The 72089-nt window shown below is 35.8% G+C and overlaps 3 protein-coding genes across 3 annotated transcripts; 2 read left to right on the top strand and 1 right to left on the bottom strand.

Annotated features, from left to right (window-relative positions):
• The first annotated feature begins 8211 nt into the window (after window positions 1-8211).
• Window positions 8212-20686, top strand: LOC110691820 (transcriptional regulator STERILE APETALA-like). The gene is made up of 2 exons (XM_021868775.1): window positions 8212-9142; window positions 19400-20686. The coding sequence occupies exons 1-2, from the start codon at window positions 8807-8809 to the stop codon at window positions 20582-20584; spliced, it is 1521 nt and encodes a 506-aa protein (XP_021724467.1). The 5' UTR covers window positions 8212-8806; the 3' UTR covers window positions 20585-20686.
• A 25545-nt stretch (window positions 20687-46231) lies between these two features.
• LOC110691707 lies at window positions 46232-46762 on the bottom strand. Its single transcript, XM_021868642.1, has one exon. It carries the CDS (start codon window positions 46760-46762, stop codon window positions 46232-46234), a length of 531 nt encoding a protein of 176 aa, XP_021724334.1.
• Window positions 46763-48292: 1530 nt separating this feature from the next.
• Window positions 48293-71098, top strand: LOC110691819 (DNA-directed RNA polymerase I subunit 2-like). The gene is made up of 28 exons (XM_021868774.1): window positions 48293-48795; window positions 49049-49273; window positions 49372-49448; window positions 49549-49668; window positions 51659-51735; window positions 52539-52602; window positions 52928-52998; window positions 54558-54635; window positions 54727-54772; window positions 56547-56727; window positions 56928-56980; window positions 57080-57156; window positions 57249-57366; window positions 58984-59071; window positions 61376-61491; window positions 62817-62944; window positions 63026-63105; window positions 63217-63458; window positions 63532-63696; window positions 64225-64389; window positions 64483-64557; window positions 65674-65777; window positions 65859-65934; window positions 66750-66878; window positions 66974-67114; window positions 68040-68252; window positions 68743-68997; window positions 70333-71098. Exons 2-28 carry the CDS (start codon window positions 49072-49074, stop codon window positions 70744-70746), a joined length of 3555 nt encoding a protein of 1184 aa, XP_021724466.1. The 5' UTR covers window positions 48293-48795; window positions 49049-49071; the 3' UTR covers window positions 70747-71098.
• Window positions 71099-72089: the final 991 nt, after the last annotated feature.

The raw sequence follows: 72089 nt of genomic DNA, 5'->3' as shown, positions 1-72089 counted from the left end.
ATTCATAAAAAATTAATTAAATTGAGTTAAATTCAAAAGAAAATTGTGAATAAAAATTTATGAAGAAGCAAATAATAGTAACTTACAGAATCCCAAGATGAAATGAGATGATTGTTGGATTCTGGAGCAAATCGTACACGAGTAATCAACAAATCGTGCACAGCATAACTATCAACAAAGTTGAAAGAGATAATAACTCGAGCATAACTCAATGCACAACAAGTAACACAAACCGGAAAGGCAAGCTCACCAGACACCAGGTTCACTGTTCGAGGTCGTGCCGCTGTGACAAGGAGGCCGTTGTGGTGGAGGTGTAGCCGTGCGCGCTTCAATGACAAACCCTATATTACCACAACCCTAAATTACTAAATTAAAAATAAAATCAACGACAAACCCTAGATTGCGAATGAATTCGAGGGATTAAGTAGACCACAAGAAAAATCTTACCTCGAAGCTGCTTCAATAGAGGTGAGAAAGCTCAGAATCGACTTCAATGGAGAATATAGAGCACGCGTGAGTTCAATGGAGGCCAGAGATATGGAGAGAGAAGGAGGTGTTGCTTCAGTGAAGTGAGAAAGCTCGTAAACCACTTCAATGGAGAGAGAGCGAGCTGCTTCAATGGAGTGGAGTTCGGGAAGAGAAGGAGATGCGAAAACGAGAGAGAAAGAGAAGAGCAGAACGAAGAGGGAAAGCAGGGGGTAAAAAAGAAAGAAGAAGAAAGAAAGCCATAAACCGTTTTTTTTTTTAACATTTCGCACCGGTTTGGTTAGAACCGGTGCGAAAAAGAAGATTTCCCACCGGTTTAATATTAAACCGATGGGAAAAGTCATCTCCCCAATCCCACCCATTTCTTTTGCCACCGGTTTTCAAGAACCGGTGCGAAATGTGCGGTGCCTAATTCATTTTTTCTACTAGTGAACCTGCAATTACAGTTGTTATGTAACTGTATGAACAAGTGATTAGGATGTAAAACAAAGGATGTGAAATAAGGATATTTGATTTACCTTTCAAAGGGATACATTCATCTGTATTGTACAGGACAACATAACTTCCCCTTGTACGGTAAATGTATAGGCAAATGCTCCATGGAGTTGAAGAATGCAGGAGGGAAGATCTTCTCAAGCTTGCAGAGGATCTCAGGTATGTTTTTCTCCAATCGCTCCATGTCACTAACTGATGTTGTATAGCAACACAAGTCGCGGAAGAATTGGCTGATCTCTGTAATTGCATTCCAAATATGGCCAGGGAGCAATTCCCTCAAAGCTGTGGGCAACATCCTCTCCATGAACACGTGACAGTCATGGATTTTCATTCCATGGAGCTTACACGCTTGCAAATCTACGCATCTGCTCAAATTGGAGGCGTAACCATCAGGGAACCGCAGCTGCTTAACCCACTCACACAAAACTTTTCTCTGAGCCTTGTCAAGAGCAAATGGAGCCTTTGGCATGACCTCTTTTCCTCTATCATCCTCTTGAAGATGAAGCTAGGGACGTTTACAATATCTGGCAATGTCATTCCGAGCAGATGGCGTGTCACACGTATGCTTTTTCACATCCATTACAATGTGAATTAACTAATCAAAGAAGTTCTTCTCAATGTGCATGACATCTAAGTTGTGACGAATGAGGAGACGCTTCCAATATGGGAGCTCCCACAAGGTGCTTTGCTTGAACCACCCCTTCTTTTCATTTTTCAGCCTTTTAATTGAATCGGGTCCATCTGTAGCCTTCGGGAGGTCCTTCACACATTCCTACAGCTCCTTTCCTGACATGATGTGTGGAGGAGCACCTTTCTCTACTTTGTTTTTACAGAATGCAGTTTTACTTTTTCGAAAAGGGTGATCTGTCGGAAGGAATTGCCGGTGGCAATCAAACCAAGTAACTTTACCACCATGTTCGAGCCAAAATGCTTTGCTCTTCTCCATGCAATGTGGACAAGCTTTCTTACCAGCTGTGGCCCAACCAGACAACATGCCATAAGCCGAGAAGTCACTAACGGTCCATAGGATGGCTGCTCGAAGATTGAAATTCTGTTTCTTCGAAATATCATAAGTTGTCTCGCCAACTTCCCACAACAATTTCAACTCCTCTATCAACGGTTGCATGTAAACATCCAAGTTGCCCTTAGGGTTTTTAGGACCGGGAACGAGTAACGAAAGGAACATAAATTGTCTTTTCATGCACATTGAGGGAGACAAGTTATAAGAGGTCAAAATGACAGGCCAACAAGAATATTGTCCCCCAAACTTACCATGAGAAGAAAAACCATCTGTACACAAGCCAAGTCTCACATTACGAGGCTCCAAAGCAAACTCTGGAAACCGACAATCGAGGTGTTTCCAAGCTGCACTGTCACTAGGGTATGCCATTATGCCTTGAAGTCGGGGATTTTTCGAATGCCATGTCATTTCCTCCGAAATATTCTTCGTTGCAAACAGTCTTTGCAACCTGGGTGTGATCAGGAAATAAAAAAGAACATTCAAAGGCACTAGGCTACGTTTGGAAATCTGCTTGTATCGGTCGCTACCACACACCCTGCATGCAGACAACTGAGCATCATCCTTCAAAAACAACATACACCCTTTCGGGCATGCATGAATCTTTTGATGGGACAGTTTCAACCCCTTCACAATCTTCTTCACCTCGTAGAAAGTGTCGGCCATATGGCTGTTGTTCGGAATCGCCTCACTTAGCAAAGAAGCAAACCCATCGACACATCTGTGAGGCAAATTATACTCACATTTTAGACTAGTGATTCTTGCGGCCATCTCTAACATAGACAAAGAATTCCCTTCGTATAATGGCCTTTCAGAAGCCTTCAACAAATCCAGAAAATGCTTAGCCGTTGCATTAGGCTCCTCCTCTGATGAAACACTAGCCTCCTCGGAGTGCCCCTGATCTTGACTATGACCAAAAGCATCCAAAACCATGTCACGATATTCATTGGACCGTCGTTCGGGAACTCCCGGATACCCTTCCCCGTGACACTTCCACTCATAGTAGTTAGGTGTGAAACCCTTGCGATACAGATGAATTTTAACCATATCCGCATCCCAAAGGCGTTTGTTTTTACATTTAACACATGGACACCTAACTTCATTCGGGTTACTACTCTCGGGATGATCTGTGACGTACTGAATGAATTCATCTACCCCTTTCACGAACTTAGGATTAATACTTTGCCCAAACATCCTTTCATACATCCACCTACGTTCTCTTCGTTTCATGATTACAGCTTCTACACAGCTTATACATATGTACAATCACATTAGTCATAAACCGTATTTCGCAGTCATTATCCACCAAAGAGTTATGGAAATGCAAATGAGATTTGAAATGCTTATCACTCCAACCTAACCCATCCTTGTACGTTTATTGTCACTAGCGAATGTAACCCAGGTTTTCAATTCTATGGAAAATCCGCCAGCATTTCCCTACATTTCTCCAAGTACACGATGTAGGCGATTAAACACACCTACATAGTTACCCAGAGAACACAGTAGAGAAATGCATGAAAAGGCAGGATTTTCCCTAGAATCAAAAATAAGGCTTACATTCACCACCTAAGTGAGAATAAGCGTACAAGGACAGTCCCAACCAGGGACTATTTAAGACATACTCCTAATGTGTATGCCTTGAACGGGTATGTAGGCATATGATTATGCAAATGATCTGATTCATTTATTATATATATATATATATATAAAGTGAAGGACACATGCATTTTACTAAACAGAGATATATCATAATTAAACTAAACTAAGCAAATAAATAAGAACGTTATTAAATATTATATTAAACATTAATTATATCAAACAAAAATATTAAACTAAATACACTAGCATACACTTTATTAAACAAAACTAAACCAAGTTTAACTAAACTAAACTAAACTAAATTAAAATAAACTAAACTAAGCTAAACTAAAATAGACTAAATTAACATATTAAATTACCCTAAACTAAACCAAACTAAACTAACATGTTATAATTACAATAATTAAAAACTAAACTTAAATAAACTAAACTAATCTAACATATCATAACACAAACAAATCCATTTCAAATATTTCAACAAATTAAAATATAAATACAATAAATTGTAAATACAATAACTAAAAACAATAATAAACTAACATATATCTACACAACATTAGGATCTAATATGCCAAGTATAAACTAAATTTATAAATTTAGCTTTAAAATACTCTCTAACCTGTAGATCTGAAGATGTTATTGCCAAAGAACCAATTCAATCTACAAATCCTACAAATATTCAAATTACAAACAAAAAATAAACAAAAAATAAAAGTATAAACTATATTTATAATTTTAGCTTTTAAATTTATGCTTGCATTTTGTATAAAAAAAAATGAATGATGATAAATGTGAAATTTTATTAAAAAATAAACAAAAAAACAAAAACAAAAAAAATAAATAAAAAGAAAACCAGACACTACCTGCTGGCGGCGGCGGCTGGTGGGCGTTGTGGTTGAAGACCGGCCAGTGAGTGAGGCTTTGGGGTTGGTGGTTGTTAGTAACAACTCCGGTAAGCCCTAGGTGACATGGTGGTGGTTAGGGTTTTCCGGAAAACAAAATAAAAAAAAAAATTGAACCAGGAAAGGTCTCTTACCGGCGGCGGTGCAGCAGCGGAGGGGCGGTCCGGCGGCGGTCTGCGTGGCCCTATCTCTCTTCCTATTTCTCCTTCTCCCTTTCTCTCTCTTCCTCTTCCTCTTCCTCTGTCTCGCTCTCCCTTTCTCTCTCTGCGTTTTTTGGTTTCTGGTTGTGTCGGAACCTGAATATTCCGAGGGAATAATTTCCGTCGAAAACGTTTCTGAGGGAATGTTCCGTCGGAACCAGAATATTCCGAGGGAAATACAATTCGTCGGAACATTATCGAGGGACTATTCCGTCGGTAGGGAACTTTTCCGACGGATTTTTACTACAACTACAATTTCCGCCGGAATTTTTGAATTTTCCGAGGGAATTATTTTCCGTCGGAACAATTCTCTCGGAAAATAGCCTATTTCTAGTAGTGTAAAAGAATGATTCTACTTACTTATAACCCAGTTAGAGGTGATCATTGGGCGGGCCGGGCCGGAGCTAAAAAATTATGCCCATTTTTCGGGCGGGGCCGATTTTTTGTGCCCAAACCCGCCCAAAATGGTCGGGTCGGGCCTAAAAAATCAACTAAATATGCATAAAAACGCATTTCCAAACCCGTTCAAAAAAAATAAATTCGGGCCGGGCCGAGCCCAACCCGATTTCGGGCCGAAAAATTCTGCGCAAAATCGGGCAGGGCCATACTTGATCAGCTCTAAACCCAGTACTATTCCTTTTGGAGTAATTAACCGACCCTGGGTGAGTACATTTGATTATCACCATAACCCCATTACTCAATTAATTGTAGTATACGTAAAGTGGTTACACCATCAACTAATGGTGTGGCTAACCACATATAAAAATTTGGGTATTTTTTTTTAATAGTTTCCAATGTGATATTATAATTAGGGATGAAAGTTCGGTTTGCGATTTGGATTATAGCCAAACTGAATCTAATCCGAATTAGTTCGGTTTTGGATTTCTAAAACCGAATTCAATCCAAATTAATTCGGTTTTGGATTTCTCAAACCGAATCCAAATTGAATTAAGATTCTGTCAAATCCAAACCAAATCGAATTAATTTGGTTTGTCTAATTAGAATCCGATCCAAACCAAAATTCGTTCCCTTCTTTTGTAACATTCAAACCCGAAACCCAAACTTCACCCAGAAAATTCCTATAATCATTCAACCTTTTCTTGTTAAATAATACATTCACTTCTAGTATCCACTAACAACGTCGAAGAAATTGAGAGAGGAGAGGGAACTGGAGAAGATGTGACCGATGAGGGTGGCCGGTAACTAGATCGAAGTGTGAAATGAGGGAGAAAGTGAGAAGATGTGGCGTGAGTTGTGAGATGTAACTTTGTGAATGAGTGAGGTATATATATATATATATGAAAGGGGAAAAGAGGTTAGAATACTTTGTAAAAGAAAATGGGCTTAATGTAATGGGTGAAATTTCAGTTTGTAATTCGTTTTTTTTAAACCCCAAATCAAATCCAAACCATAATCCATATTTTTTTATTTTTCCAAACCGATCCAATCCGAATTAAAAAAATCCAAACCGAACTACTAATTCGCTTTGGTTTTCGGTTCAGTTTTTATCAGACTTATTTTCACCCCTAATTGTAATTAAAGTGTCTCAAGTTATGCATTGCCTAAAAAAATATGTATAAAATCACGTACATAGAAACTAAAAATCAAGATGAATCTAACAAGATCACGACTATGTTTGTTGTAAATAATTCAATGCTAAGTTTTATGCCCAAATTATAAGTTGCTAATAAAAATCCAAATTCAATTCACTTGTAAAGGTGACAAATTGGGTGGGAGAATGGGTGTGATTTTCTAGAGGTAGAAGCGGTGTGATGGTTGCGCGGTGGTTGTGGTTGAGGGGTGCCGTGGTCTTGCTTGTTGCAGTGCTGTCAAGGTTGGGCTTTGATTATTTGTGATCTTTTTCATGCTTCATTGTTCATGGTTTATTGTAATTTTTGCCCTAACGATTATTTTGCTTTGAGATGGAAGAGTGATACTCTCTCCGTTTCAAATTAATAGTTTCATTTTGACTTAATACGGTTTTAAGATGCACCTTTGACTATCAATATTTTTAATTATACAATAATAAATATTATAAAAATTTAATATGATAAAACTCCACTTCGAGAGAAATCTAACAATATCTGTAGAAATTTGCACTAATGCGGCTTGCCTTTCATTCCTTGCTCAATCAAATATATAGGTTACAAGATTCACTAAAACCTAGAATAAAAGTTGATCTAGAATTTTAGGAAACTAACTAATTTACAAGATATTCACCGTACATAAATCTCCTAACAATATCCCACAAAAATATTCTGTAAATATATCACAACATATCCTCAATACCCCCCCTCAAGTTGGAGCATCGGGTTTGAGAATGCCCAATTTGGAGAGAAGAAAATCAAACTGAGACTTTCTGAGTGCCTTTGTAAATATATCTGCCAATTGCGTTGATGTTGGAACATACGACGGATCAATCAAACCTTAAGTTATCATTAAAAAATTTCCCGCGAAAAAACAATATATGATGCAGCTTTATGGTTTTTAAATTATATTTTTAATTATTTTACTTAACTTATTATTTAGAAGTACGCTGTACAATTTTATTCGGAAAACATGCGTCATTAGATTTAATATAATGTATTCACTTTTAGACATTTTCAACACAATTAATCAACTACTCCGTATTTTTTTTTCTCACAATATTATTTTTGATAATTTTTCTTATATTAGCTTATTTCTCTTATACACATTGCAATTGTTTATTCTACTTACATGAGTTCATTGTCTCATTTTTATTTTATAACACAAATTAATCACGGGAAATAAAAATTGTGACTTCCGTGCATCGCACGAGCCCTAATCTAGTGAAAATTAGAAACAAAACATCTCGGCTATTGGATCTAAGTACAAAATGAACAAAATCTTGCTAATTTCATAATTCCAACTTCCACTTAAAAACTACTCCCTCCGTCCCTAAATATAGTTCCCATTGACTTATTTGGGTCAAATTTTAAAATTTTGACCATAAATTTCCGTTAATTTATAAGAAATTGTATATTCATGAAGGATCTTGTTGAATTCGTCACATTTTATATTTTATTAATATCAAGTTTTTATAATTTTTACGTATATGAAAATAGAGATATAGATGTTTTAAAGCACGTCTTGGAAACCATGAAAAGACAATAAAAAGTCGAATGAGAACTTTATTTAGGGACGAATGAAGTAATTAATAACGCACTTTACTAAGAATGTCACTACTAACAATTGATGATGGCATTGGAGAGTAAAATGGCTTCAACCATTGCATGCACCAGCAATGAAGTGATAAATTTTCGAAGAAATTTAACAATTACCATTTCTAATCTCCAATAAAAACTTTTTTTCAATCCCATTTTACTCTCTATTTCTACTCCACTAATTTTGAATAGAAACCAAAAGATGTAGTGTACACAGCTCTCAGTTGTCAAATTAAAATCTTAATTTAATTACAAATTGGTTGGAATTTTAAGCTGAAAAGAAATCGCAATAAACAAGAAACTTTTTAAAAATATTACGAGTTGTTTTTGTTTTTTAGGAAATACATTGGAGTAGCTCAAATTCATGCAATTATGAATCTCTATAACTTTAATTTGTATGTTCGCAATTTTCTTTCATTTCTGTAGTTCTCTAAACTTGGAGTATATGATATCACAGTTGTAAAAAAAAACACACAAACGTGGCAAGTAACACGTGACAACATTGGTAAATTCACAAGGTTTCTCACCACACCACCACCACAACATCCCCTTCTCCCCCCAGTCATCTCTCTGAACAACAAAAGCAAAAAAGAACCTTTTTACATGCTCTTCTTTCTTCCCTCTTTTCACACCACCCTTTTTTCTTCTTCAGAATCAAAATAAAATATAAAACAAATAACAGTAACACCCTGTCCTTTTTATGTACCAGAATTACAAATCCATATTATATCATAAATTAAAAATATAAAGTACATTCTACCATTACTACTCCTACTATATATACCCATCTCTCTCCCCCATTTTTTGGGCCCCTTTTCATACAACACTCTTCTCATTCTTCTTGCTCTCTCTTCTTCTCTAAAGAAAAAAAAAAAACTCAATTTTTATTTTTTATTTTTATTTGATCATTTATTTACAAAAATGTCTTCTCCACCACCTCCATCTCATGTAGGAGAGTCATCATCATCAAGGCAAAGAGCGAGAAATGGAAATAATGGAGATGGTAATGGGAATGAGAGCGGAACTAGCCGAAGCCGACGACGAAGGCGAAGGAGACCGCCAACAACTTCACCACCGCCAGAGTCAGTGGTGCCAGCGGAGGAAGCATCAACTTCGACTCGTGGCTATAATATTAATAATAATGGCGGTGTTTGGCCTGAACCTTTTCTTGAATCACTTGCTATTCAACTTGCTCTTGATATTACTTCTTCTCATGGTCGCCTTGCTGTTGCTCCTTCTCTTGCTATCCTTTTCCAGGTTAGTTCTTTTTTCCCTTTTAACATTTTTTTTTTCTTCACATATTTAGGTTATTATTATTATTAGTATTTTCTATTACATACATTCATATGTTTCATACGTTACTATTTTTATGTCACACTACCCTCATTATTTTAAGATTTATAACTAAATATTAATTAAACGGACAAATTTATCAAAATAATTTTAAAACTCGAAACAGGATTATGAGTTTTTATGTGCATAGAGTAAATGTTAAAGAACTTTCGGAGATGGAAGTATGAATTAAAAAAATAATATAGGGAAAGGGTCAAGTCAAAGGGAAACGTCCAAAGGAGGTAGAAAATCGAGAAAATAAAAAGTGAACCTCTTGTCGTAGTTATTCATGTCAAGTGTGATTAGACAGTTTAGGAGCAGAACTAATATATTATGGAAGAATGTGTCACACAACATAACATAACTCTTATTAAAATCTTATTTATAGCTTACAGCTACCTATAGCCTAAACTTGAAGATAACTCTACTACTTACATTATATTTTTTATTCCTATAAACAAATCCAAAATCTTTATATGAGACCTTATTATGGAGTTTTAGATCTTAATTACACTCTTTAATGATTGATTTCTAGAGCAAAATTTGTTTTAAGTAGATGGATGAAAAAAGTCATTAGTCGATCAGGTTCAATTGGGTCATTTATCTTACATACGTACGTGCGTGTCGAAAAAAGAAATTAGTTAAGGTGCGTGTAAATAGTTGGGAGGGAGGAAGAGTACAAGAACATCCTGTATAATTGGATCCTGTATAAGCTGTTGTTGGATCTGGTGGTATGTAATCGAGGATATCAGTGTGGTTATTTTCATCCTTTTGGAAATTTCTATTTTTGGTGTTGAAAAAAGGCAGAGGATATAATTGTAACCCTGATCACAGAAAATGGAAGCATTCTTTTTCTGGATTTCTTTTTATTATTTTTCTTAGAAATAAATAATAAATTTTCCTTTTCTTTGCATCGATTTCTTCTAGAAAATACCCCTGTCCATTTTTATTTTCTATTTTCAAATGTTTTTTAATTTAATAAAATAGTTATTGACTTTTGAATATTCCAAAATAAAACAGCTAGTCAGAGTGGTTGGGTCTGACCTTAGGTTCTTTTTCTTCATATAAATATATGTACTCAGATTGCTATTTTTATATACTGAACTTTATACTTAAAACTAAAACCTTATTTCTTCATATAAATATATGTACTACTCTACCACTCCTGAGATTGCTATTTATATGTACTGAACTTTATACTTAAAAACTACGGAGTAAAAGCTAACCTTATTTGGTTAATTATATTATGGTATAGATTACTAATCGTACTAGTATTACATGTACTTTTAAATTTGTACATAGTAAAGTTATAACATAAAAATTTGCGATAATTAAAAGGCGTAATAGTTTTTTTTGTAGTGTTCTTTTGGATTAAATTACTATGGAATTCATATCATTCCGATAATTGCATGGGATGAAAAACTAGTTACATAAACTACTTGCAATTCCAATAATTCCGAGGATTTGAAAAACTTGTTGCGTAGGCCGAATTTGAGGAAGGTGTGGGACACTGCATGTAACGAACCATCAGTTATAACTCAGCATGTAGGGAGTATTTGGTAAGCAGCTAGCTAGCTTCTCGTAGGTTTTCCTTGTCTGTATTTGTTTATGTAATAAAAAGGGACTATGAGTACTTTATTAAGAACTCCAATATTAAAGACGAAGTTCTAGCTGAACATCATAAACCTATAACTCTACAACTACAAAGCTACAATATATGCAACTACGTTGTTGAATTCCATAAACTTTCACCCATTTAATTTACTACTTTAGCGACATAAAGTGTGAGTAGAACATGTCTAATCATTGTCAATAATATAAAAACGGATGTGATATTAATAGTCTGTTACGCCTAAAACACGAAAATCTTTAAATTAGGACACTCACGTTGTATCTTAAATTAGGGCACAAATATTTTTACCTTAATACAAATAAAATTAATAATTAGGCAAGCTGATTTAAACGATACATAAAGTTCAATTTTCAATGAAATAAGTTTAGATAAGTACTTCGTATTAGTAAGTTCAGTTAAGTAAAACAATTATATACCCTCACGTTACAAAGAGTAAAACTGTTAAATCCATGAGCAAACCCACATTTAAGTGAAAGCGTTGTCCGGTCCCACATTGAAAGAGTATAAAGGAGAAGATAAATACTGAGATGTGTATCCCACATTGAAGAAAAGAGAAAGTTGTGTCTACTTTATAAGACTAAGAAGCTACTCCCTTCATATGATTTTGGTTGTATAAAGTGGACACTCATGGTGGGTGCGGCCCAGACCTGTTTATCAAAAACTAATAAGACTAATAGGTTTAATTAATTAACCGGCTTTATTCTCTTCTTACGTAGTACAAGTAATTTTTTTAATCAAAAATTACGGTGTATTATTATTGTTCACTTATTTTTTTCTTTAAACACTTTTAAATAAATTAATTTCTAATATGGAGTTTAAAATATGGAGTATTTTTTTCCAATAATCATATTTTCGAGTGTAGACAAGTTGCATGAGAGAGGTAAAAGATACCGGATAAATAATCTCCAATAATTCTCCATCCTCCTTTATCATTCCTCTCACATGTACTCGTTTTTAATAAAACGAACTTACTACAGTATTAATTGATTTAACCCTTGTTGAATATTCTTCTTGGATGATACAACCAAAGTTCAAAGGGAATACAAAAGGTTTAAAGCTGATAACATCTTCTGTAAACAAGAAGAATATCCAAGCACTAGGCACGCGTAAAACTTGTATTTTAACCAAAATTAATTAAATAAATAAACATGAAATCAAAAAACAAGAATTTGTCGGATACCAAAAGGGATGGGGAGTTGGGGACAGTCAAAGGGCACAGTGGATAAGGCGGTAAGGTCTTCGAGTAGGGTAATTTTAGGTATTATAAAAATAATATTCTGTACGTATACCAATGAAATAATTTAACTGATAATATTTTTAATAATCAATAAATAATAAGTATACCAATTGAATATTAATAAACTATTTATCAGGACGATTTCAACAAATACTCATAAGACTATATTTATTTATTGTTATTATTATTATTATATATAAAATCACAATCATTATTAGTGTCAACAAGATGCATAGATCATAAGTTCAAATCTCATATACCCTCTAGACTTCGACCAATCATCATATATTTATGTCAAATAATTATTCAATGAAGTACTTCCTCTGTTCTATTAATATTGCAACAAGTAAGAAATTACGCATTCCAAAGCACATCTTATATGCTAGATATCTATAATTGTGTAAGAGTAAAAATTATAAAAAGTTGATAAAGTAAAAGTATTTTATGAGACGAATCCTACACGATCCCACGTGACTATATTTTACTCAACGTATAAATCACATTATATAGTCAAACAAGAGTGATGAATAGTGTAAAAAGTCTATTATTACAATATTAATAAAATGAAAAAAGTATATATATACTTTCGTAGCATCAATATATATTTTTTTTTTCCTCTTAAAAATATGGAGTAATATATGCAAATCTATATAATGACAGAGCTTACATATTAGGAGGATTTTGATGTTTGATAGGTACTCCATAGTAGATTCGTTGGTTAACGAGACATGGCTTAGGCCATCCTTTCTTGGAAATGAAAGAGAAATTTTAAAAATAAAATAAAAATAAAAAGCTAGTACTAGCATGTTAATATGTTATTATTGTATCAAGTCCTATGTTTGTGTGAACTTTTTTTCCCCACACTTGATTCGTCGCAATATTTGTTTGCTCTTCTACTACTCCTTTGGAAAGACCACAGTCTCCAAACATGTGTCTTGTCGTTTCTCTATATGTTCCAACACGGAACATTTGACAATTAGGCGAGCTTCGGCTAGATCAGACGCGAAAAATTTAGACTTGATTAGTATTTCTTATGTTCGTCCAAATTAGAAAGATTCATATCATGTCAAAAAATATGTTAATATAATTGGAGCGCAAATTACTTGCTCCGTATTTAATTCTTCTAGGTCATGAGAACGATCCTTGTCAATATGGAGTGCCTAAATTAATTACATTCCCTAAATTGTTAAGTGGTAAAATTAATGATTCTAATTAATTAAATATAGATTGATTTAATTTGAGTCTTAAGTATTGTGTGGCAAGTTAAGCTTCACAAGAACGGGTACTGACACGAATACGGTTACGAAACGAATACGGGAAAACGTCTATCTCAAAATAAAGGATACGGACGGGTACGGGATTTTAAAATTCATACTCCCTGTGTCCCATAATACTTGAAATGTTAGGGTGGACACTTAGTTTGATAAAACTACAAGTGAATTCAATTAAAACATTTGTTTCTTGTATAAAAAGATTCTCTTTTGTATTTTGATATTGCAAGAAAACAAGTGGGTGAGAATGGGGTAAGTGAGGAGAAATAAAATATTGGAAAATATATTTTTATTAGTGGTCCTATTTCATATTTAGTAACGTGTCTAGTATTTTGGGACGGATGAAAAATGAAACCGTGTCAAGTATTATGGGACGGATTGTGTAATATATTTTAAAAAAAAAATAAAAAAAATTTGACCATATATTTGTCATTCCGTTCTTTCATTAGATCATATTATATCATATTAACGATGAGTTATATATAGGCATCCATATTATTTGATAATTACATTATTTATCTTATTTTACTTAAATTTTCTCATTAAAAAAAGTTAAACAGTTCATATCATAGTAGAATACGGTCCAAAATATATCGTCGTGTGTCTCACGAGTGTCAGGGTATCCACGGTAGTTGGATGAAGTGTCCATGTATCCTAGCAAGCCTTCTGGTTTTTCATTGACTAAGGTTATAATATGTTGAAATACAGAGTAATATTTGAAAATCAACAATTCATCTCATAAAAATGTTAATAAAATTTTGAGTATGGCTAAATAGTTGTCTGTCTAGTTGGATCATTTAATTTAAATGTGTTTGCATTGGGGCTAAATGATGGTTACGTATTAGTTTTGCTACATTTTTCTTGTCGCGATTATAAATTTAAGCCTTATTTATTGGTAAACTGCAGTTTCATTTGTTGATATTTTTGTTTTTGTTTATTTATTTATTTAGCGCATTTAGTTATCGTTATTACGGATTGTTTTACGCGTGTCTATTAAAATTAATTTCTGTTCAGTTTAGTAAATATAATTTTAGTTTTGAAAAATAAGGTGAAGTGAACCGGACTTAAATTAAATTGGAAGGAATAGTAAACCCTAACAAAAAATTTGTTAAATTTATTACCTTACATACCCATTTAATGTAATCTAGTAAATTCTGAAAAGATTCTAATTATATTTGTTAGAATAATTTTATACTAGTTGATAATGAATACATTAGAAAATTCCTTTTTGATAAATTACATGAATTTTTTATTTTTATTTTTTTAGAAAGAATTGATAAATTACATGATCGTAGAACAAAGATCTTTTTTCATCCAAAAAATAAGAAAAAAAAATTTCTCCGTAAAAGAACGTTGAACAAAGATCTTTTTTCCTAAAAAAAAAAAAAAGTCAAAAACCGTTAGGAGCATGAAACTAATCATCAGTTGTAAATTTTAATGTGCAATGAGTGATGTTCATATCAAGTACAGCCGTTGAAGCTAAAGAGCTTTTCTAAAAATGAAAATAAAAATTCATCCATAACTGGAAGTCTGACTTTCAAAACCCAAAACAGTAATACTTTTGGACAGCGAAATATATTTCCTATCTAGAATTAGGTTGTGTTTAGTCAGGCTGATGGAGATATAATTTCTGTTATTTAAATACAAAATTAAAATATAATGGTTTTTCTGTTCACTTTATTTTAACTTATTTCAGAGATAATAAATTTAGATAAGTTAAAGAAAAAAAAACATAATTATGATAAGCTAATAATTTTCTAAAAAAACAGTTTAAATTACAATTAAAATAAGTTTAATAAGTTTATATATGTGAAAATCAGCTGAATCAATATAGCTTTGTTTATGACAGTCTTAGTTAAAAATTTGTAATCAATGTGTAGCATAAATTATAGAATTATCGGCAAATACTCTAATCGATTAATCATCTAAATGATTTCAATAAATTTGTCACATAATCTTGTCTAAATCTTCTCTTCATTCTCCTAAGCAAGTAAGCAATGCTTTAGAAGTACTCCTGACACACATTATCACTTTAAACACTAATTAGAGCGCTACAATTATTAGTAAGATACTTTTGACTAAGACAAATTACGATTTTTATAAAAAGTGTTTTCCTTTTGTAAGAAAATAATACCAATGGGGGTAAAAAAAAAAATGTTCTTCGTATCTTAGATCAAGAAAACAATTGTTTTGATCAAAAAATATTTACACCTTTAAGTGCATGCTTTTTTTTTAATATATAATTCCATAATTTTGTTATAAGTTAAATTATAAATAATTTATTCTTTGAACATAAATACTCCCTTTGTTCCCATTTACTTGCTCTATTAGGACTAATATAGTAATAGAGGGAGTACATCTTAAAGTTACCCTTAGATTAACTGTCTTATAATAAAATTAACATAAACATGTCTTATATAAGACTTAATTTGTAAAGAGCTTTTTGATAAGCTTTTAGGTTATTGAACACTATTAGAAATTTGACCATTTTAAAAAACTAATTTTTGGTGTTTGGTAAATAGTTTATTAAAAGAGTTTTTTGGAGTCAAAAAGCTCTTTATAAAAGTCTTTTAAAATTAGCTTATTGAACAATTAGCTTTTTTAGTATTAAATACACTGAAACAGGTAATAATAAACAGTTGTTTATCAAACACTTTTAACTAGCTAAGTCAAATCATCTAATATAATTAGCTAGTCAAACTATTTAATATAATAGGGTATATCAACCAGTTAACAGCTAATTACCAAATAGGGCTAAAGTCAACATGAATATTCCGTATGTTTAAAGTATTCAATTAGAGAAGAAAAAAAAACAATCAAAATTACATGAAGTAAATGTAATACTGTACTTATTTAGTTATTGAAATCAGCTTTAATTAACACTACGAGTACAGTACTACACCAGATCATCATTTTAGAAAATCTATAGAAGATGAGTGTGAACCGACAAATCCATTCTTTAGTTTCAAGATTGTCAACTTGTCAGTCATCAGTAATTACGGATTTACGGAGTACTCTACTTATTTACTTAGCGTATTTATATCCCAAAATAGTTCGTATCATTTTTGTTCAATTTATTTATTTATTTTATTTACGAAAAATTGGACATTAGAATATCAATTGATGGTTATCCAAGTTTAATTTATAACTAAAATTATAAAATGTAAAAAAAGTTGATAAATTGGGTGGGTTCTATTATCTGATTTTCACTTATCTGAACCTATCTAAATTAATTTGAATTTATTAGAACTTATCAAAACTTATTTTAGTTGTAATTAAACTTGGATAACACTAATCAAAATTTTATTTTTCTGAATTGAACTTACCTAAATTTATTAAATCTGAAATAAGTGAAAATAAGGTGAACACGTAGTAATATAAACAAGTGAAAATTGAGTGAATATGTAAATATTATGAAGTACGCCAGAGTATCAAACTGAACAAAATTATTTATCGTCCAAGTAGTTTCCTTACTATTGAGACGATTATAATATATAAATATGATTATACTTAATTCCACATATAAAACATCAAGGTTAAAGCAATATACTCAGTATGTAAATAGTGCAAAGGTTAAACTCTAGCCAAAGTATTCATTCCAAATAACCATTCAGTCATTCACCACTTCAACTTTAGAAAAGGAAGAAGAAGGTGATTGAATGGGTGCCAAGTTACAATCTTTCTCTGGTAACAAGCAAAGGAAGAAGAAGAAGGTGATTGAAAGTTGGAGTGAAAAAACAAAAAAGGTCTGATAGTTGTGTTAGCAGTAGATGACAAGTCAGTCTTACAAATGAATACAGTAAGGCTCAAAATATACCTCACATTCTTCCACATTGAGCTGTGAATGTGACATGTAAATAAATATTTTCTCCTGAGGAAAATTACTGTAAATAAATAAACCTAGTTGAATAGGGTTCTGAAGAGCCTATGATTCCTAGACTCTCTGAAAATGTAGGGTACTTTATCAATGTATCCTTTGTATTTTCTCTTTCTTTTCATAATATTATATGACCCTGATGTTTAAAGTCTCTGCCTCAGGCTTACCCTGACCCCTGACCCTCTTCTGCCACCCTTACTTGGTTAGGTTTTGTCTCTCTAGGTCCTGACTACTCTTTTTAATTAATTAATGCTTTTATTTTTTTTCCATTAGAAAAAAGATAATTCATCTTTCCCTATCTTTGACTCTGATCCTTTTGCTCTTGTTAAAATAGACCGGCAGGGTTTCCCAAGCCCAAATGCCCCGTTCAAACTCATAAACTATACCCGAACTTAGATAATCTAATAGTGCGTCTGGTTCATAATAGATGTAATGTTTTGACATTTTTACTTTTTAATTTAATTTAATACACTAATTTGACTACTTTCTCCGAATTTAAATATTTAACACATTTGGTACCTATACGTTTTCAATACAATATTGTAATCTAATTATCTCTAGATATGTATTTCAAAATAAATTTAATAATTACATGTTTGGTGATTAAAATTCCAAATGAATCTAACTAGTTCCTACATAATTATGTTTTGATGTATAGAAAACAGTTAAAATATTATATTTTATTTTCATTAGAATCTCTTAAGATTCTAAAGAAAAATGAAGGGAGTATTAAATAATGTATACATAAATTAATAAAAAAAAATTCAAAAATTATATTTTTCTATTTATATACTAACTTTGACTACAATTTTCTTATACTTGTATTACACGAAGTATAAAAAAATAATTACAATAATTTATGCACATAGCTAGTATCTTACTTACCCTACATTCATTGATACATAATTATGTTTTGATGTATAGAAAACAGTTAAAATATTATATTTTATTTTCATTAGAATCTCTTAAGATTCTAAAGAAAAATGAAGGGAGTATTAAATAATGTATACATAAATTAATAAAAAAAAATTCAAAAATTATATTTTTCTATATATATAATAACTTTGACTACAATTTTCTTATACTTGTATTACACGAAGTATCAAAAAATAATTACAATAATTTATGCACATAGCTAGTATCTTACTTACCCTACATTCATTGATAAAATTAAAAATTACTTTGATAAAATTATTCGTTTACATTTTCTAATTACTCCTTGAGTGTATGACTTGAAACTGTGCAGTAAGTAAAAGATAATAAAAAAATAAAAAGTAAAAAAAAACTTTAAGATCTATCACAATACCCATATTAATGATCTGAGTAAGCAAATGTTTTTGAATTCCAAGTAATAACCTATTTCGTGAGAATACAGTGTTACAAGGACTAATAAATTGATGCAGACTGTAAATCTGAATGTATTTAATATTACAAAATCTATTGGTGCATAAAAAACTGCAACTCAATTGTGTGCAATGTATGTTCAGAGATGTTCTCTTCCAGACATCTAACTAAATTTGTTCAATTAGGTCTTCTAAGGAGTTTGAAAATGACTTTGTCTTGTGTTAATGATATGCCTTCTCTTCTTTTGCTTTTGTCCCACTTAAAATATTCCAAAAAAAAAAAAAAAAAAAAAAAAAAAAACCCGAATATTGCATGACCATATTAGATTTATTTCGATTTATAATTTTTTTTGCATCGAGTATGCTTTATAGGTTAGGATTTCCTGCTTTCATACTAGAAGGCTGATAAACAAAAAAAATTCTTTTTTTTTTTTTTATTTTTTTGAAAATTGCTTTAGAAAACAAATTATAAAAAATTCTCCAATCATACCTTGTTTGTTAGGGCTTAACATGGATAATTTTAGTCTTTTAGATCTATTTTTTTCTTTGTTTTATCCATGAACATGACAAATATAAAACAATACATGAAAAGGAGAGGAGTTCATTCAGGCTTGTTGAAAATACAAAAATGGTTGGACTATTACTTTAATTAGAACAAGCTAATGAAAAAATCTTACTGTTGTACAACTATTATTTTTTTGTCCTTACCTTAGATTCATACACTGCATATAGGACATAGACATACAATGTCATTTTCATGTTATGTTATGTTATCTATTTGGTGTCAATAATATAGTACTTTAAAATGTGACATTTCATAGGTTTGCACGACATGGAGAGCTGTATCACGCTCCGAGTTGCTATGGCAGAATCTCGTACGCATTGTTTGGAACTCAACTAACCTCCTTCACCCTACTTGGCGTGAGCAATTCATCAGTCTCCATCGCACGTCTCGTAATTTTCGTGTTAGTCGTTACGATTACTTTGTGCTTCGCCTTTCTGATCACCCCTTAGCTGCCGCGCAAGGGGGTGATGAGGGTGGTGGTGATGCTGATCAACTCCCTCTTTTGTGTCTTCGCATTGCCCTTGCTGATGATCACTTGGCTGTAGGGTTTTCGGACGGGTCGGTGCGTTTGTTTCACCTTCCTTCCCGGGTTCACCTACGTACCGTTCATCCTTTGCTACGTGATCGCCTTGGCTTGTTCTCCCGTGCAGTGTCGGGTATTGTACTACAGCCTCATGTTATCAATCGGGTCGTGTTTGCCTCGCTTGATGGCGATATTCATGTTGCTTCCCCTCTCAACGGGCCCGGCCCGGACCGTCGGGCTTACTTAGGAGATGTTGTCAATGATGGTGCCCTAGTTGACTTCACTGGTGGTGATCGGTTTTGGGTTGGGCTCTACGCGGGTGTCCCCGGTAGGGCGTTTCGAGTTTGGGATGCAGACTCTGAGGAGCTTCTTTTCAGGGGTGGATCGCTAACCGATCCGGATTCCGTGATGGGGTGGCACATGCTTACCGGAATTCAACCTAGGGAGTTCTTGGGCCGCATTCGAGTGGCACCTCAAGGGGTGGCAGTAGGAGTTACTAGTCTTAGAGCATTGGTGCTAAACCTAGAGGAGGCAGTGATGGTGATGGGGCAAGAGGCATCTCGACGAGGGATAATCGTGGGGTCGGTTGATGCCAACGACAACGCGTTTGTCATGGTAGACACTCGTGGGGTGGCAAGTGTACGACAACTGCGTACACTCGAGGAGGTGTGTCGATTCTCAGTGTCACACCGAGGTGCACAAGCATCATCACTAATGGGATTGCTAGGATGCATGAATAGCATGTATGTAGTAATGTGCATTGGTGGTACAATGAGAGTATGGGATGCTGATCATGGAGAGTACTTGTACAGCTTGAGAGAGTGGGTAGAGGAGGCGACCGCAGTCGCGGCCAACGACCGACATGTCGTGGCTACATCTAGTGACACAACCATTCATCTGTGGGATTTTGGTGCTTGAAATTTAAAACTGATGACAACTGAGACTATTTTCTCTGACTTGTTATTATGATTCTATTGTTTTTAGGTTATTAAAAATTGGTTGTATAGCCCAAAAAAGAGGTTAACAAGGACAGTAAGATTGTTGTGATTGTGATTGACGAAAAGTATGTACTATGTCTGGTTCAAAACTTTTTAAGTGCAAATCATTCTTTTCATGTTTTCTGTACTGCTCTCTTTCTAATGAGCTTCAATTATGGTCCACTAGGGGTCCATTGGGCCCAATTTTTTTGGAATTTGGAACTCCTTTTGCTCGTACAACCCAATCCTCTTTTTAGTTTGTTTGCCACCTTGAGAATTTTGAAAAGGTAATAATGAAGTGTAAGAAATTACATTATGAAATAAAGTGATGGAAATGATAGATTTTTTTCACAAAGGAACTACTAACATGTCATATCGAGCTTGTTTGATCATTTGTTAAATCAACACTCGTTTTCATGCTACTCTGGTATCACAAAATAAAATATAGCAACTCTACCTCGTTTGTCAAATTATTGTTAAATCAACACTCGTTTTCATATTAGGTGTTGGTAACCTTTTTTTAAAGTTCATGTACGTGCAACTTGGTTGGGAGGGATTCGCTTATGTTGGACATGTCCTTCGAGATGGTATTAGTAAGCCTATTAGATTAAAGGGTCTTGATGATCGATGAAGTTGAATATAAAATAACGACATTAGGTGTTTAAATTAGTAAAACTACATATCGAAATAACTTATTAGCACTACATATGTTTAACAATTGGAGAGTTGGACGTAATAATTGCACATACATGTTTGTCAATTTCCCCTCTATTAGTTTATCTTAAATTTGGACTGTATTATGAATATGTATATTTCGAAAGAACTATTTGTTCAACTTTTGTTCCTATGAAAATATTTGTTCATTATTGTGTTTTTGGATAATAATGTATAAGTATATCCCAAGAGCTTATTTGTAGAACAATCTTGCATTGTTTGCTCTTATGTATCAATAATATGCATGCAGGATGGATATTGGCCAAAGTTCCCACAGTGGAAAAGGGAAAAACAGGTGATCATGAAATAAAACTAAGGACGTTTGATCAGTGGTTTATTGGAGTTAAATGGCGCTAGTCTCGCATGGAAAACCGATGGTAATTTCAAGAATAGTTATGAGATGGGAAAATTTTTCATCAAGATGTAGGTTGAAAATGATTCCACATATTGAACCGAATATCAAATGGTTAAGGATAAGTATAATTTTTTATTTACCGAAATATTTCTTACTTTTGGTTTTCATGGGATAATGAGAAGCATAAGCTTAACTTGTTTGTGAGAGACAATCAGGGTCTGTACTATTCTACTATTTATACAATATTTAATACGTGTAAACTTATATACTTCCTCCGGTTTTAATTATTTGCAACATTTACCCGAAAGGGGTGCTACCTATTATTTGCAACATTTCCAAATCTTTCTATTTTTAGTAATTTTTTTAAATGAAATTACAAAAATACCCTTACTTAAAACTTTATAACATCAATTACATACTTAAACATAATTGATTAAAAACTAATCTAATCTAATTAAACTTATTTTTATCTTTCCAGAATCATCGATCTACCCCCAACAGCCACTACTCCTTCATCATCTCTTCATCTTCCCCATTATCTTTCTCACTCCTCCTTCATCATCTTCTTCCCCTTCCCTCGTAATCTATTTTCTCCATCTTCATCCTTTTCAACATTAACTTTCTCTCTCCTCCTTCATCATCTTGTGGGTGGTGGGTTAGGTGGTTTTGGGTTCGAAAGGTGGGTGTTTTAGGGTGGCGTGGGTTGGGTTCGTGGGGTGGCATGGGTCTGGTTCGTCGTGGTGGTGGTGACTGGGTTTTTGGTGGTGGCTGGGTGGTGGTTTATGGTGGGCTCGGTGGTGGTGGTGATTCTGGATTTTAGTGGTTTGATAAATTTTTGTTTTTTTTTAATTGGATTAGTGCTTAAGTACATGCCTTTATATTTCAATAATCATGCTTAGGAACTTTTACATTGGCCTCCGCAACCGGTACGGTTGTTGCAAATAACTAAAACCGGAGGAAGTATATATATAAGAAGTGGATCATGTGAAAACAAGTATAAAACTAAAAACAGGCGATCTGGACCATTGAATTCTCATCCAACCGAAGAGATTATATCCGCGTTTTTACTGTGGTTTTTGTTCTTGATTTATGAATTCCATTCTCTCTCCTCTACTTTTTACTTTATTTTTCTCTCTCCTCCATCTCATATAAATTCATCTCACTCTTTCTCTCTCCTTCCCTTAAAAAATCATCAAATTACAGAGACTTTACTTCAATGTCCATCAAATTCGTTATAAGCTTCAAAGTCGAACCTGAAATGTGAGTTTTCATTTATTCTGTATTTTCTATTTATTTTTTCCTGAAAATCAAACTGATTTTTCGATTTTAATTTTTTGAGTTTCGTAGGAGTAATTACACTTATTTGAGCTTTTTCTTGCTTAATCGAGTTTCATACGAGTGTAAATATATTCAACTTAATTTCTTCTTATGGCGTTTTTGAGCTTAATTTGTATATATATATATATATATATATATATATATATATATATATATATATATATATATATGTATATGTATATATGTATATTTTTCATAATTTGAGTAGATTAGGTTTTTATGTATAATTTTTGCTTGACTTTCTTTTGATTTCAAATGCAATTGTGAGTTGTTTGCTGAATTTTATCTAATGAAATTGCGCTTTTGTCTATTATAATAGTTTTAATATATGCGAATTTAATCTAATTAAATTTGGGGATTTTGAGTATTTATAATCTATATGCATATTAGTAATTCTTTAGTTGAATCTGAATGTGCTTGTGTGTGATTGAAATTTCTATAAATTAGTGGAATTTAATCATCACGTGGTTGAATTGTTGATTGTTAGGGGTGGAATTGCTAATGTTGGAGTCGGGCTTTGGTGGAGCAATTGGTGGCTGTTTTGTGGGCGTGAGATGCAGCTGTAACTGATTTACAATCCGAAAGGGTGGAGTTTGAGTCTCAGCTTTTGTCTCGTCGAAAGGAAAATGAAGATGTTATTACAGAGTTACGGAAGGTACCAAAATGAGCTTTCTTCCAGTACTATTTCAAAGTTTTATTCAATGATGCTTGGTATATAATTGACGCTCATACTACATAACTGATGCTGGATTATTGCTAGATATCAAAATAAATTGGTATAGTTGTGCAAAATAGTTGCATTGTTTTATGCCAGACATTAAAATAAAGAGCAATGGTTATTGAAAAATTACAGCTTTCCTTGTAGTAGTATATTTTGCAACACTTAATCTAATACGATGAGACAACAGAGCAATGTGTGCCCATATCTATGATCATCGTAATAATTGTGGTGTTGCTTTTGGTGTTAATTGGAATTCTTAAAAGTAAATTATGATTCTAAATAAATTACGAAGATGAGGTATTTTTTCCTAGGTTGGTGTGTTAAAAGCCTATTAGCTCAACTGGTGGAGCAATGTGTAATCACGGGTACACATGGGATGTAGGTTCAAATCCTACATAGGCTTACATATAGTAACTCTTTTTTGACATGTAGTGATATCTTTGTTTTATACATAGTGACCACTATTTGTATATAGTTATCAATGATATAGATACCTTATTTTTATATATAGTGACCACTATTTGCAATTTTGCATATAGGCACCATTAATATAGTTACCTTATTTTTATATATAGTGACCTTTATGTAAACATCGTCAAAATTGATATAATTACCTTATTTTTATATATAATGACCTCTGTGTAAGCGTCGTCAAAATTGGTATTGTTACCTTATTTCTATATATAGTGACCTCCAGGTAAATGGTGTCAAATTGGTATAATTACCCTAAGTTTATATATAGTGACCTCTATGTAACTGTTGTCAAATTAATATAATTATCTTATTTTTGTATATAGTGACCTTTGTATAAATGTTGTCAATTTAATATAATTACCTTAAATTTATATATAGTGACCTTTATGTAAATGTTGTCAAATTGATATAATTACCTTTTTTTTATATAGTGACATCTATGTAATTTTATCAATATCTATATAGTTACCTTATCCTATAGGTGTTTTTACACCATTAGATTATTTAATGAATATTAGATTGCTTATTTTTAGTTTTCAACATAAGCTTTGTTTTCAGCGAAACCTCCCCAATAAATAATATATATATATATATATATATATATATATATATATATATATATATATATATATTGAATGACTTAATATTACTTGGTGTTCTTATTGTCGCGACACAAAAGTGCTCAAGGATTATGAAATAATGTTCATTTTCCATTATTTGATCAATTGACTATATTATTTTTAGTTGTTGATCGAGATACTTGATAAGTATTAACTATAGTATCAACTGAGGCTGTATCGAAGCTACTGACAATCAAGAAAATAAAACAATTGAATTAGATAATAAGGATGACAATGAAAGAAATACTGAAGTCAAGGATAATGAAACAAGTCAACCAAAGAAATCAATTTCAAGTGGACCTTCTTTCAAATTAGAAAAGAAAGAGAAGACTCCAAAACACCAAAGAGACAACAAATGAAGATGAAAATGCCTAAAACAGACTTAGGCCCTGTTTAGTTCACCTTATTTTTACTTATTTCAGAAAAAATAAGTTCAGATCAGATCAGATCAGAAAAAATAAGTTCAGATCAGAAAAATTAAGTTCAGATCAGATCAGATCAGAAAAAGTAAGTTCAGATCAGATCAGATCAGAAAAAATAAGTTCAGATCAAATTATTATTATTATTATTATTATTATTATTATTATTATTATTATTGATTTATGATGTATCGGATTTGATTTTATCGTTTGTTTGAACTAGCAACATTGTCCATGTTATTAAATAGCACAAACAATAAACGATAATAATTAAAATTTCGTTATAAGCTCCAAATCATAAACGTTTACAAATATAATTTTCATTACAAGAAGTTCCAAATTTCCTTCGCTATATTAAGTTGTATTTATACACCCATTTCATATAGAGGAGCCTAACGCGAACATGGGTCGGAAGTAGAGCTGTCAATTCGGGTAAACATGTCGGGTAATTGTGGGTCGGATTAATTCGGGTCGGATCATTTTGGGTTGACTACATTAATGCACATGCACCTACAAAGTAGTAGTATTCGTAAATAGTAATTACTAAATTTGAATAAAGAATGCACATGCATCCAAAAAGTAGTGGTATTCGTAAATTTTCATAGGTTTTTTTGAGACGTAAATTATAATACATTTGATAATAGAGAATTTTTTTGAAAATATTTGAATAAGCTTAAATAGGAAAATAACTCATAGAATTAGGGAAAGAAAAAAAATATGACGTAACCTTAGATTGCTAGTTAATTTCGGGTCAATAACAAGTCAGGTTGATTTCAGGTCGGGTTAATGATAGGTCGGGTTAAATTCGGGTCGGGCTAGTAATAAGTCGGGTTAAATTTGGGTCGGGTTAGTAATAGGTCAGGTTAAATTCGGGTCGGGTTAGGAATAGGTAGGGTTGAATTCATGTTGGGTTAAATTCGGGTTTTGACGGGTTAAAACGGGTCAATGTGTCATTCCCACACAACCATACACGCATGAATAAAAAAAGGTTCAATAGAGGAACAAATGAATAAAAAAACACTTAAACGCCCTAAACAAGTTAAATATAAAAGCTTAAATAAAAAAAGGAAAATGAAATCTAATAATCACACCTTTGCTCCATCTTCCAGAAACAATCTCACCTTTTGAAATTTTAGAAACAATTCCATTAACAATAATGATATTATTATTATTTAATAATAATAATATAATATAATATAATAGTAATAATAATAGTAATAATAATAATATAATATAATAATAATATAATATAATATAATATAATAATAATATAATAATAATAATAATAATATAATATAATATAAATTAAATGATCATAATAATAATAATGATAATAATAATAATAACATAATAATTAAACATTAATATTGATTAACATTAAAAGTAGAATATTGAAATAATTAAAATAAGGTCAAATCAGAAAAAATAAGTTCTGATCAGATCATATCAGAAAAAATAAGTTCAGATCAGATCAGATCAGAAAAAATAAGTTCAGATCAGATCAGATCAGAAAAAATAAATTCAGATCAGATCAGATCAGAAAAAATAAGTTCAGATCAGATCAGATCAGAAAAAATAAGTTCAGATCAGATCAGATCAGAAAAAATAAGTTCAGATCAGATCAGATCAGCTAAAATCAGGTGAACTAAACAACCTCTTAATTTCTTCTCCAACTATGCATTTTAGCTTATCTGTTTATATGAATGAAAAATGAACATGCATTTGTCCACCATTATTGCAAGTGCATACTCTACTACTACACAACATGAGTAAACTACTATGGCTCGTGGGTGGAATTTTTTTTTTGGATAAATGAGGTGTTTTGAGTCTTAAGGGTTGACAAGATATGTAATAATAGTTTCAAAAAAACTGGCTACTAATACTTGGACAAATGGTGACTTAGATGCCTGGAAAAATAATTGTATTGGCTTTTTGTTGGGTATGGTAAACATGTTATCTTATGGCATTTAATTTTGTGGGTATTTTGATTTTTATTTTTTTGAACACTTGATTTTGCTGTTTTCACTACAAGAAAATGAGCTTTTAGCGGCAGCAAAATAACAGCGCTTATGCAAAAATGCTGTTATTGTTTGGAATACCAGCAGTTAATCATAAAGTAAGCAATTTAATAGCAGTTTTGAGACAAGTGCTATAAAAAAAATGTACAATACAACAGGGTTTCTAGCTAAACGATATAATAATGTGCTGCTAATTGTTTAAGTCATTCCATTATAATTTCGCTAACATATTTTATATAAAATTAAAAATTAAATTCAGAAAAACCATTAACCAACTACCAGGGATTTCTTATATCTAAACTCCCTAAAATCCCAATTTCCCTACAATTCTCAATATGAGATTCTCTTTATTTCTCATGTTTTCCTGTTTCTCTATCATAAATTTGTTCAGTTTTTACATCTGCGAAGTACGATGCGTAGATTTAATTGGTTTAGTTTTTTATTTTAAGCTCAATTGTTGCGGAGCTTCGACGACTGCAACGACTAGCGTTTGATTTCTTTTACAATGCTTTCTTCTATTTACATAGTATATTTGGGCAATTTTGTTCTAGTTATATAATTTGGTTGTCTATTTAATCGTTATTTAGGTTTTTTTTTTATTAACATTTGGTCTTGGCTTTGTCAATTAATATCATTATTTCAGGTTAGCAATTTTGATTTTGATTTTCAATCATGGGTATTGCGTTTCCATCCTGCTTGTGCATAAAAGGTAATAATATGTGTTCTTGTTTTGCTTTTCTATATCCTTTATTCATTTACTGCAAATGCTTTTTACTGCAAATGATTTCTACTGCTAGCAATAAGTTTTATTCTAGCTTGTTTTAGCTATAATCTTAAAGATTTATCTTATTTGTCCTGCAATCTAGTATAATCTTCATGACTATAATTTAGGAAGCTAGAGTTAGTGATATTTGGTTTAGTTGTAATTGGAGTAGAGCTAGAGTTAGTGATTTTTAATTTAAGTGATATTATAGAATTAATTAGTAATCTTAATTCATGTATTATTGTCTTTAAAAAAAAAAAAAGATATAGCAACTATTCCTGTCAAAAAAAAAAAAAGAAAAAAAGAAAAAAGATATAGCTACTATTAGTATTTAGTTTGAATTGGTTTATTTCCTTTTAATTGGTTTATTATTAGAATTGATCTATCCCGATTTGACATGTAAATTTAAGTTCATGTGAATAGCTAGGTAGTGCTTCATTTAACCATTGTGGAATATCATGATATATAGTTATAGTGATTTCAGTTAGTGTAAAGAATACTTAAATGCAACATGGAACTAAATTAGCTTTCTAAAAACATATGAAAAGTTAAATACAAGCATAAACAAATCATTTACATGAGAAATAAGAAACAAAGAAAACTGAAGTACTACTGATTTGAATAACTAATTAATTACTTAAAGCTACATTATGTACTATATGATGTAATTAACTAGTCCACTGTAAGCGGACTTGTAAATATATCGAGAATCAAATAAGTATAGCAATCTTTGGTGCAAGTTTAACAAGCTAGTTTTACTTATTTTAATTAGTTGAGTTGTTTTTTTGACCTTATTAATATATACTTGGATGATTGGGATAGTTATATGACTCTTGTTAATTCTATGGTTAGAAGGCCTTTTTTTTTTTTTTTTGGTTTTAATTCATGTCTATACACTATACTCTTAAGTATATAGCATTATGCATTTATTGTACTATTACTAACTGTTTCGGGTGAAAACAATGGGACCTTGTCGAAGGTCCGATGAAGTGGAGAAGACTGGATTCGGTCCAAGTGATGTTGGGCCGAAGGTTTCCTGCACAGCAAACACACGTAAACTAGCCTCGGGGGTGTTGCCGAGGGAGGCCCCTCCGATGCTAAAGTCAGTACAATGTGTAGAAAGAGAATGCTATGCAAGAGAATTAATTGCTTGAGGCTTTGTTTGAATGAATGTACAAATGTAATATTGATGGCTTTTATACCTTTGCATATATGGAGAAGTTGGGCCTTAGCCCAATTGACTTGCCTTGTGGACTGATCTTGACTTTAGCACAATTGGAGAGGTGAACCTTGACCTTAGGCTTTTAATTGGATTATTTAATGACTAGGCCCAATTGGACTAAATTGGACCCAAACAACTTGCCCCCCAGACCCGATTTGGAAGGATGACGGGTCGGGTTTGATTAATCAGAAAAGGAGGGAAGTGAATGATTTAATTAATCCAAGAAATTTGAATTTAAACCGTAATTAATGAGATAACAACGGTTAGGCGAATAATTGTGGAAGTTGGACGGATAATGGGCGGTTTAATCGCGAGGTCGTGTGTTTAACGGTTACTTGGTGGGGTGTTTAAGAGAAATTGAAACGCGAACTCCCAGAATTCCCATTTCTGGAGATATAATTAGAGGCGCGTCATCTCTCCTCACTTATTCACCAACACAAACCCAGAATTCTCGAGAAAGCCCAAGAACCCGCGTCAAAACTTCGCAAATTCCCCGAGCATTAAGCTTAGAAACTGAGACTCGTCACTACCAATTCGTAAATCGACAACTTTCGCTTCAGAATAAGGTAAATTCCTTTGATTTTAGTTTATTTTTATTCGAATTTGAACTCCTTCCCCTTTTTTCGACTTTTTTCTTCGAAACTCATCCATGGCGAGAGGAGTTAGAGGTAGAGCCCGTGCTCCAAGAAGAGCAAGGCCAATTCCCGATCCTAGGAACAGGATTGGGACCTGGAATGGACAGAGAGTAGAGCCTGACCCTGCTGAAGGGATTAGGGCGACTCCCATTTCTTCGGCGCCTCCTCAGGGAACGGAGGGGCCGAGCGCTTCTGGGCGGGACGATGAAGTTCCCGCTATCCTTTGGGACATCCTTCCTGGGTTTTCGGAGTGGGAGGATGCTGAAGTAGCTTCGGCCATGATAAAGAACCGCCCCTACTCATGGTGGGTAGAGAATGCTGAACAGTATCGGTTTGCCGAGCAGATTGAGTTGCATTACGACATCCTTGAAGCTGATGGGTATTGGTGTCGAATGCCCGTGGCATCCGATAGAATCCATCGTCCACCCCCGGGGTATGTGGGGGTGTACACAAGACAACTTCAGTATGGGCTGAGGTTCCCTTTGGACGTATTCGTCCGAGACTTGCTGATCCATTATAATATTTCCCTATGTCAGCTAACTCCCATTAGCATCCGAAGGGTGATGACATACTTATGGGTTTGCAAGTTCTTCAGGTATGTGCCGAACCTGCACTGCTTCAAAAAGCTCCATCGGCTAGTGCCAAATATTCAAAGTGGGCACGGAAGTCACGGTTCTGGGTGGTACCGGATTGAGTCTCGGCCACAGTACCTAACCATGTGGCCGAACCACTCTTCAGACAAGGACTAGAGAGGTCAATGGATTTGGGTTAGGGCGCCCACGGACCCGGGCCACCCTTGCGTCTTCAGCGCTCCCAGGTATCTTGCTGAGCCTGATCCCGACATGGGAAGTTTAGGTCCCCCCGAAGATAACGGCCCAGATCCGAACCTTAATCAACAGAACATCTTCGGCAAGCTGCCGAACCGGGGAGGCAGCGGTCGATTGCAGCATATCCCGGAGACTTGGCTCCCCGATACGCATTATGTCTTCCAAGAGAACATGTTAGTAGCTGTCGGCCTCAGCCGAAAGTTTAGGGATGGTAAGCTTCTTCGGCTGGGGCCGAGGCCTTTTAATTATCTCTTTTCCTCCGTTTTCACTTCGCACTTTTCTGCTGTGCCAACCTAGCTGAACTGACCTTTTCCCTCTTCTTTTTCAGAGCGGGACGAGACCAACGTCGGCATTAACTATGCTCGTCTTGGCGTCAACCGAGAACGAGTTGTAACTGATCAGGCCCCCTCTATCACTGAACCGAGGCATAGGGAAGTCCATCTAGACTCTTCCCATTTCCAAATTGAGGCTGTTGCTCTGTATCAGAGGCAGAAGCCTTGGTGGAAGAAGAGGGATCCCTGGTTTCAGCTGTTAGACGAAGAAGCTAAAGCTGCCCGTACGGCCGAAGAGGTTGCACGGGTTATTGAAGCTTGTGAAGGAGGAGAAGGGTCCTCCAGGGCTGCTGAAGAAGAAGCTGCAGCTAGGGCAGCTGAAGAAGACGAGGCTTTGCTGAAGACCTCGGTGAGCTTTTAGACTTAGTTTTGCTTTGTTGTGTTTTGTTTTGTTTTGTTTTTTTTTTTTTTTTTTTTACTCACATTCTTCCTCCCCCTGTCTTTTACAGTCCGAAGAAAGTAATAGACATAGAGAAGGGAAAGCCCCTGTTCGTCCCGAAGACCAGGTACAAGAAGAGTCTTCAGACTCAGACATGGATGAGCAGCCGCTTCAGAAAAGGCGACGAAGAATGGCCATCATCGGCCCGCATGACTTTCAGAGGAGGCCGATGACCATCGGCATCGAGATAAAGGAACCTGAGGAAGGCAATGGATCGCCGAGGGTTCCCCGGCCGCCACCTCAATCACCTCCAAAGACCCCTCCACCACCTCCCGAGGTGGAGGTGGATCAGAAAACTCCCGAACTTAAGGGAGGGGTCCAAGAGGAAGTTCAAGAGAGTGCTGCTGAGCACAGAGATGAGGATGCTGTGATGCCCAGTGCTGAGGGTTTCACGGCAGACATTGCAAGAGAGGTTGAGGCTTTCGTCCTCACACCTGAAGAAGAAGAAGAGGTCATAATAATTGACTCTGCTGAGAAGAAGGGGGATGCCGAGCCATCCAAGATTCAAGAAGCTCCATCGTCATCCTTCCCTTCCTTCCAGACGCTGCAGTCTGGAGAAATGGGTTTCTCGGCCCCCCGAATTCCAATCCCAGATCACATCTGGGACCTCATATGGGGTCAGAACCGAGAAGGTGCTGCAGCCTAATTCGGCGATTTTGCTGGCATGTCCGAAGTAGATAGGGCAAGAATCTGGTCGCTAAAGGCCACTGCTGGGATGGGCGAATCCAGCAGATCAGTTCCAGACCCAGCCAGGTCTAACCAACTGCTGATGATGCAGGTGATTCTCCTTCCTTGCCTTTATCTCTTTTTCAATTCAGCTCTTCAATTCAGTTTTTTTTTTTTGCTGACTTGTGCTCCTGTTTCCTGTTCGTGCACAATCAGACTCTCACTGTAGAGCTGATAGATACCTTACAAGATAGGGTAGACGCTGCCGAGTATGACAAGAAGGTAGCTGAGGAGGAGCTAAAGCTTGCTAAGCTGAAGCAAGCAGCGGCTGAAGAGAAGCAGCAGAAGGGTGAAGAATATGAAAAGAAAGCTGCTGAAGCCCTTAAAACCTTCTGCGATGCTATGGAGAAGGAAGTTTTTCCCCCACTGATGGAAGGGGGAAAATTCCTTCAAGAACACATGGGAGTGGACATCTCCAAGTTCAAGGCTACCATTGGGAGCCGAATCCAGGAAGGAGCTGCTGCACAAGCTGAAGTGCAGCAAAAGCTGGAAGCTCTTGAAGCCAGTAGAATGGCCGCTGAAGAGATGCTCCAAGCCCGGAATGTCCAACTCTCAGAGGCTGCTAATGCTGCTGAAGCTCAGAGAGCTAAGCTCCAAGAAATTGAGGATCAGCTGATGGCCAAAAAAGAAGAACTAACCCAGGCTCAGACAGAGACTTCCCAAGTTCAGCAGGAGCTGAATGAGCAGAAAGGTTCCTCCTCCAAGCTCGCCAATGAGCTGAAGAAATCCAAGGAAGACTTGGAGGAGACAAAGAAGAAGTTGGCTGATGCTGAGGCTCTACTCAAAGTCCGTATCTATACCCAAGAAGAGTATGAAATGGGTTTCAGAAACGGGTTCAGAGTGTGCCGAAGAGTCTGCCTACATGCTGAGCCGAAGTTGGACTGGTCCAAATGTGCTGAATGGGTCCAGGATCCCGAAGACCCTCATATGAAATATGCAACTCCAATCGAAGCTGAAATCCTTAAGGCTGAGGAAGCCGAAGAAGAAGCTGAGAGAAAGGAGTTGGAGGCTGAACAGAGGGAAAGGGAGGCTCGGCAGAGTGCAAAGCCTGCTTCTTCTGCTGCTGGGGCTGAGGCCACCATGGGGCCCTACAATGCTAATCAGTCTGATCCTCGGGCTGAAGCATAGGAACTCGGGTAATCGTCTTCAGAATCTTGCGGTTCATCATGCGCTCAACTTTAGACTTGCCGCTTTCTGAATTTTTGCCTTGTTTTTTTGCTTCAGCTTGCCTTGTCGTACAAACAGTTTATTTTTTGCTTCTGTACGTATTTCGGTAGCTGTTATTTTCCGCTTGTGGGCTGCTGCTGATATAGTTTTTAGTTTATTTGAACTTGTAGCTCACTTTCTGAGCATGAATTATTAATCTGATGATCCTTTCTTCAACTGCTTTATCTTACTTTGAATGCTTTACTGTTTCTGAGCTTGAGAAATATGCTAAGTACAAAGCTTCCGGTACTGTTTCTTCAATTTTGCTGAACATAAACTTGCACTGGTAGTGCCTCTTGCCCCCCCCCCCAGAAATTGAAGTTTGACTTCAGCTGAATAAACAATTTCTCTATTTCTTAAAAATGGGTATCCGAAACACGGGGCCAACTGAAGGCAATGCTTCGGATAATGGCTTTCTGGGATACAAGGCTCAGTTAAGGCAATATCCCAGACTTGTCCATGGACTCATGCCTTTGGAGAACAAATCTTACTGAAGTTTGGCTTCAGCTGAAAGACTAGGGTTCTTTAAAAAGACGAGTCTGTCAGCAATCTGAAACCCAGTTACCCGAAGGCGAAGGTTTCAGACGAGGCTGAATAAACAATTTCCAACAGTTGCTGTTATCCTTAATTTTCTGGCTATCTTTAAAAAATGGATATCCGAAACACAAGGCCAACTGAAGGCAATGTTTCGGATAATGGCTTTCTGGGATACAAGGCTCAGTTAAGGCAATATCCCAGACTTGTCCATGGACTCATGCCTTCGGAGAACAAATCTTACTGAATTTTGGCTTCAGCTGAAAGACCAGTGTTCTTTAAAAAGACGAGTTTGTCAGCAATCTGAAACCCAGTTACCCGAAGGCGAAGGTTTCAGACGAGGCTGAATAAAAACCCTTAAAGAGTAGATAGAACAAAGAAAACTTTGAAAGAATAAAAAGTTGCAAATATTTATATAAATGGTGGCTCCAAGGCCTTTCATTAATTCAAAATGTACTTACAAAGATTGTTCTGCCCCGAAGGGTTTACACATGATATTTTTTCAGTACATCAGCGTTCCAGTGATTTTTCAACTCAGTTCCATCCAATTGCCGAAGTCGGTATGTCCCTGGCTCAAGCTCATCACAGATTTCGTAGGGCCCTTCCCATGCAGCTGAGAATTTCCCATGGATTCGGCTTTTCTGAACTGCAGCAGCATTTCGAAGGACAAGGTCTCCAATTTTGAGAAGCCTTGCATGGACCCTTCGGTTGTAAAATTTGCTGATTCTCTGCTTATAAGCAGCCATTCTGTCTCGGGCCGAGTCTCTTACTTCGTTGAGGAAATCGAGAGATTCCTTCATCAGTCGCTCATTCTCAGCCGAGAAGTGGTGCACTCGTAAACTCTCAGAGCCGATTTCCACTGGAAGAACGGCTTCGGCACCATACACCAGTTCAAAAGGTGAATAGCCCGTTGCCTCTTTTTCAGTTGTCCGAAGGGACCAAAGGGTTCCAGGGAGCTCCTCCAGCCACTTGGACTTTTGATCTTCCACCCTCTTTTTGAGGGCATTTAGAATCTGTTTATTTGCAGATTCAGCTTGTCCGTTACTTTGCGGGTGGCATACCGCTGAATATGCCAATTTGATGCCGAACTGATCTGTATACCGCTTCAGCGGTAAGTTATCGAATTGCCTCCCATGATCGAAGACAAATACTCTCGGGATGCCGAAACGAGTGATGATATTCTGCCAGATAAATTTTCTGACAGTTTGCTCTGTAATGTTCGAGGCTGCTTCGGCCTCGATCCACTTACTGAAGTAGTCAACACCAACTATCAGCCATTTTTTTTGGTACACAGCATCTGGAAATGGTCCTAGTATATCCAGTCCCCATTGGGCAAACGGGAGTGGATTAAGGATCGGCTGAAGATCCCTTGCTGGCTGGTGGATAACCGGTGCGTATTTTTGACATTTTTCGCATTTCCGGACCAGCTCCTTAGCATCTGCGATCATGGTGGGCCAGTAATATCCGGCCCTCAATGCCTTGTGGGCTAAGGTACTTCCCCCGATGTGGTTCCCGCAGATGCCGAGGTGAATCTCCCGTAGGATATAATCCGCATCTGTTGGTCCCACGCATTTCAGCAATGGGGCTAAGAAGGACTTTTTCAGAAGCTCCCCCCTGAAAACAATGGACCTTGAGCTGGTTCTCTTCATCTTGGAGGCCAAAATCCTATCTTCGGGAATCTCTCCCCGAAGCTTGAAAGCTAGGATGGGGTCCATCCAGCTAGGCTCTGGGTCAGCGCAGCACACTTCAGGTGCTTCGTCGACACTTCTTTCTCGACGCACTTCCACATATACAGATCTGTTCAGCTCAGTGAGAGTTGAACTGGCAAGTTTGGAGAGTGCATCGGCTTGAGTATTCTACCCCTTGGGATCAGCTGAACCTCAAAAGTTCTCAGCTTTGCAATGACTGATTTGATCTTGGCAAGATAGGCTATCATGGAGGGCTCTTTGGCCTCGTAGCTGCCACTGATCTGATATGCAACTAGCTGAGAGTCTGTTTTCAGGCAGACATGCTCGGCTTCCAAGGAGATGCACAACTCTAGGCCAGCGATTGCTGCCTCATATTCGGCTTCGTTGTTCGAGGCCTTAAAAGAAAATTTTAGTGCATACTCAAAGGATTTGCCTTCGGGAGAGGTTATCACTACCCCTGCCCCCGAACCATTTTCGGTGGAGGATCCATCCGTAAACACGGTCCAGACTTTCTTTTCATTGTCTAGCGCCTCCTGGTACGAGCATTCGGCCAAGAAGTCCGCTAGAGCTTGAGCCTTGATGGCAGCCCTCGGATGGTAGCTGATGCTGAATTCGGTGAGCTCAAAAGCCCACTTGGCCAGCCTACCAGATTTTTCAACTTTGCCGAGAACTTTTTCCAGCGGCTGATCATTTAAGACCACTATCTGATGGCAATCAAAATAGGGCCTCAGCTTCCGAGCAGCTACCACTACCGCAAAAGCGACTTTCTCGAGTAGAGGGTAGCGAGTCTCGGCATCCGTCAGAGTGTGACTGACGAAATAGATCGGTTGCTGAATTTTGCTTTCTTCCTTCAGCAGCACTGCACTGATGGTGGCTGGGCTAACGGCCACATACAGATACAAAGTTTCTCCTTCTGCTGGGCTAGCCAGCGTTGGGAGTTGAGCCAGATGCTCCCGAAGCTGCTTAAAGGCTTCTTTTTGCTCTTTCTCCCAAACGAGCTCTTTTGTTTTCGGGAGTTTCAGGGCTTTGAAGAAAGGTAACCCCTTATCCGAAGCTCTGGAAATGAACCTCGAGAGGGCTGTCATTCTTCCGGTGAGCCGCTGAACATCCCACTTTGTTTTCGGCTCAGGAAGTTCGAGCGCTGCTTTGACTTTGGAGGGATTGGCATCAATCCCCCTCATGCTGACTATGAACCCAAGGAATTTCCCTGACTTCACGCCGAAGACACACTTCTTCGGATTCAGCTTCATTTGATGTTTTCTTAAGGTGGCGAAGGTTTCAGCCAGGTCTTTAACATGGTCCTCAGATTTTTTGCTTTTGACGATCGAATCGTCGACATAGACTTCCATGTTTCGGCTTTTTTGATCGGCGAAAACTTGATCCACCAGCCTTTGATAGGTTGCCCCTGCATTTTTCAATCCGAAGGGCATCATTTTATAATTGTACACCCCGGCGTTCGTGACGAATGCCGTCTTTGCTCGATCGTCGAGATGCATGAAGATCTGATGATACCCCGAGAATGCGTCCATGAAACTAAGCAAAGCGTGGCCACTTGTCGAATCGACTAGCTGATCGATCCTCGGCAAGGGATAGAAATCCTTTGGACAAGCCTTATTTAGGTCCGTGAAGTCAACGCACATCCTCCAGGTACCATTGGCCTTCTGAACCATCACCACATTTGCCAGCCATTCTGGATATTGGCAAGGCTCGATGAAGCCTGCCTCCAGCAACTTTTTGACCTCGGCTGCGATGTCTCGGTTCTTATTAGCGGAGTAATTCCGCTTCTTTTGCTTCATTGGTCGACACGTTGGGTCAACATTAAGCTTATGGGAGATGAGGTCTGGACTTATCCCGGGCATATCAGCTGCCGAGAAAGCAAACACATCTCTGTTGTCCCGAAGGAGCTGAATAAGTTCACAACGGGTGTTCGGATCAAGGTCCATCCCGATTGTTACACATTTCTCAGCGTCTCCTTCGGCCAACTCGACTGTTTCAGTCTGTTGGTCCATGTCCATTGCTGATGGACTGGACTCTTCACAATCTGGCCTGCTGCCTATGTCAGCAGGTGTCCCAGTCTTTTTGTTCTTTGGCTGGCTCTCTGAGTCTTTCGGCTCAGCTGAAGAGCTAGCCTTTTCCCTTTCTGGCCCTTTTTCTCTGGGCACAGATCCTTGGGCCGAAGCACTTAGGCCTTTCGGCTTTTTTGTGCTTGGCTCTCTTTCTTTTTCTTTCTCCTCCTCATCCTTGTCGTCATCTGGGCGACTAGTGGATGGCTTGAGGTAGTTGCACCTTCGGGCGTCCTTTTGGCTGCCCTGTATCCTTTCGGGGAAGCCGGCGTCTGAGACGTAAATCATCAGCTGATGATAAGTTGAGACGACCCCTTAGATCTCATGAATCATGGGTCTCCCCAAAATCACGTTGTACACTGAAGGAGCGTCAATGACCAAAAATTCAGTCATGACATTCCTGGCTGCCTCATCGCAGCCGATGGTGACAGGAAGTGTCACCTTCCTATCTGGATAAGTTGAAGCCCCGTTGAATCCGAATACCGGGTAGGGTACCGGCGTAAGGTGCTTGGGCTTCAGCTTGATTCGATTGTAGGCCTTTCGGAACAAAATGTTTGCTCCGCTGCCACCGTCAACAAGGACCTTACTGACGTCGTTGTTGGCCACCGTGGCGATGATCACCAACGGATCCTCGTGAGGGAACGTTACCCCCCGGCAGTCGGCGGCTGTGAACGTCATGTTCGGCACCGGCGACTGGGGAGGCTGAATGTCAGCGTTGTTCACCTGGTGGGTCAGAGCCCTAAGGTATCGCTTGTGTTCCCTCCGAGAGCATATTCCTCCCGAGATAACATTGATCGGAGAGAATTTTCCCTCCGCCTTTTTACTGTTCTTCCGGGGGAAGTCGAGGTCTTGCCGAGGGTCCTTTGCTGACTTCTCGGCCTCCTTTTTCTCGCGGTGATCCGCGATGTATTTTTTCAAGTATCCCTTCCGAACCATGTCCTCTATCTGGTCCTTCAGTTGGATACACTCCTCAGTGTTATGTCCCGGAGATTCGTGGAACTCGCACCACTGATTTTTATTTTTTCGCTGATACCACTCTGGGAGTGGTCTCGGCTTTCGGTAACTCTGCTCCTCCTTTGTCACGCTGTAAATTTTGGCGCGTGGAAGAGAGAGCGGAGTGTAGGACTCGTATCTGCCTGTGTATGAGGCAGATTTTTCCTTCTTTGGCTCGCTGGCCGAAGATTGTTCCGAGGCCTTGGCCTTTCCCTTTGTCCTCTGGCCTTGGCCTTTCGACAAGGGCGTTTGTTTTTGCTTCCCTCCCCCGGATTGAGGTTGGGTTTTTGTTTTGTTCCACTCTTCGGCTCGGATGAATTTATCCGAGGCGTTCAGAGCTTCCTCCAAGGTCTGCGGGGTATGCATGACCATGAAGTCTAGGAACTTCCCGGGCTGAAGGCCATTCTGCATTGCAAAAACGGCTAGCCCCTGGTCCAGCTGACAGACGCTGGATGACTCGTTGCTGAAACGGGTCAGATAGTCTCGGAGGCTTTCGGTCTCCCCCTGTTGCAGACCCATGAGTTCTGCAGTAGTCTTCTCTCGGCGGTTTGCCGTGGAAAACTTGCTCCTAAATTTGGAGGACAGATCATCCCACCCTGTTATAGAGCCTTGCTTCACTCCCTTGGAGATCCATGCTTGCGCGACCCCCTTGAGAGTGGTTGGAAAATATTTGCACCAAGTCGCTTCGGATCTGGGGCAAAGATGCATATGAGCCTTATACGAGGCAACGTGGTCCTTCGGATCCGAAGTCCCATCATATGTGATGTGCGACGGTATTTTAACCGTGGGCACGTGCTCTTCTAGTATCCATTGCTCGAATGGGGAACTGGTGGGTAGCATAACGGCCTTGCCCTTGTTCCTGGCCGAAGGGACCGCGCTCCGCCCTCTTAGAGAGGTAGGAGTGGTTTTCGTCCCTGGCTGGGAAGTCTGGGCCTCGGCTGCAGGGAACGAGAGGCAACTGTGCACGCTCGGTTCCTTGCCGCCGAGTCGGTCGAGGACGCTTCGGCGAACAGTCTCAGGTTGTTCTCGGCGAGCAGATTCTGGCTGAGAAGCTGAGCTGCTGCTCTTATGCGTTTCCGGTCGGGAGGTCGAGGATCCTCTGAAAAATTGAGGGTTCTTTTTCCTCTCTCTTTCAGTTTTCCAGGTATCATCTTCCCACTCTTCCAGTTCCCGGAAGGAAGGAGGTTTCCCACCATCATGGTCTAGCTTCCTCCGCTGATGCCGGGTATGCGGAGGAGTTCAATCGCGAGGTGGCGGCATATTTTGTGCCCTCATTGCCTCCATGAGCACTGCCAGCGCTCTCGCCACCTCCTCCGAGCTGGGCCCCGTCAAAGGGGTCCTCGGCTGAGTGTGGGAATGAGAGCGGACGGTCGATGGTTGGCTTTGGGGCACTGAATGGGTCCTATGATCGGACTGACCCCTGCTAGACCGAGAGGGACTCGGCCTATGATGAGAGTTGTGAATTACGGGAGAAAGGGAATACTCCCTATATGATCCTCCGCCCGAGCTGGCACCCTTGGGAGAGTTCCGGTCCGGTGAGGGTGATGGTGTAGGGGTTTTAGGCTTTTCGCCTGCTCCTTGACGGAGGCTTTTGCTCTTGCGGTTCTTAGCCATTGCTACTAAGATAATTGCAAGATGATTTTGGTTAGAAATTTGGCTTAAAGATTTTTGAAAGTCGTTCCCCACAGACGGCGCCAAATTGTTTCGGGTGAAAACAATGGGACCTTGTCGAAGGTCCGATGCAGTGGAGAAGACTGGATTCGGTCCAAGTGATGTTGGGCCGAAGGTTTCCTGCACAGCAAACACACGTAAACTAGCCTCGGGGGTGTTGCCGAGGGAGGCCCCTCCGATGCTAAAGTCAGTACAATGTGTAGAAAGAGAATGCTATGCAAGAGAATTAATTGCTTGAGGCTTTGTTTGAATGAATGTACAAATGTAATATTGATGGCTTTTATACCTTTGCATATATGGAGAAGTTGGGCCTTAGCCCAATTGACTTGCCTTGTGGACTGATCTTGACTTTAGCACAATTGGAGAGGTGAACCTTGACCTTGGGCTTTTAATTGGATCATCTAATGACTAGGCCCAATTGGACTAAATTGGACCCAAACACTAACTATGATAATTTGTTTTAAATTTTGCAGTATGACGGATGATTGTAACATTTCAAGATATGAGTATGATTGATCAACTCAACCATGAAATATCTTAGATGACATGGGTTTTCTCATGCGTTCGGATTGGAGATTGTTTATATATTCTCATGAATAGATATTGAAAAATGTGTCGAGACTAGAGGATGAATGAATATTATTATTGTATACAGTATATGATTTTATATAATGCGATTATTTTTACACTATAAGATTTGAGTTTGCTTTTTTTTTTTTATTTTTTTTTATTGAACTACAGTATTATTGAATTATTTATACAAGCCTTGAAATAATTTATTAGAAATTTTCACTAGTGTCTTTGGTATATCAATTATGAATAATAGCCATGAATTCATATATGAGCAATATGCATGATACAGATTCTTATTTAATATTAAAAATTATGCTATAATTTTCTAGACTAAAATAGAGATTTAATAGCGTTTATAAATAAATGCTGTTAAAAAAATGAACATCAATAGTGCTTTATAGAAGCGCTATAATTTAATTAGCAGCGCCTATAATTAATAGCGCTTCATAAGAGTTGTGTATTAAGGGAAAAAAGCGATGTTAACTGCTTTATATGGTGTAGTGTTTGCATGGCCTTCTTACCTTTTAAACATTGAACTTGAGCATGGTATTTGGACATTGATCTTGAACATGGTATATATATATATATATATATATATATATATATATATATATATATATATATATATATATATATATATATATATATATATATATATTGATTTATAATAAGTTTGCCTTGTAGTGTTTAGATAGAGTTATAGCAAATGTTAGAGCATTTTATTTTTGTGAAGCCTCTATATATCATGACAATTTAGTATATTAGTGCTACATTTAAGCAGACTTATTCTTAAAAAAAACATACAATTTACTTGTATTTTAGAAAGAAAAAAGATGGTACAATAAAGTTTAGAATAATGCGCATCCCTACCTTTTTTTGTTTGAAAGAAGTGCTAAAGGAGACTAAGGCCTGTTCACTTCACCTTAAAAAAATAATATTAAGTAAAAATTTCAGTTTAGTAAAATCGGTTTTAATCAGTAAAAATAATTTAAGTTTAGTAAAAATAATTTAAGTTCAGTAAAAACAATTTCAGTTCAGTAAAAATAATTTCAGTTCAGCAAAAATAATTTCAGTTCAATAAAAATATTTTAAGCTCAGCAAAAATAATTTCAGCAAAATTAATTTAAGTTCATGTACTTTGATGCTTTTTTTTACTAGTTTTTTTATGTAAATTATTTAATACTTCACATATATTTTTTTATGCATCACTTTTGTCTACACTTTTATCACATATTGTATAGTTATAAAATATAATATCTTTTTTTTTGTCAAGTATAAAATATTATGTCTTATTGATAATATTGTAGTCGGTTATATTTGGTAAATACAAGTACTATATTTTATAAAAGGGTAACAAAATTCATCGTAATAGCATAATCATTTACAATAAATTCAATAAGATATTGAAATATGATATTCATATATGATTATATATACATGATTTATACAATACTACCAATATGTCGTTATATTTTTTTTGCTTAAATATCACATGCCTTGATATGATCAATCAATCACCAATATTTGCTATAATTATTTGTAAATTTCATGCAGTTAACCAACATATACGTAGCAAAAAATTAACTGACAATTCAAACCAAAAAATTTAATTAACAAGATTTTTTTCATGCATGTCACAAATTGTGCTAAAGTCTTTGGGTTTGAGATCATTAACTCCAACTCGCTGCTTTCGAAACTATTTTAACGATCAACTATATATTTTAATAGTCTCATATATATATATATATCATAATAGTGTCAGTGTGTTTGACTTCTATTTAATAAAATGTAGAATGTTTAATTCTATGTTCAACAAATGTAGTTAATTATTTGCATCAAAAAAAAAATAAAAAAACAAATTTAATTAATTATTAAAAAAAAATATAAATTTTTGTTTAAAAAGGATTGTTTAAGATATTTATATTATTTTGAAAGTAATTCCTAAATTGAGTACATATATATGGTTAGCATATTGTGTGTAAGCTTTCACAATATTATACATTTTTTTTTTGGAAAAATAAAGATCATAAATTATATGTCAAAGTATCTTTATAGTACTCTATAGTGCCTATAAAAACCTTTTTTTCATAGCTCTAATTCATCCAAGTCGAGCTTGTAGCTTTCTAATCTTCATGGGTTCGAGAACCAAATTCACCAATGACACTACTAGAATTTTTTTGGAGATTCTTCTCCAACACAAATTAGATGGAAACTCAAAGTTAGATTGGGAAAAAGTTGTGTGTAATTTGAATGCGCAAACTGGACAAAATTTTTCTCAGAAACCTCTGCAAAATCATTTTGCAGATTTGAAAGGAAAATATATAGCTTGGTATGAATTGAAGACGGGTGCTGGTTGGACGGGTCTTGCTTTTGATGCAGTGACTGCCTGCCCTCTCATCAAACAAGATGATAAGTGGGCTGCATTTGTTAAGGTATTAAACTTTGTTTTTTGTCATCTATTATTCAAATTACGTTAATGATGTATGGTAGTAAATTTAGTTACTGTAATTATTTTGTTATACAGAAACATAAAGGAAGACCCATACAATTCTTGAAGAGACCATTAGCTAATGAAGATCTGCTGCATGCTTATTTCAAGGGCACTTTTGCAACCAATAAATTGGCTATCTCCCCATCAATGACAAAAAATGCATCACTATTTTCTGATTATGAAGATCAAGAACCCACAGAAGACAATGATGATGAGCAAGATGATCCTTTATTTAAATTTAAACTTAACCCCCGAGGATAACAATGTAGATCATGAGAATGATTCTTCTAGAATATCACCTCCTCTAGGAAAGCGTAAGAGTTTGGGGGAAACTAGTAAAATTAATAAAAAGAGGATGAGTGACATTGATAAGTGTATAGAGGTTGTGAAGTCAACTATTCATGCTGAGTCATCAAAGGTATAAAATAATCCAGTACAAGAAAAGTTCAATCTTCTTGCTGCAACTCTTAAAGAGATTCCTCAAATGAAAGATTACACTGATGCTTTTTATATCCATGTTTTGGGGTACTTAACTAAAGATCACAATGGGGAATTTTTCATGGCACTTGCTACTAATCATCAGAAATTGCTTGGGTTGAAGTCAAGGGGTAAAGCTTTTTCTGGAGACTATTATACTCCCCAATTAGATGATAAAATAAATGACTTGGACTTGTCATAAGCAGTAAAAACTAATGTGGTCGAGATTATTATGATGAAATAAATGAGTGTTTATTTTAATAAAAACTTTGGTCCTTCGTTATAATATGAATAAAATAATTTCATTTTATTTCTTTTGACGTTGTATGTTTATCTTTTTTTTTTTTTTTGAAGAAATGTTGTATGCTTATCTATTCAATAGTAAAATATAATTAGAAATGACGAGAAAAAGATATTTTATTTCAATAGGGATGACTAGGGAGTACACAAAAATAATTAATAAACGAGTATGTGGGCTATAGTAGTAATGAGACTATTGACCTTTTTCACATGCAAAATCAAAAGCCAATCGAACTATAAAAAAAGAAAAAAAAAAAAGGAAGTTTTACTAAAAACTTGGAAAATAGTTGTTTGATCCTGACCAATTGGATTTTATGCTAGCATATTTGATGTGTAAAAGGAAAATAAAATACAGCTAATGTAATGTGATAATTAATTAAATCTTAGCATGAACATATTTTTTTTGACAGGACTTGAACATCTATTGATAGATATGACAAGTTTAATAAATTCTCATAAATATTGCTAATGATAGAAATTATCATCAAATTTTTAGGGTTTTTTTTATTTAATAATGAACAATTTATTACTTTCATTTTACTAAAAAAATAATAATATTTTTTTTTTTTGACGAAAAGCATAGCTTAGGACATATTATTAATTCACCAAGTTTTCAATATTGTTACATAACACCCCCTGAATATCAGGAGCCCTACTATATTTTTAATCTAATACAACAGTACAAAATTAGCTAATACAACGGCTAATTTCATACCGTTGTATTAGACTAGGCTAATACAACGGTTTATACTAAAACAGGTCTAATACAACGGTTTATACTAAAACTAGTCTAATACAACAGATCAGTAAAAATAAAATAAAAAAAAAGTCGTATAAACAGGTCTAATACAACGATTTATCCTAACCATTGTATTAGATATAAGAATCCGTTGTATTAGACCTAGTCTAATACAACGGATCAAAAAAAAAGAAGAAAAGTCGGGACAAGTATTAGGCTATTAGCCTTATAACCCACGTCTCTCAACTTCCCTCATTCTCTCATTCTCTTTCTCTCGAACACTCTCTCGCCTCTCATTCTCTCTCTCTCGAACCCTCCCTCAGTCTTCTCTCATTCTCTCTCTCTCGAACCCTCCCTCAGTCTTCTCTCATTCTCTCTCTCTCGAACCCTCCCTCAGTCTTCTCTCATTCTCTCTCTCTCGATCACTCTCTCGCCTCTCATTCTCTCGGCTCTCTCCTCTTTGACTCGAGTTTATAAGGTATTATCCGTTGTTTTTTTTTTTGGTTTTTCATATCGTTTGCAAATCTTGTTTTCGTTTTTTAATCGTTTTTCAGATCGTTTTTTTTTTGTTTTTCAGATCTTGTTTTCGTCTTCGTTTTTCGTTTTTTTGTTCTTGTTTTTTCAGATCGTTTTTTTGTTTGATTTCTGGGTTCGATTTCGTTTTTTCTGGGTTCGTTTTTTTGTTCGATTTCTGGGTTTTTTTTTTTTTTCTCTCCAGATTTTCAATTTTTCAGAATTTCAATTTTTTAGATATTTGTTTTCAGATTTTTCAATTTTTCGTTCTTCGTTTTTCGTTTTTCAATTTTTCATATCTTAGTTTTTCCAGATTTTCAAATTCTAATCATCCAGAGATACAATACCAAAATTAAGATGCAAAGTTGCAAACTAAGAAGACATTGATCAGTTGACACTTCTGGACTTGGACAATCTGGACAGGATTTGGACAATATAATAATAATAATAATAATAATAATAATAATAATAATAATAATAATAATAATAATAATAATAAGAAGAAGAAGAAGAAAAAGAAAGACCTAATACAACGGAAGAGAGACCTAATATAAAGGATTGGGGAGCAATCCGTTGTATTAGGTTCAGTTATTCCAAAAAAAGAAGAAAGGAACCTTTTACCGTTGTATTAGAGCTAATCCAACCCTAGCAAATGTGACGGTTGCTAGCCGTTGTATTAGGTCTAATACAACGGTTTTTAACACCTAATACAACGGAAATAGGGGTTGGATTAGCTCTCAAATGTAGTAGTGAGGGTACTCTTCAAGCCACACACGATATTCGCTAAAAGAGAAACTCAACTTTGCTAAACTATGTGCAACAAAATTCCCCGACCTTTTAACAAAAGAAAAATCACATCTCTTACATCTACTCGCAAGTGTTAGGATATCCTTCACCAAACTTCCAAAGTAGCATGGGGGAGTGGAGGCTTTCTTCAAATGATGGAACAAGCTGATATTATCAGTTTCCAGAATAAAATTCCTATAACCCGCTTCCATGATTGTCTTAAGGCTAGAACGCATAGCAATTGGTTCGCCTACTGCCACATCAAACTTCCCATTTTTCGTCGAACAATAAACCACCACCGTAACTCCCTCCTCGTCCCTCAAGATCCCTCCAATTCCCATCCGCATCCCTTGGAAGGCTGCATCAGAATTTAATTTGTACAATCCAGCAGAGGGGGCCTTCCATCTCGAACTAAGCTGCTGCTCATGCAACATTCCATCATCAGGGGCATTGGCAGCTACAAACTCTCCCACTAAACACATTGATTTATGGATGATGGTTGCTTCTGTCTTCTCAGATTTATCAAACACCCATGCGTTACATTTTAGCCATATTCTCCACGCCAGGCACCAAAAAATATCCCACCACTTCTTCTCCTTTATTTTCCCATACACCTAATTGCACCATTCCCGAAAACCATGAGCATCAACATCACTCGTATCGAGTCGTAATATCGAGTACCTCCATATAGAGGAAACAGCCAGGCATAAGAAAAGCAAATGAGCTGTAGTTTCTTCACCCTCCCCACACATAGGGCAGCGTTGATCAACACTCATACCCCTAGCCAATAGACGACTCATCACAGGCAGTCCTTCCCTCACACATACATCTCCACGCAAAAAGTTTGATCTTTGGTGGAATGCAGGCATGCCAAATATTCTACCAATTAAACTCTACATTACCATCTAACGAGGTTGCCTTCTCCCGTATTTTTTCTTCAACCAAAATGTTGTAGGCACTTTTGACACTATACAACCCATCTTTCGAGTAGTGCCATGACCAAGAATCTTCCTCATCAAACATAGGAACTGGGATACTACAAATTGCATCGATTTCTCGCTGTGAAAATAACTCCGAGAGAGTAGATAAATTCCACCTCTGACTTTCCCACAAGTCTTTAACATACAACGGGCCATCACTTCCTTCCCTCCTTGGTGTCATGATTCGGAATTTTGGAAGGTTAGGCACCCATGGGTCTTCCCAAATGCGAACACTACTCCCCCCACCAATTGTTCTTATGGCACCCTTTTCAATCACCTCCCTGGCACTTAAGATCGATCTCCACGTGAAACTCATGTTCGGGACAACTTTAGCATCAAAAAAAGTTGAAGTTGGGAAGTACTTGCCCTTAAGGACCCGAGACATAAGTGATTCCTTAGTAGTCACAATTCTCCACGCTTGTTTTGCTAACATAGCCATGTTAAAAAATTTCAGATTTCTGAACCCCAATCCTCCCTGACTTTTTGCTCGGGGCATCTTCTCCCACCCAATCCAACTCATCTTCTCATAAATATTGATAGATATGACAAGTTTAATAAATTCTCATAAATATTGCTAATGATAGAAATTATCATCAACTTTTAAGGGTTTTATTTTTTTTATTTTTTATTTATTTATTTTTATTTTTTTTAATAATGAACAATTTATAACTTTCATTTTACTAAAAAAATAATAATAAAAACTTTGTTATCATCCACATTAAGGAACAAAATATTAACATTCCTAAATACAACATTTATTTACATATATTTAAATTTTCTCAAAATTTTTTTACATATATTTAATAATATCTTATTGATATAAATTTTAGTTCGTTATTTTTGGTAAATACTTTGTTAGTTTTACCATATATGTATTTGAGGAAAACGTTATTTGTTAAAAAAAAAATGAGGAAAACGTTATATACTATTATACGCAACTTTTTTTTTATTTTTTTTTTGGACAAGTTATATATGCAATTTTTTTTTTTGGTAAATATATATGATATATACGAGATATTGAAAACGATATGGGCAAATCAATCTCTTTTCTTTGCGTTCTTTGTACTCCATATATATGGTAAAACAAATATACCCTTGTATTGCATGTACTGGGTTAGATGGACCGGCAATGGACCTGAATCTGCCGATTCGGTTCTAATCCGGTCCAAACTGGACCAGTTCAGGTCCGGTTCCCGATCTGGGGTATTTTATGTACACCCTTAATTAAAAGTACGGAGTAAGTAATTAGTGAAAAAAGTAAAAAAAAAAAAAAACCTTACCAATACTCCATAACTAAAGTGGTTTGAAAGTTGAAACTTATTTCATGGTATAACGAATACGGATCCTTAGTCTTGGGTTAATGGACCCTTGAGCGCTTCAGCCCCAGGCAGGCAGTCACCACATTCCATAATCCATAGTCCATAACTCCATACACTAAAACATATTCTCTCTCCTTAAACCCTAAACCCCAAGCCTGTCGTTCAAAATTACTCATCCAGTTCTCCATTGAAGCGCACTTCACGCTAGCTTCTGAGGTAAGTTGTTGTTTCATTTTGTAATCATCATATCAATTTCACAATCTAGGGTTTATCTTTTAATTTAAGTTTAGGGTTCGAAAATCTCAACTATTGGTTCTAATTACTAAGATTATGAAAGATAATAACAACCGATTATGTTGCTAGAAAAGCAAATTATGAACCTTTTTTGATAATTGAATCAAATGTCACTAAAATTACGAGCCTTTACTGATAATTCAGTCAAATTTGGTTACCCTTTAATGTGTTGCAGGGTTTGGTTTATATTACCCTTTAATGTCGAAACAAAACCATGAAAATGGACCTTTTGTCCGTGGGCACAATGCTCGGAAACAACCAGATTTCGAAGCTTTAAAGGAGCTTTTTCAGCATCACATCGACTCTTTTGATCATCTGATAGAGAATGGGTTAGAAACTATGATGGGCAGTTTGAAGCCTGTTACTGTTCGTAATGCCTTTACTGGAGACAAGCTCACAAATATCCTTTTTTAAATTTGAATTTCAGTGTATTTTCATTAGCTATTTGCTTTAAATTTCAGCTTTTGAATTATTTTTTTCCTTTACCTTTTGGTTTACTTTCTATTGGTCATCCAGAGTTGTTTCCTCCTCTTAAGGATAACAAGGGAATGACCAAGGCTTTGCTTCCTTATGAGGTGAGCTTATTTTCGTATAAGTGGTTTACTAACGTATTTTAATTTTCGTGTTTCGGAAATTGAGGTAATCAGCAGATCAATCTATTTTACTTTTTAATAGTGTCGTCAAGCAAAGATATCGTATTCCGGGAAGCTAAAGGCTGATGTTTGCTTCCAATATAATCAAGGAGCTGTTATTAGGGAGAGCTTTAATTTCGGGCAGTTCCCTGTGATGTTGAAGGTTGGTGGATTTCTTCTACATTTTACTTTTTTGATTTAAATTATTTTGCTTGTGGCTGTTCGAGTTGTTGATTGCAATGCACTGTGAAGAATGTGGTTTATACATGACACCTTGAAATCAAATGAATTACCAAATCCTTTTATTGTAAAAGAGAGGTAATCACTCAATGTAAGCATTGAGTCAGTTTTGAATGCGAGATATAGGGCCAGTAAGTATAGAAAGTCAGGTACCGGATGAAAAAATCCATCTGCTTGGTTCGATATGGTTTAAGTATGGTTGCTTGTTTGTTGTTTGTTGGTTGTTTTGGAGAGAGAGAGAGAGAGCTAATGTTTACTATTGCAAAATTGTGGAAACATCCATTTGTTAAGGTCTAAGAATCTTACGAATGAACTTTAAGAGAAAACTAAGGCTCTTATGCTTATATTTTTATGTTAAATCTAACGTACATTTTATGTTTTTGATGATTGGAAATCCATAGGGACTTAAGGAGTAACTTAGATTTTTCTTGCCAAAACCATGCTAAAGCTGATCATTGAGCTTTAGGAGTGTAAATGGAATCATGAAATTCATTTCTTTTGGTCTTAGTTGTGAGAGATGAAGCACATCTTTAGGTGTAAGGTTTTCATGGTTTCAACCCTCAAGAGTAGTTAGTTTTATTTAGATTAGATCAGATTATGAGAATATCTTCATCAGCACCTTGCTTATCCAACCACTTCCACCATTAGCTTACTTAGCCACTGACAGTAGCACCTCATATTTTCCAACACAAAATCTAACTTTACCTGCAATTTTAGGCTACATATATTTATTATTGCCCCATTTCATGTCCTTAGATCTAGAATCGTGGGTGAGAGAAAGAGGATCAGTGAATCCTTTTTTTCTGGATGACTATTAGACTTGTCACCAACGAGTAATTGCTATCCTACAAGGCTACAAGTCTAATGCATCTATGTCAGCCTGTGGCATGCAACAGAGCTGCAGATAGGAAAATACATGTTCTTGTGCTGTGAAATTGACACTTTCTTTTGGCATAGACATGTGAGGTGTGATGTGTATTAAACCACGTTTGGACTAGCTGTTATGGATAAACGTAATTCAATAAAGTTTTGATCTTTTCGACTTAAACAAGAGAAAAAATAACGATTAAAAATCAATTTGATTAACTCGAACTAACTCAAAATTTCAGATTTTCTTAAACTCAATAACATAATTTCATTAAAGAAAATAATACTATTTATAGGCATACAATTCAATGCCCAATAGGATAAACAAAACTAAAAGATAAAAATAATTACTAACAATAAATCTAATTATATATTAAATAGAATTTATCTTAACTAGGAAGTCTTAACTGACTAGTCCTAATTATGGAAACTAACACTAATTCTATCAATCAGCGTAACTTTCGGATTGACGACACTCAATTTCACAATAAGGGGGTGGGTATGAGTCATATGATAGCTTCTATCAAATATATTGGCTTTGGAGGGACTAAGGGCTTCTGTAGCTATGTTCCTTTCAACTAATTTGTGGCTGTTACAGTTTGAGAGGGATGGGAGAATATTCTGTAGCATGTCCAAGATCATGTTTTAAAATGGGCTGGTTGGTTTCCTTGCTTCACTTTGGTTTCTGGGGCCTTTTGTAAGGTTGCTTTAGCAATGTTCAATTTGTTTTATATTCCTTTGTGTATTCTTAGTGTCTTTTGAGAGGCCTTCTGGCCCTTGGTGCCACACCTTCATTTTCTTAATGAAAATAAAATAAAATTCTGTTCTCATTAATTACACCAGCACTCCTTGATTGAGTCACCAACACTGCTTGATTGAGTCACCAACAATGCTTGATCATTCAGTACAACTGAATTTGTTTATAATGATCATTCAAGTACAACTGAATTTGTTTATATGTTTATTTTTAATTTTATTGTGATAGACTCTTCAAGTTTAAGATAATGCTCTGAGATCTGATGGTTTTCTTTTCTGTTTTCTAATAGTCCAAGATCTGCCATCTCAGAAATGCGTCTGCTCGGAAATTGGTTTCTAACAGAGAGGAGGCAGCAGAGATGGGTGGGTGAGTATCCCTGGTTCTATGTGCTGGTTCAAACTTGTGTTTACATGAATTTTTTTTATTTTTTATTTTTCATTTTTATTTTATTTTATTTTTTTTTCAATTGAAAAAGATGTTAGCATTATGTTATTTATGTTAATAGTGTGTGGCAATTTGTGTCAACTCTCAACATATTGCCTCTTGTAAGCCATGCTGGTAAGACATTATTGATGCTCACTGAAAAGCTGTTGAATTTGAATTTATAATTCTCAAGAGACCAAGGAGCTGATGCTGATGTTTTGAAGTTAATCCTCTTGCCTAAAACTCTTTACCACTTGTATTGGAGATACTTCAATTTCTTAAAGAAATATATGGGACAAGGGCTTATAGGCATTATAATATGATTTAGAACCTTTGTAGTACATACTTGTTAATAAGGGTCGAAATGTCCTCCACCATCACATGACTAAGATTAATCTTGTGAGTTTTGACAGTCAATACTGTTACTTCTACTATCAACCATCAATATGAATAATAGGGAGCTTGATTTCAATTAAATGGAAAAATACTCGTAGATTTTAAGATAAACATTACTGCACCTAGTTAGACCCTAGGTATAGCTCCATTGGTGATGCTATTGCTATAATAATTTGAATTGCTAACTCTAGCAACATCATTTCTTATATTAATTTGAATTGCTAGGTGGGTGAGTATCCCTGGTTCTTTCCAGTGGTGATGCTATTGCTATATTAATTTGAATTGCACTTAAGATTGTTGTTATCACTAAAGTTCTCTGGCCTTGTTAACTCTTAGAACTATATGTGCAGGTATTTCATCTTAAATGGGATTGAGAGGATCATTCGACTACTAATAATGCAAAAACGGAACTATGTGAGTGAACAATGTCTCCTGTGCTAATTCGATACGCCCCTTGCTATATGTTTGTTGATATTTTCATTCTTTATGTATGAATTGCTTTTGAAGAGATGTATTATGATTATGACTAATCGATCTATTTGCTTATGCTACCAGTCTTAAAAATTAGTCGTGCAAAGCAATGATGAACTCAATTAGATTACTGTAATCCTGATTGTTGCTGGAGTTATTGTTAACTAGACTGACTACCGTGACGGATCTTTATACTGTTTATATTCTCATAATTTTTATGCTGACTTTCATCCACATAGACTGGCTGACTTTTTCTTTTGTATTTCAGCCGATGAGCATGGTTCGAGGTTCATTTCGTGCTCGTAGAGAAGGTTATAGTGATAAGGCAGTTGCCATAAGGTTTTATGACTTTTATCTACAACTCTTTTCAATCATTTTTGTTCAGTTGTTTTGTTAAGCGGTGGATGTTTGCAAACTTGTCATGTAGATCAGATCATTTACTAATTAGGGTTCTATGTAAATTTCTAACTCAAAAAACATAGATACTCAAAACTACACTCATCTGTTTTCTAAATTCAATCTAGTTTTATTTCGGTCGTCAGATGTAAGGTTTGAATTATCGCTCCATGAACATGCTGTAATCAATCTGTCCCAAAGAATCTGTTGTGCCATCCACTGACCCAGTCAACATACCAAAATCCAATCACTATTAGCTGTGTGAGCCAGTGCCCTACTGCTATGGCATTACCTATGTTTGAAGACCCTTCCCAGAAGCCATCACATTGAGTACATATGCAGTTAAGTAATCACCAGTTGATATCCAGCTCTGATTGAAATTTGATTAACCTTGCCATTCTCTGTGTATTGGGAAAAAAATTCTTGCCAGAAGAGTGTGGTAAAACAACAACAGAGAGTCAAATCAGTGGTAATCAAAAGACCTTGTGTTGTTATGGACTTCATTCATAATGAGATCCTAGCTTTAACATGGAAAATTCAGAATTAGATGAAAGCTCAAAAGGAGAGCGAAGAGAAAATAACTTTGAAGAATGCACTGAAGAGAGTTAGCGCCAATATCTAAGATTAAATCATGACGACGAAATGGTAAAGAAGCTTCTGAAACCTTGGAAATTGAAGGTGTTTCTGGCCACATATGTGTGGTATCTATCCAGATGAATCACCTAAGACCTCAGAAAACAGTGGCCATTAAAGGAATCTTTATGATTCCTGTTGTTAACAGATCGGGAAAGTCAAAGAAAAAAATGAAGCTTAATCTGTATGTAGATCTAGAAGAAAAACGCCATAAAAAGGGACTCTCCTTGTACCTCTAACCGCAATGAGATTTTCACTCTTCAAAACCATTTTCTATTAGAGGCGTGGCCACAAAATAATGGCCAGTGATCAAGACTATTCATCTAAGACCTCAGATTATGTAGTTATTGCCTTATTGGCCACTATCCTGGTGCTAGATATATTCTTGGTCGTTTTGGCATGGTTAACCTAAGTGGAAAGCTTGCCAGTGTGAGGTGTCATATGGTTGGGGTTGATTTAAGGGATGCTTTCTTACCCTTTGCTAGGTATAGGTTGTTGTCTGTATTAAAAGATTTAATTGGTAAACATTTCCCTGGAGAAGGGGGTAGAAAGACGGAAGGGCCCTATGGGAGAATAGGGTCGTGTAAGAGAATTAATTACTCTGTTATTTGGATGACACAAGGGTAGGGGTGAGTTTCCACCAGACTATTTATCCCCTTCACTTCCTTAGACATTTTTTTTGCCTATTAGATCCAGATCTTTCACATGTTGCCATATTTCAGTTTTGTTTGCTTTCATTTCATTGCATTAGCTTCCCACTATATTCCAATTTCAGTTATGGATGCTGTTTTGCCATGTTGCTAAAGTAATTCTGTAATTTCTTTTGGTTTGTTTAGAAAATGCTCATGTTTGTTGTTACCCACTTGTAGATGTGTTCGAGAAGACCAGTCTGCTCTTACTGTGAGACTGTATTATCTCAATAATGGAAGTGCTAGACTTGGATTTGGGTGAGATCTGATTACTTTTATTAAATTGAAGTATGTTGATTATCAGTTTTTGCTGGAACTAAATTAAGATTAATTTGTTTATGCTGTGTAGGATTCAAGGGAAAGAATTCTTGCTTCCTGTGGGCATTCTTCTAAAGGTTACATATAATATATTGTATTAATGACTTTTAGTGTTAATTTGGAATCATTATGCATTGTTTAGCAAATTGGGAGAGGTGGGTTTATATGGATCTTAGAAGAAACTGAGGAGGGCCAATGATGATTTGGTTGGAGGGAGTAAAAATGAAATGTTGATAATGGGCTTGCGTAGCATGTCATTACATAGAAGTGAATGGAGAAAGAATCTTTGTGGACAAAGAGATAAAATCTTGGTTGGCAGCCAACAATGGTAGAGCCAGAAGTTTGAACAAATAAAATCGCATAGTTTTACAAAAATGTAAAAAAAGATACCTTAACACATTGATAATTTAATAGAAGTGAATGGAGAAAGAATCTTTGTGGACAAAGAGATAAATTCTTGGTTGGCAGCCAACAATGGTAGAGCCAGAAGTTTGAACAAATAAAATCGCATAGTTTTACAAAAATGTAAAAAAAGATACCTTAACACATTGATAATTTAATAGCTATAGTTTTAGAACTCTAAAATACTTGTTCATACAATTCAAAATAAATGAAAAAAATACATCAAGTTTAAAATTGAAATACAATTGCTTCCTCGAGTCAGATTTTGAAAGCTACCTATGACGAGGACAACAAATAATATCGCATAGTTTGACAAAAATGTAAAAAAAAAATACCTTAACACATTGATAATTTAATAGTTAAAGTTTTACAACTCCAAAATACTTTGTCATTAAATTCAAATTAAATGAATTCTTCATCAAAAACTTGTATAAACATATCCTTCTTAATAAAAGTGACCATAAGGTGATCACCCATGCTGTTTCACAACTTACTTTTGACATATTTCATTGCGGAGAATACTTTTTACACTTGCCGTAGTAATGGGAAGAATCAATATCAACTTGTTAAGCAAATATGTAAGAGGATAAGTCTTGATTTTAACAAACATCATGGAAAGATAATTAAGTTCATGCGAACTTGAAATCCGGTATCATTGCATATTTTACATGACTAAGTCAACTTGACATTCCAATGTCATTAAATCAAAACTTGAAAAATTTGTCGGGATAAAAAGAGTTATCGAATCAAAACTTCAATATTTATCAAATCGTCCCCTCCTGTTTATATTCTCAATTACTTTCTCTTTCTCTCTCTTCAACCCCCTTTCATCATTTTACGGTTCAACACTTTAACCCATCTACCTCACCCAACAACCTCCAACTTCATTACGCTACCAATAATTTCACTATAACCACCACCCACTCTCACCAAACACCACCTGCACCCCACCTCTATCATCAAAACCACCACAAAATCTAGAGTCCCTAAAACCCCAGCCATTGCCACCACCGCTGGCGCACAATTCCTCTATATCTACGACCCATCTCACCACCACCCTCAATAAGTACCTAAAACCACCGCTCTGTTTGCTGATTTCACGCTCACTGTTCTGATTTTTATTTCTCCTGTAATTTTGTTTTTTCCTTTTCCTCGTTTTACCAATAAAAACCTGATGTTTTATTTTTTTAAAAAAGTGGGTTAGGGGGACAGCTGTCCCCCAATGCTCCCCTTACCCCAACCCCCCCTCCCACACTAGCAGATGACCCTATCTTTTGGAGATTACGGCGTTGTTATTTTTGTTGGTATAAGCACTTTAATATGCCATCTTATCTTGTCTTAGTTCTCGCGGTTTCATTTTATCTGTTGTCTCTTTAGTTGTCATCTTCTTTTACCATTTTGCCTCCTGTGTATATTTTGTTTTTGAAACCATGTGGGACCTGATGGCAGGCATTTATTGAGGCTACTGATCATGAAATATATGTGGCATTGACATGTTCCTACAATGAGCAATATGAGGGAGTAAAAGGGTCTGTCGGCACACAACTTATTGGAGAAAGAGCTAAAATTATTCTTGATGAGCTGCATGGATTATCGCTTTTGACACGTCGCCAATGTCTTGAGCATATTGGTATGATGTAATTTCTGATACATTTGCATTTTCAGCTGTCTGGCCATGTTAATTTTGTTGATTGTTTAATTCATTTCTAACATTTAGAAGTGGGGATTGGATAGTCATTTTGAACATATTTTAGCCATTAGTTCATTCTGATATCAAATCATGTCTAAGACTAGTCGTGCTAAACTGATTCTTTCGTTCATTCATTATAGGACAGAGCTTCCAACCTGTCATGGATGGGCTAGAAAATGAAGGCTATTTAGTTGTAAGTCTTATGTTTTCCATTTTCTTCCTTGATAAGTGGTCTCCGAATTATTGTCTGTATGTTTTGTACATCTCTCATCTGCGTCTTATTTGATTTTAGGTTGGAAACGCTGTGCTAGACGATTTTATATTTGTCCACCTTGGCTCCAATAACTACGACAAGTTCAATCTTCTAATGTTGGCCTCATATTCTCTCATATGTCTATCTATCTCTCTCTCTATCTTTCTTTTTTTCTGCTTTTTCATTGTTAACATGAAATTTGCTTTAGATTCATGTTGCAGAAGCTCTTTTCATTGGTAGATCAGACATCTGTACCAGACAATCCAGATGCGTTGCAAAACCATGAAGTTTTGCAAGCTGGTGAATTGGTGTCCATTTATCTGAAGGTATTACATTTTGCTCTGAACAAAACCATGTTGTTTTGTGTGCATGTGATGAACTGAATTTCCTGGCTTAATATTTCTGATTTAATAATGCAATAATAAAGATGAAAGCTTTAAGATTGATTGATAATGGTGGAAGGGTTACAAAAGATATGTGCATGTGATGAACCGAATTAACTGGCTTAATATTTCTGATTTAATAATGCAATAATAAAGATGAAAGCTTTAAGATTGATTGATAATGGTGGAAGGGTTACAAAAGATAAGTTAATAGCTTAAGGCTATTACTCTCAAATAGTGAGTTTAGCTCACAACTCTCCAAATGGCTTTAGGCCATGACTCTCTCTAGGTTTCCCTAGTAAATTTCTGCCTACCTCTTCCTTTCCCCTCTCCCTCTATTTATACTAAGGCTAAAGACTAATAACCTAATGATACTAAACTTTCTAAAGTACCGCTCCTAAAGCTAGTCTATTACATTACCGGCCACCCAAAGTTCCACCTTGTCCTCAAGGTGGATAGTAGTTTGCACTGAATTTCCGGCCTCAGCAACATTGATGCTTGTTCCAACTCTTGAAAAAGCCAAAACTGAGAATTCATACATGTATGATATCATCTCCGGATTCATTTTTATTGGAAAATGAATGTATGGATAGCTGGTAATCTAAGATTATTCATCAACGACAACAGCAACAACAGCAGCAGCAACAAAGCCTTAGTCCCAAAGTTATTTGGGGTCTGCTAAGGAACTGTCTGCAAAAAATGGAACAAAGAATGGAAAACTGATAAAAATGAAAGAGGAAAAAGAGAAAAAAAATGTAGTGTGAAAAAAACAAAAACAAAACGATGGCAATATAAAGCTAAAATCCAAAAAGAAGAAACTAAGATCTACAGTATAAAACCAAACAAATTCTTCCTCTCTTCTTTTTAATCGCAAAGTTGGAGCTGTCACGCTTGCAAATGCACATTTTATAACATTAATATCTTAAATTATACAAGTATTTTAGTAAAAATTATAAAATTCTGATATTTTGAAAGTATATATCGAGATCAATCTAACAAGATCCCACATTACTATATTTTTTCGAACATATAAATCACAAAAAACGATCAAACAAGTGTGTGTGAATAGTGTAAAATTCCAAGTATTGCATTTTAAAAAAAACGTAGAAATTATTAAACTACTAACCAAACCAGATAATATTTAAAACTAAATTAATTAGATCCAAAAATCTTACCAGAAGATGACCGATGACTAAGCAATTATTCAATAGCGCATCCTTACACTTGGTGAAGTCCTATTTTCCAGCCTGCGAAAACTATAAATTAATATTGAAATCATTTGCACGCACACTTAGCAACAACACGCGAGTTAGTTTTCAAGCCTGAGACTGATTCAGTAACCACTATTTCACCAGGTTAAGGTTTGTCAATCTAATGTTAAACACAGACTGTGGCCGAACAATTTATTGAAACATAACATTAATATGCACACTTCTCACTAATAGCCTAAGAGGACAAGTCACCAAAAACTATCGTAAACTGCTAATAGGCTAATGACTCATATTTCCATTTTTTAATTTTATAATTTGTTATGCTTTACAGTGTTAAGTTTCTTTTCAGGATAAACTACAGGAATGGCTTTATCGATCAAGGAAGATTCTTAATGATGAAATGAGCCAAAAAGGCGAAAAATTTGATCTCAGCAGCTGTATGACATACTCTTCAGCTATTTTTTCTTTGAATGTTGTGTTATTTAATTGTTTCTTCATTTGTTTTGATGTTCGGTAATCTTTTTCTTTTCTGGGCTTGGTGACTAATGACATCTACAAATCATCATAGTTTATTCCTTACTATTATTCATCCATGCATATGAGAGGAAAAGCATCTTTGCTTCATATTAATGTCTTTTAATATCCAAATTAAGTTCCACGTTCCTCATTTAATAAGCTAAACTTTATATGTTTGGATATTGCGTACAAAGTATCATGTAGGTGTAGTGATGAAACTGTCATTTGTTTCGTAATTGTTAACCTAAACTTTATTTGTTTGGATATTGCGTACAAAGTATCATATAGGTGTAGTGATGATCTGCCATTTGTTCTTAATTGTTTAGATGGAGGAAGAGTTCCATCATTTGAGTGGTGGTTGGCTATTGGTGGTGGGTCGTATATTGGGTGGTGGGTCATATGTTAGTGGGTACCATTTTGGTGTGATGACCGTTGGTAAATGATGATTCCAGTGGTTGAAAGTTGATAAAGCCATAAAGGCCTGAAGTGGGGGTGTTGATGGAAATTGTGGTAAAGTTAGGCTGGGATGGTATGGTCATAGTGTAGAGGTGTTTGGGGGTTTAGTGAAAATCATTCGGCCCATGGGGAATCAGAATAGAGGCATTTTGGGGGACTTAGGAACCAAGTGAATGGAAAGGAATCCCGAAAAAGCATCAACCAAACATAATCCAATGGATTTAAGGGTGTTACCTCTTCCTTTTTTGTAACCCCCTACCAAACAGCCCCTAAGAATTCAGAATTTATTAGCTCTGAGTCTTTGAAGAAGCTTTTATATAAATACTGTAGTCTCCTATAATAAAAATGCTTATGTTGATGATTGAATGATATTGCTTGTTTCTCCTTTTGAGATTATCTGACTTAGCTGTGAAAGTAACCACTGTGATTGAATCCTTCGAGTGATACTTGATGGCATTCATTGAAGGCTTTTTTACTATCGATATTCGCTATTATCTCCCTTTATTAATTTTTGTGCTGTCCTCCGCAGATTATCTTCTTATCACCTCATTAAATAATTCATTTAACTTGTTTCAAATGACTCCTTTTTCTTTTATTACCTTTTTGTTTCCTGCACAATTACCCTTATCTTTTAATAATTCCCACTCTTTCTTCTACTACTCATTCTCTCTCTATCCACCTTAATTTTTCCAAAAAAGCCTACACTCTCCTACCAAAAATCTTGTTAAGTTAGCCCTCATTTGCATAACTTTTTGTTTACTGAAATACGTTTGGGCATCTTTGTTTATATATTGATTATTTCTACTGTTATCCCCTCTCTGTGCTACTTTTAAAACATAATTTTTATTTCCGAATGAATAAAACTACTCCCTCCGCCCCTTATAACTTTTCTAGTTAGGGGTTTTTCACTGAAATTATGGAATTTGGGACATCATATAATTAGAAAGTGAATCCTGTCTTTTTTTTTTTTTTTTGTTTTTTTTTTTTTTTGTTTATGACAGAAAAGGAAGATTACATATACTGCGTAATTGAATTCGGGCAGTAATTATACAGTCAGCTAGGATTTGGTTGTATAGGCTGCTTGTTGTTGATTATCGTCTTTACTCCTTCCCTCTATCCCATCCCAATCTCTTTCATTTTCTCCCTCCACCTTCCCTTTCCTTTCTTCCTTCAAATGCTTGAACAAATCTTCCCCCCCTTTTTTTTAAAAAAACCCGGAAAATGAAACCATCAACAGGTGCCGATAGAACCAATGCGTAATGACTGGTGTGGAAATAATAATGATTCCAAACAATTGTAAAAATTGATGACGGGAATGCAAATTCGTGTGTTTCTAGATATGACGAAAGAGAAACAGAGAAAGAAACGAAGTTGAGAGATGAATTTGCAGGTTTTAGGTAAAAATAATTGGAAGCAACAGTTAATAGAGCATTAAATAAGGGTGGTAATCAGTCAAAAAAGCTGGTCTCTGGCAAATTTTTAGTAATTTTTGGGCAGATTCTTAGGGAAAAGGTTAGAAAAATTTTGTCTGTAAAATTTTCCAATGGGGGTATAACTGGAATAAATTATAGCCAATAATGGAAATGGGGAAAACATTTTAGTAAGTTCTTTGTAACATGTTTTCCTCAATTGCTAAGTTTCTACTCCTTTTTCCCTTCCCAACCAAACCTCTCGAATAGCTTATATGTTAAAATATCCTTTTACCGTTGCCAAGCAGGCATGAAATTGATTAATGTGTTATGTGTTTCCTGTGCTCTGAACTAATGCAGTAGGAGATGTCAAGAAGCTGTTAAACAAAAATCCCTCTACACAGATTGGAACTGCTATCGAGAATTTGCTGAAAACAGGAAGATTGGCAACAATGTCAAGTCTGGACTTGCAGCAGGTATAAATGCTCAGAATTATTGCTCTCAGAAATTTAATGTTGTTGATTACTCTTGATGTTGAGCTCATATATAGTATGGTTGTATGGAATGCTTCTTGAAGTCCCTTAGCTCCTAGTGAGCATTTCTTTCTTACATTTGGTAGTTTTAAGCAAACTGGGGTTATTCTGGATCCTGATTCTCTTTTTACAATCTGGTACCTGTTCCAGTATATTTTTATTTATTTATTTATTTTATTTTTTTTATGTATCTTAAGAACTCTACAAACCCTATGAGATTAAAGGAGCTGATTTACATGAGAGTATAAAATAATGTATATACATTAATTTTGTCTTTGTTGTCTGTATATTTTAGTGAAACTCATTTCAAGTTGTGGATAACCTCCAAGTCACATAATGAACTTGGTGTTTGAGATGTCAACATTATATTATTGAGAAGAGTCCATTACTATCTTTTATCTGGACACATTGAGCAAATACTCCCTCCGTTTTTTTAGTGTTTACACTTTGACTGGCTATATTTTAAGGTAATTTAATTGACTTTAATATAATAAAATGTAATTGGGGTACTAAAAGTTATAAGAAAAGATATTGGGGTGTAATAGACTAACCTAAGGAGGGTCAGTATTGGTAGTCTAGTCTAGTACTATTAGGTTAGTAGTCTTAAGCTTTAGTATAAAGAGAGAGAGAGAGAGAGAGAGAGAGAGAGAGAGGGAGGGGGGGGGGGGGGGAAGAAAAGCATAGGCAGAAATTTATTAGGGAAACCTAGAGAGAGTTATGGCCTCAAGCCATTGTTGGAGAGTTGTGATTAATAGCCTTTAGCTATTAAACCCAACTTTTATAATCCTTGTCCACTGTCGATTAATATTAAAGCTTTCATTTTGTTATTTCTTCTTATTAAATCAATAGAATAAAAAAAATTCAGATCATTTAGTTAATTTCAGTTCATGACATGGGTTTAAGTAGTTTACCGAAAAGTAAGGGATGTGAGAGGAAATAAATAATAAAATGTAGTCATGGGTTTGAATGGGGACCATGAGATGAGAGAGATATAATATTAAAATGTAGTAGTTTGCCAAAAATGGAAGTGTATAAAAGTACGACTGCTTATGGTAAGTGTAACACTCGAATAAAGAAGTGGGAGTATAGTAAAAGTTATGTATTTGAACATATATGAGTCACTAGTTTATGTTGTCTAGTCTGTTGAGCACTTTGTTTGTGTGCAGGTAGTTTGTTTCGAATTACTGAAATATGGTGACCGTAATGTTTTTCCTTGTGCTACTTTTCCACCTTGGAAATTTCTAACCTTTTATGTTTTTCATATTCAGAAAGCTGGCTTTGCTATTCAGGCTGATAGGCTGAACTTCCTGCGTTTTCTTTCGAATTTTCGAGCTGTTCATCGAGGTGCTGCATTTGTTGATGCTCGTACTACTACCGTGCGGAAGCTGCTTCCTGAGTAGGCTTTCTTACTTAAGTTTTTTCTCATCTACAAAAGTGGTCTCTTCATTTATTGTTTAATAGTTTTAAATTCATGCAGGGCTTGGGGTTTTTTGTGTCCTGTGCACACTCCTGATGGAGGGCCTTGTGGATTGCTAAATCATTTGACCTGTACATGTAGTAAGTGCTTACATTGGCTCTATAATGTTCATGTAATTATAGAGTTATTCTGAGTTTCTTATCATGGTAGAATCTAAAAAGTGCATCGTGTGTTTTATTACCTAAATTCAGGAATTACATCCTTCTTTGACGATCAAGGTGAAATGAAAAACTTTGTCACAATGAGATCCTCTATCATCAAAGTCTTGGTGAAGATGGGAATGAAATCATCATTGCCAAAAATTGTCCAAGCTGGTCCTCCTGAAGTTATTTCTGTCCTCCTTGATGGGCGAGTAATTGGAACCATACCGTCTGGTCAAGTTGAGGATGTTGTCAAACACTTGCGGAGATTGAAGCTGTCTGCAGCCACAGTGGTTTGTTTCTGGGCATCTGTGTTATTACTTGAAGTATGTTTGCATCATTATCTTATGTGCTCACATGTTGCAGGTTCCATGTGATCTGGAAGTGGGCTATGTTCCATTGAGCTTTGGTGGTGCTTATCCTGGATTATTTTTATTTACAAATCCTTCTAGGTTTATTCGTCCAGTTAAAAATATCTCTATTCCTTACGAAGATAGTAATGATATTGAACTAATTGGCCCATTTGAACAGGTACTGGCTTACTCTGTACACTAGATCCACTTGCTTTTATGCAGTTACATGGCTGAATGGCTAGATTGATTAAATTTACCTGTTTCCCATAATATAAAGTATGTTGGATGACAAGTCAAAAAGCTCTGACAGTCGTTTGGGCCTTATTCTTCTCATGTGTTGTCTTTAGGCTTGTGTTTCTTTAACCTCCCCTCCCTCTTACTATCGTTTTTTTAATTTTCTCTTATTTGCCCCCTTTTTTGAGTTATTTTCTTTTCAAAGAAGGGTAAAATAAGGGCGAAAGGGGAAAAGAGGGAATCGAAAAATACTTATTGACAAATAAGGGGAAAAAAGGGAAACACACCTCTAAAGTAACATCTTGTGAAAAAGAGGTTACAACTGACTGCCAGAGATAAATTTTCTCCCTTGTTTATTTACATTTCCATACGGCCACTTGGAGCATATATAAACGCATTTGGTGATTCTTCTGCTGTTGCATCATATATGCTGCTTACAGCAGTTCTTTATATGTTTCCTTCATTTTTTAAGGTATACATGGAAATTCAATGTCCTGATGGTGGAGATCAAGGGAGACGAGAAAATTTTCCTGCAACTCATGAGGAAATACATCCTACAGGGATATTAAGTGTTATTGCTAATCTTACGCCATGGTCTAATCACAATCAGAGTCCACGTAATATGTATCAATGCCAGGTTTGTCCTAAAATATTTGTTTGATCCCTTCCGCTACTTGCTATTCTTTTAGTAACTTATATGCTTATTTTTCTCAACATTACTTAACTTTAGATGGCAAAACAAACTATGGCCTTTTCGTCTCAAGCAATTAAGTTTCGTACAGATCAAAAGGCATATCATCTTCAGGTATGTTGTATTTTACTTTTTTCCTCTGAAGAACGGTTTTTTAAAGATTTAAAAGAGGAATACAGCTAGAGGACAAGATTTGTTGTATTTTATTACATTTAATGTTATGTTTGCAGATGTGTGTTTTGTACTGCATTATTCCTTTTTTTATGGCTGTTTTGTGCTTGTTTCATATCATATACTGAAGCTTCTTTAGATCAATTGCGGTCAATGGCTTGTTACATTCTGATGAATTTACTGCTTCAGTAAAGCTTAATACATTAGAGAATATGTTATTATTTGTATAGAAAGTAAAATCTGTTAAAATGTAAGCTTGATACTTCTGTGGATAACTTGTGAGCTCTATGAGATCAGCTTCTTCACTCCCATCCATATTCCAAAAAGTTAGATTAGAGTAGAATGCTGAAAGAGCTTATTGTTTCCTTGCAATGGTGCTCCAAATTACTCAAATGGAAGCAAAGGAGTATATTATAAACTTTGTTTTTTTTCTCTCTCTCTCTCTCTGAAATGGTGCTCCAAATTACTTAAATGGAAGCGAAGGGTCAAGACTACTTCTCCCCTTTCTCATCTTACAGAAGCTTCTGTTATGGATGTTCGTTAATCCAATGTTTGGAGGTTGTTGAGGAATTTGTTTGAGAAAGAAGCTTTGCATTTGAAGTTTGATTTGTTGAATTGAAGTTCTCTTTGCATAAAAGTAGGTGTATGTTCAGCAAAATGATTCAATAATTTTGAAGCATAACTTATTTTTATTGTTCTTAATTTTGTTATCTTAAATATATTTTAATGGTACCCTTGGTAGATAATACTCATACTATACTGGGTTGTCCTGTAAAAGCTCTCATCTTTTCTATAACACTGTTGCTTTATGGTTTATATGGGCTCTAATTTGAATGCGACCATATCATATCTTTAGTTTATATGGGCTCTAATTTGAATGCGACCATATCATATCTTTAGTTTTGAAGGGTTAGAGCATTGTGACTATAATTTATTTATGCAGTAATTGTTTTGTTTTCTTCAACCTTTGAGTAAATAAGCTCTCAGCTTGATCTTTATTTTGGCTTATTTTGTTCTCCTTTTGTTTCCACAATAAATAAATTACTTGGGTCTTTGCAGACTCCTCAAAGTCCGATTGTGCGCACAGGTTCCTACACCAAGTATTGCATCGATGAATATCCTTCTGGGACCAATGCAATAGTAGCAGTTCTGTCTTATACTGGGTACCCCTAACAAATAAATATATGTTGAAATGTATCTTGATGTTCCATATCCACATTAACTCATGTCCTTTCTTTCTCCAGATATGATATGGAAGATGCCATGATTTTGAACAAATCATCTGTTGATCGTGGGATGTGTCATGCTCAGATATATCAGGTTTCTTTTAAATCCCCCCTACCTCTTTTTAAGCCTTATTCTACTGTTAATATCTGTTAGCAATACTTGTTCAATTCTGAAGATATACTAATTATGTTGTGAGCAGTCAAGTATATTAAGGATAGTATTGTACAGTCGATTTTGAAGGAATGCTATTATAAGTGACTCCTTCAAGTCTAGAAAGGATTGTCCTGAACATCTTCTCCTTGCTCCTTGAAGTCACATGAGCAAACTTGCTGAAAAGGGCATAGCTGGTTTTAAAAAAACCCATCTCTTTTGCCTGATGTTCTTGATGACGACTTGATCCTGCCCAGGATGCCCATAGTGAGTAATGGCTAGAAGTATGTATATCTGGTCCCTTTTGATAGCTAATTTTATAGTCACAGGGAGGGTCAGATACAAGTTACTTGTGCTTGTATGATTGTATCTATGTCATTGGTCTGGCTAGTTCATATTACAACAATGAATTAACATGTTTAATTGTCCTTGTTGTTAAAGCCATTGTTTAGGAGTACCCTTAGTCTGCAAAGGGTACTGGATGAAACTATATATGCCACTATGCCAGGGCCTCTGGTTGTAGCCTTATTGCCATGCTGTAGATCTTATTTGAGCCTTGGCAGGGCCCTTTAACACTAGATCTTATTTACCTATAAAAAAAATTTATTTAGAATATATGTTCCCAGCTCAATAACCAGTAGAGATATTGGTCATGAGGAAATCATTTAGCATATTTTCCAGTCAACTAAAAATATTAATTCTGTTCACTTTCTTAATTCCTTTTTATTTTGCATCTGCTCATCTGATTGGTGTGGCAGACAGAAACTATTGATTTGACTGAAGACGGCAGCAGATCTGATCGTTCCAGCAAAACTTTTCAAAGAAGTACTGTTGATCAATCAGCACATTCGTTGATTGATATGGATGGACTTCCCTACGTTGGGCAGGTTGTTTTGTGTTTTATTTGCATTAACCTTGCCCTTTTAGTCTTTTACAAGGTTTTCATGATTCATATGGAAGCTAACAATTTACTTGCATTCAGGTAATACATCCTGGTCAGCCATACTGCAGTGTGTACAATAGCACAAGTGGCACAGTATTTACTCACAAATTGAAGAGTTCAGAGACGTCTGTGGTTGATTATGTAGGCATTGATGGAAAGAATAAAAAAGAACTTCAAAAGGTACTTTGTGTCCTTTAAATGGCGATGTCTTTGATTGAGATAACGAACTGCAAATACCAATGTTGTATTATGCACCACATAATACAACATTGATATGCCTTGTTTGTATTCAAGTATAGTGTGTTCTTTGTTGTGTGACTCAGTTTTTTGTATCCGCCCAAGGTATATGGCTAGAGGACCCAACCATTTTCCCTATGTTACTCAAAATTTACGGGTACTTTCCTAACATGGGTAGTTTAAATGTAACCAAGAGTCCATCCATAGGATATTGTTTTGAAGAGTATGGAGTGGGGACATCACTTTCTTGCTAATAAGAGTATTATTTTGTTTATTGTTAGCAGTATAATGTGTACTGGTATACAACAACAAAACCATAGCCTTATTTTCAAATGGATGGGTGTGTTGAAGAGTAGAGAGAGAGAGAGAGAGAGAGGGGGGGGGGGGATTGTTTCATATGATAATATAATGTAAGTGTCCAAATTTGGGATATGGACTCCCAGGAATGATTAATATAAAATATATATTATTTAATTTTTGTATATATTTTCCACCTATATTAAAAAGAATAAGGTAACTTTGTTTTCGTACCCTACTATTAGAGATTTTCAAGTTAAGCCTATCTGTCTACATGAGTTTGGGTTTGAGATTAAGAGTGCCAATAATAGAATAAATATTTGGAAGTGGATACTGGATAGAGAGAGAAACTTATTAGAAAATGAAGGGATGGAGAGACAAAAGGGGTTAGTGTTATAAACATAGAAGTATGAAAAAATACTTTGGATAGCAGAAAATTAGAAGTGTTAAAAAATCAGGGATAAAGGAGTATTCCTGTTTCTCATATTGCGTTCTCGGTTTGACTGTTTAATGGTTTTTACATGCCTTGGTGACAGCTGAAAAGATTATGGATTCTTTCTTTGGTTCTCAGGCTAATATTCGGTTTCGACGTCCAAGGAATCCTATTATCGGGGACAAATTTAGTAGCAGGCATGGGCAAAAAGGTGTTTGCTCTCGGTTGTGGCCAGATATTGATATGCCATTTTCTCATAGTACTGGGATGCGCCCCGATCTTATCATCAATCCGCATGCATTTCCTTCAAGGATGACAATTGCAATGCTTTTAGAATCCATTGCTGCTAAGGTAAACAGCAAGTCAGTTTATATTTTGTTGGTTTTCTACTGCTGTGTTAGCCTTCTGATTTCCAACTTCCAATTTGTTCTGAGGTATGGTAGATAGCCTGCAGGCCACAACATGATTATAGCTTTCCTGAGACGTTGATTCTACTCTGGCTCCATCTAGTTAGCTAAAGCTTGCTACTCTCCCTTTTAGGGTTCTTTTTATATTCACTATGTTAATTTGGGTACACTGTCCATGATCACAAAATTGATAAGAGTTTTTTTTTTTTTTTTTTTCCCCCTGATCTTTTGGGATTGTTTATGAATAGTTTTGTTTCTGATCTTAATTCAAAGGGGAAAATTGGCTTTTGATTTATGCTTGATACATACAAGTGATAATTGAGTGCTTTCTGATTGTGGGGCAAACAGTATTTGTTGTTGTGTTCTTGACTGCAGTTGTGATGTTGGCAGTTGACACTTGACACCTAATGTTTTGTTCTCTTTTATTTTTACAGGGTGGCAGCTTGCACGGTAAGTTTGTTGATTCAACACCATTTGAAGACTCACTCAAGAAAGCTAATGGAGAGCATGGATCCGAATCAAGTTCACTTGTTGATGAACTTGGAACCATGTTAACGGCTCAAGGATTTGATAGATTTGGTACTGAAGTATTGTATAGTGGAGTTTTTGGAACAGAACTAACGTGTGAGATCTTTATTGGGCCTGTTTATTATCAAAGGTTGCGGCACATGGTTTCAGACAAATTCCAGGTATGTCTGTCGACTGTCGCACATTCTTTTTTTTTTGTTGAGATGTACACTTCAGTTTTTCATGTTCACTTTCTTTCTCCAACTATTGCACCCTGCAATTTTCTTGCTTTTCTCGTAGAAGGCATCACAGTTATTTATAGGTAGGGAACTAGCATCAAATGTGAAAAATGCACAGGCTTAGGTTATATTATCATAGATTGGCAAATGTGCCTTGTGTTTGGGAAGAATATCGTGAAGAAGCTAAATCAAAAGTACTTAACTCTGCTGGGCTCCAGTTCTTCAGCTGTTCACGCCTTTATAAGCATTTTTCTAATGTGAATTTTCTGGATGGTCCCTGACTTGTGCTGGGATTTTTCTGTTGCTGACTCCACTATCTCAGTCTGCCAACTTCCAAACTAAAAGTGGCCCAGGAATTCCTCTAAGACTTTCGACAACCTTGTTGGGCTGGATCCTTCAACAGGCTCTTCAATAGTCAACTACTGGAAGCCAGCCAGCAACAAAGCAGAAATTCCCGCCAGCAAAGTGGAAGTTTCCCAAGCCTGGGTGTCCATTTCTCTCGTCCTTTCCTTTGTGCTGCCTTTTTCTTTGTGTTTTAGCATCCAAACAAAGCTATTATAATCCAATATACCTAAAGTAGGGGCGGGAGCTTGAATGAAATTCCCGGTCTACACTGAAAGCTTCTATAGTAGACTCATTTTGAGAAGGCTTCCTCTTTCAGATTAGAATAGTAGTATACTTGTCAATATATGATAGTTAAGAATATAATAGTGAACCACATGGAAACCATTTCAGCAAAATAAGCTGTGCATGCTTGCATGTTAAAGTTATATATTTTTTTTTTCTGTTTTGGGTTTTTTTTGTGAAAGTCCTTGTGATTCTTGCATTCTGGTATGTACAGACTACAGTTTTAGAAAATTTCGTAGTAGTGTTTTTGTTTCATGCATACGTTCAGCTATGCTGCATTTTTGAACTTGCAACTAATTTAAACCAAAAATGCCCTGTTCCTGCTCATGTGACCTGTCATCATTTATTATTGATGAGTTGAGATGTGAGATTTTTACTTCTGTAACCGGAATCTGTTGCTGGTTTTAAGGATGCATCCACTCACATAGACAAGGAAATGACACACCCAACCAACTTTGACAACCCAATATTGACTCTATCCTTGGTGGGGCCTCAATTGTACTGCAAACCAGTCTTACCCAGAAGAAGATAGTCAGAAATTATGCCTGAAATGTGTGACTTCCACTTTTTATTATCCTTGGGCACAAAGTTTACGTGACCATGACGTGTTTGTTAAGTTAATCACCTTTTCCCTTTCTTCTCACTTCACAGGTTCGTTCAACTGGAACAGTGGATCCGATAACACGACAGCCTATAAAAGGTAGAAAGCTTGGTGGAGGTGTTCGGTTTGGAGAAATGGAGAGGGATGCGATGCTTGCCCATGGTGCTGCTTATTTACTGCATGACAGGCTACATAAAAGCTCAGATTATCATGTTGCTGATGTGTGCTCTCTTTGTGGAAGCATCCTCTCTGCAACTATTATCGAACCACACAAGCAGGTGGTGCAAAAAATTAATGGGCTACCTCCTGCAAGGGCTCCCAGAAAGGTTTTTTGCCATTCTTGTCAGACCAGCAAAGGAATGGAAACAGTCGCTATGCCTTATGTTTTTAGATATCTAGCAGCAGAACTGGCCGCTATGAATATTAAGATGACCCTCGAGCTAAGTAATGGAGCAGGAGCTTGATATGGAGTCTGACACCTATGATGAAGCTAAATAGCAAGTTGTATCATTTGATGCAGGGCACTTGGAAATTAGAAAGTAGTACATATCTTCCTGAATTGATGCAAGGGGTGTGATGCAAGGATCGGATTTACATGGTACAAACTCTCTGCCCAGCATATTTATCTGAAGAAGATCAAACCCCCAGGGGTTCCGAAAGCTCACAGTTTTGCTAAATTATACAACTTCCACATTTTACAGCAAGGGTGGAAATTGTACTAGTTGTATTCTTAAGTTTATACATAGTATATTCTTTTTTGAAATGAGATTTTATTTTTTAATCCTGAGTCCCCCCCTCTCCGTCTCTCTTGTTCAATCCTGTCGTTTTCATCTTATTGATTCTGCACAAGTATCGTTTTTTGTTTTTTTTTTTTTTGGAAAATTTGTCAAGAATAAGTTAACTTTTGTGCGATTTGCTTAAAATAAGCCAACTATTAAATCCCACCCCGAAAAACCCCGCACCCAATTGAAAAAAAACCCCACCCAGAAATTCGTTAAAAAAAATGAGAGGGGAGGAGCTGTCGAGTGGAGGTGGTGGTAGGAGGGGATCAGAGAGAGGGAAATGGATTGGCGGTACAGTGCTCGAGCTTGAGTTGATGTCAGCATAGGGCATAGCTAGCGACATAGGAGCCGACGGTGGTGGAGAGGCATGTGTGTTGTGGTCTGCGCGGGGGTGTTTAACTAGGGAAGGAGAGGATGTTTGTTTTAAAAATAATTAAAAAGAATTTTAAGAAAAAATTAAAAAGAACCAATTATATTGGACATAAGGCATAGTTAACCTAAACATCAGATTACCTCCATAACTATTCGATCATATCTCATTATAGGAAGATATATTTAAAGGCTGACTTAATAATAGTTAATCAAACGGTTGGATTATTTTGAGCTAATGGTGCAAAGGTTGACTTTTTTTTGACAAATTTTCCTTTTTTTTTTTTTTGGTTTTAAAAAAGCTTCGCGCCAATCAGTAAAAGTGTCTAGTATGGCAGTGGGTATGAAGGTGAAGCTCGTGTTGTATAAAATAGTTAGAAGTATTATTAGGGGTGAGCAAACCGGGTACCCGGTCAAAATTTTAGGATCCGGACCCGGAATTGGTTGGGACCGGGTCCTAAAATTTAGAAATTGGAATTGGTTCCACCGGGTCCCGGTTCCGATTTCGGGTACCCACTTATATATATAAGTGTTGAAATATACTACAAATCATAATATTTTTTTTGGTTTATTTTTACTTTTAGCGTTTAATACTTATATTTTTATTTACATTAAGCTATTTTAATTATATTAAATATTAATATTTTTTTTTTATT

The sequence above is a fragment of the Chenopodium quinoa genome, unplaced genomic scaffold (genome assembly GCF_001683475.1).
Source record: "Chenopodium quinoa cultivar QQ74 unplaced genomic scaffold, ASM168347v1, whole genome shotgun sequence".
Taxonomy (NCBI): domain Eukaryota; kingdom Viridiplantae; phylum Streptophyta; class Magnoliopsida; order Caryophyllales; family Amaranthaceae; genus Chenopodium; species Chenopodium quinoa.
Note: the sequence above shows the minus strand (reverse complement) of the source record. Positions and strands in the feature narration are given on the sequence as shown.

Coding starts and splice junctions, on each gene's coding strand:
- LOC110691820 (XM_021868775.1), top strand. CDS start 8,807: ATGTCTTCTCCACCACCTCCATCTCATGTAGGAGAGTCATCATCATCA. Junction 9,143..19,399: donor CTCTTGCTATCCTTTTCCAG/GTTAGTTCTTTT, acceptor GACATTTCATAG/GTTTGCACGACATGGAGAGC.
- LOC110691707 (XM_021868642.1), bottom strand. CDS start 46,762: ATGTGTTTAGTGGGAGAGTTTGTAGCTGCCAATGCCCCTGATGATGGA.
- LOC110691819 (XM_021868774.1), top strand. CDS start 49,072: ATGTCGAAACAAAACCATGAAAATGGACCTTTTGTCCGTGGGCACAAT. Junction 49,449..49,548: donor AGGCTTTGCTTCCTTATGAG/GTGAGCTTATTT, acceptor ACTTTTTAATAG/TGTCGTCAAGCAAAGATATC. Junction 57,157..57,248: donor GACAAGTTCAATCTTCTAAT/GTTGGCCTCATA, acceptor AATTTGCTTTAG/ATTCATGTTGCAGAAGCTCT.